We start from the raw sequence: 72,089 nt of genomic DNA, 5'->3' as shown, positions 1-72,089 counted from the left end.
GCAAAATTATGGTGGCGGTGGGTAAAAGAGCCAAAGGCTCAGTGGGCTCATGTCTGGAAAGAAAAATATGCCAGCACTTGGCAAGAGAATGATCATATAAGGATGACGAGAACCATAAAAGGATCTCACATTTGGAATAAGGCCTGGGAGAATAGAGACTTAGTGCAGAAAAACAGTTTCTGGGAAATCAGAGAAGGGGACCTTGCTCTGTTTTGGGAGGATAGATGGCAACAAGAATAGACTCTACTAAGAGAGGACTTTTTAGACCTAAAGAAAGAAACAGACACCAAAGGGCTTTTCAGGGTTAAAGATTTTTGGGATCAACCTAGTCTAGAAGATAAATGGAGAACCTGGAAGAACATAGAACCTAGGGATGACAACCCCTTGAAAGAAAAAACAGAGGCACTACTGCGAATTTTGGATCAAAGGAAGATTCTGGTTTCTGAAGGACATGATCAACTCAGATGGGGCAACAATAAAGAAGGCACCTTCAATATTAAGGAAGCCAAGAAGGTGTCTCTAGAGCTGGACTCCCAAGTTCTGGAAAAGGTGTGGCAGAACCTCTGGAAGCATCAAGGATGGATGAAAATTAAAATTTTCATGTGGTTGGTTCACCACAAGAAAATTCTGACTTGGGAAAACATTAGAAAAAGGGGTGTTCTAGGACCTTCTAGATGCCAGCTCTGTGAAGCCCAAGAGGAGACAATGGAGCACCTTCTCAATGACTACACCTTTACCTCTGAGTTGTGGGATTCTTTTGCTACAATCTTCCAACAGACGGACAGGGACAAAGATAGCATTATCAATACCCTAAATAACTGGAGACAAAACTTTTCTGAGTATGAGTTTGTCCACTTGGCTTGGGTCTTGAGTCTAGGTTTCTTAATTTGGAATGTTTGGAAAGAAAGCAACAATAGACTCTTCAAAGATGTTCACAGCACCACACAACACATTTTTGAGCAGATCCTTAGACAGCTCAAGGAGACAGTTGGCACCATTGTTTGCAACTCCCCCACAAAGCCACCTTCAGAAAAGGAGAGACAGATTCTATGTCAGTTGAGGATGCAGGGATAGGGTTTCCTAAAATTCCACATTGATGGGGCCTCTAAAGGCAACCCAGATCTTGCTGGTTTTAGATGAGTGTTACGAGATAATAGTGGTTGTATTCTTCTCATTTTCCATTGCCATTTGGGAAAAGCTACTAATTATATGGCTGAATTAATGGCACTTGAACAATGTCTAGATTTACTGAAGAAAGATAATCTACAAAACATTATTAATGAAGCCGATTTTGAGATTATTATTAATTCGGTTAAAAGAATTTGATGTGGCGCTGAATTGGAAAAAGTCTCAAGTCACTGGAGGCTGTTACAGGTCTTTCAAAGGATTCAATTTCACCTTCTAGATTTATGCACTATGAGTTTTACTCATGTGAGGCGGATGGCCAATAAACTGGCGGACGTGCTGGCCAATCAAGGAGTGGCTTGTACTAAAAACAGAGTCAAGATAATCTGGAAAGAAATGCCTCAGAATAGATTAAGGGAACAATGCCTCAGTCAGGCGGAAGAGGATTACAAGGTTTATCATAACAGGGCCATAGAAATGGGATCGGGTTGACCTTTATGCAGAGTTCTTACACAAGCAAGGTCATTCTGGGTATGCAGGTCTATGTTTGGTATCAATGTACAAAAGTTTCAGTGGATTGGCGGGATTCAGGGATCCTCTTTTTCTCATGGTCAAGGAAATGGAACTTAGTCTTTCTCGATAGCCACTTTACCTGGCTTTCTTGGTCGGTGGAAACTTTCCTACCCTCGAAATGGTTTTTGACGTATCGCACCACTTTTAGGTGGGCAACGGTTTTCCTTCTACGGGAGCGATTCCACTCACCTTCCAACACATGGCCCAGGGTGGGAAGGCATTACTGCCCTCATCGCGCAGTAATCTTCGGTAAGGTTGGGCCTTGCGATATCTATAGGGACTGTTGGATATACTATGGGAAATCAACGGCTAGGATTGCATGGGCATGTTGGTGGGTCCCTTTGTTAGATTAACCTCTGTGCTGCTAGCTCATTCTTTCGGGTCTCACGCGCATCTGGCGGATTTCAGGAGGTGTATGTGAACGAAAGTTAAGGTTTATTTTGGACCCAATATTTTTTGCAATTTATCTTTTCTCAACTTATCAGGTCCGTTTAGCATGATAATCGATGTGCTTATAGGCCACCCAAATTGTATTTCCTCCATTGGATCCTTGGCTTAGGATCTAACGGATAATTTTTGTGTTTTAGCCTTTTGTACAATATCTTTATTTCCGATTTAATTGAAGGTTCTGCTCTTGCAATAGCAAATTTTTTTTTTATCCATGAGTAAGTCATTGGCACACCCTAAGATAATGGCTAGCAAATAAACCATATTATGGAACTGTGATTTTAATAATCTACAAGCAATTGGTAGCTCAATTTTTCACATTTGATTAAAGGTTTAAAATAAACTCTATAGAAAATTCAACTTTTCATCATCAACCCAAATTAAAAATTATTCATTTAGCTCTTTACCACTAATATTCTTACTGCTCATGAGTAATTTCAACATTTTTTCTATCACTTGGAAAATTCTAAGAAGATATGTACATCTATAGGATGAACAATATTTCGATTTGAAGAGTCACAATGGTTATCTAAAAGAAGAATTACATCAATGTTGGAGTGGATAGGTGGTAATCTAGCTCTGAGTAAGCTCATATTTAAAAAATAACTTTCTAAGTTATTTGATTGGCCATTCAACTATGATTGAGCTCTAGGGGCATGTATGTTAATATTATGCACAGGTTTGTCCCAAATTTGAACTAAGGTATTGATAAAACCTCATTCTTCTATTCAATGGCCATCTTAGACCCTATAACTTCTACGATTTACTATTAATGTATTGAGGTGAGGCTTGACAACTTTCCTGCTTCTTAGAAGTTTAAATGGTAAATTCCTCCACTTGTTTCAAGTTTATGCAAAAACCAAAATGCGTTTCTTTCAACTATAGAAATACGATATAAAACTCAAAATGAGAAAAAAAACAATTAATATCAACCAAATAAAACTCAATACACCATGATTAAACTTGATAGTATACTGCATTAACTTGCTATCATTAGGTTTAGTGTAAAATAAATACAAAAGACAGTGTTTTGAATGTTGACCGTTTGATGAAAATAATGTTGGTCGTCCAATGCATCACATGGCTTTTGATGGCTTAACCCTTGTTTAGTTTCACACACAATGTAATCTACTACTGCTAATCTTTGTAAGTCCATAATGTTATACCATATTGGGTAGGAATATGACAACTAGCATGTGGGCTAGTTTCCACTCAATGTGATTTATATCAAACATATCAGGTGTATGGTCAACATCTGATCCCATCGGGTTGAGGTTCTAGGTTTAAACTATGGGCATGTTATGGCTTGATACAAATGGTATTTGTTAGAGCGGAGTAATATGGGTTTTTAAATCCCATAGGTCTATAGTGCTATATTTAATGTGCGCACACTTTCGAATTGATATGTATAATTGTTATAACCATATTTGCTACTATAATATAATAAGAGAGACCCAAGTTCAACTTCCCTCAATCACTGGCTAGAATGCATTCCCTTTCACTTTTTCTTTTACTCATGTGAGATTTATTTCATGCTAAAGGGTTGGAATTACATGATTGAGTTATTTATCATAATTAATTTCTCACAATTTTATAACTATGAGATAATAATTATTTCATAATTAAGATAATTGAGAAAAAGCTCATAATTGTGAAAATGGTTTTTATAGTTTGTCATTCCCAAGGAGATCAACTTGAAAACTTGTGTATGAGTTGGATAGGGGTCTATTATTTTAAAAGTTTCATAAATTCTCAAGCCCCTAGGTGTCTAGATACATTCTCCAAGAGGATAGAATGAACCTATATAATCTCACCAAGAGGAATGGGGCTATAGAGAAAAGATCCATATTATAGTTCGGGAGCTCAGCTACATTGGGAGAAGGAGGCCAAGTTGCAAGTTGGAGGACATATGTCTCTTGTTTGGAGGTACACACCTTATGTAATATTATTTTGGGTTAATAGACATACGTTCCTTTTCTATATCCATGCTTTGAATATGTTTTATTATTTCATATGTTGGTTTTAAGATGGCGAGCTGTTGGGATGGGGTCCCCTGGGTTAGTTTTCAAGTTAAAATAACCCAAGTTTTGATATATTTTTGTAAGAAACGTAAAGTCTCCGCGATTGGTGGATGTGAAGTGCACAGGTGATTAGGAGCCAAAGGGGTCTTAACCCTTGTTTATGTAAAGTTTGAGTCAGTTTTGAGACCCACAATATATGTGTCTCAGAGAGTCTAAGGCATGTCATGTTAGAAATCAGAGGTAATGGGTCAATAGAAGAGAAGGGATAGCGCAGAGAAGTGGGTCAGATAGGAGAAGAAAGGCTCTACAGCTGAGTGCGCAGAGGCCTAGGTAGAGTCCGCAGCTGAGTGTGTGGACCCTTGCAGCTGAGTGCGCAGGGTAGTTTTGAGTCTGTAAAGTTGAATTGAAGATAAATAAAGAAAGTTACCAAAGAAATCCTGTGTATATCTGTTTATCTCTGTTTACTTCTGTTTACGATATATGATGTGAATGAATAATGTGTTTATGAAATATTGATCTAATGATGTGCGATTCTCTTGAATAAGTCTTAATAGATGTACATAATGCATGTTAAGTACTTTCTCAAAGACTGTGATAAATTATGTTATGTTTACTAAACCACTTAGGTAGATTTGCGCGAACACTAATTTAGGATGGTTATCTAATCCACGTAAGTGGATAAATCAACTGTTAAGGGTCTTCAAAGGCTGATCGCAGACATTTGCGAAGGTCTGAAGGCTGTTTTAGTAGAGTTGCAATATCGAGCCCTAAGGGCTTATCAATCTGCACGAAGGAAAATATGAAGGCGCTAAAAGACATCACACTCGTCTCTAGATGCAGAAACTTGGTTCTTACATCCCCCCATACTGCTTCGGGTGAGACTGCAACCTGCGCTACGCGGGTTGTTGCCGAAAGGGCAAGTAGTGTAGGGATTTTTTGGTTGGCGCAACTAACTCTAAACTTGGGTCAGGGCCCCCTAAGCCAACAAATGGTTCTATTTCTGAGACTAGGATTTGTTTGAAAGAGATTTGTGATGTCGCATCACTGGAATCCAACAAAGAAAGAAATTGAAAAATGACTAGATTGGAAGATTCACGAATTCATGGCACAAGAAAACAAGAATCTGTGCATGTCAAAAGAAGAGTGGTTGAACAGGTATCTGTATAGAGAGATACACAAGATATTCTTCTACACTTCCCCATTGAACTATACGAGTGGCTAGTTAAATTGATAGCCAACCAAGAAAGGTGGAAGATTGATAATCCTATAGTGTGGACTATTGAATTAGTGCGACGATTAGAAGCCTCAGAAAACCAGATCACGTAGGCTATTGATCATTGGATCGATCAGATTCTGGGAGGATTTGTTACAGAATTCGTAGTTGATACCTCAGTTAGCTACAAAAAAGTGGAGCGATGGTTTTTCAAAGGACTGCAAGGTAAGTATTTAAGATCTTTGAATACCTGGATTAACATGTTGTTATGTGAAAAATAGGTTATACCATTACCTTGATGTTCGTAGCTAGGCGAAGTGGAAGATTTTTTAGAAATCGCGAAGGATCAGGACTGGAGTATAGTCCCTTGATTGGACCTCCTGTAAGTGACAATGAAGGAGCAGAAAGGACTCCGCTGTGAAGAACTGTTTAGCTAATCACTCATGGGATTCCTCGAGTAAATCATCCATCCACTCCACCTACACCTCCACCTCCATCGCATACACCTTTGCCCACACCTCCACCACAACCACCACCATTCAACATGTCGAACACAATGAAGCTGTCGATTTTCAAGGGCATAGGGATTGAAGATACAGAGCAGTTCTGGCTTGTTGTGAATGATGTGTGGACAGTGCAGCAGATTAATGATGACTATATAAAGAAGGCACAATTGGTTACTGCTTTAGAGGATCACGTGCTGACTTGGTATATTAAGTATTGTTCTGATAATCCTCTGGCATCACTAGCAGAGACTAAGGCTGCTTTAAACGAAGAGTTTAGTAAGCCTAAGTATGACTTGCAGTCAGTAGTTGGATTTAAGGAAATGATGATAAGGGTTGATGAGATGCCTTGGGAATTAAATCAAAGTTTGAAGTGTGTGATTTGAGAAGCTAACATGCATCTCATAGATGGTCAGCATCGCAAATGGTTTATAGCTTCGCTTCTCTCCCACCCAAGGATTACTTTGTCACAACAGAAGATAGGAACTTAGGCAGAAGCCTTAGAAATCATGATAAGGTTGCATGCAACACCCATTAAGGACGCGACCTTGGGGGTACAAAAAATTCACTCTCAATTAAAGAGCCTCTTCTTAGAATTGCTGAGCTTGAAGAAAGATAAGGAGGCTAAACCAAAGGTGCACGCAGAAGTCTGATGTTTGAAGTGCAAGAGCTAGGGGCACGATAAATACCACTATCCCATATTCATGAACTATATTACAGGTGGGGGACCAATTCCCCTAAGGCCAAAAGCTGCAGCAAGACTGAGTGTGGGGGCTACATTATGGTGTGCTATTTGTCAGGTTACTGGACAACATGTGATGGATAATTGCCATTTGCTTCAAAAGTTCATCTAGACACCACAACAGTTGTTTTATAACTTCTGCAAATCAATGGGCCATGATGAGCGCCACTATCGAAGCTATGAGCCGATGATGGAAAGAACACCTACATACTAGATGCAAGCATAAACTCGACCTCTAGAGCAAGGCGCCAGAGGAGCGCGCGGAGGATATCAAGGTAGAGGATGAGGTCGAGGAGGAGGAGGGCCTGGTAGAGGTCGGGGTCAGGTTATATATTACAACTGCGGAATATCAGGGCACTACACGCAGGAGTGTCCGAATCAGACACACCTGTCATGTCAATACTGTAGCTAGTTTGACCACACTATAGAAGAATGTTTGGTGCTGATAGCTAAGATGTAGGAGAAGAAGGTGCAACCTCAGCAACCTATGCAGAACTTACAGATGATGAGAGCTGAGCCCCGCGAGGAAGATCAAAGTGTGAATATAGTGTTGATAAGTGGAATAACAACTGGGGAGGATAAGGGTAAACAACTTGAAGAGGATGAATGGGTCAGCAAGGTCCCAGAGAAGGAACTGGGTTTTGATCTGGCATGCGCTAAGGAAAAATTTATGGAGGCAAAGAAAAGCTTCACTGAGGCATCCACCTCAGGAAGTCAGGATAAGGTGTAAGAAATTAGCGCCCCAGCAGAGGTTGACCCCTCTGTGCTTACTACGTTTTTGGAGACCTGCATAAAACTATTGTGCGATAGGAAAACTGTCGAAGGCCTGTAGGAGTTAATAAACAAATGTGCCACCAAAGATAAGGTCCCTGATGGACACCAAGTGGTTAGAAAAATCAGCAAATGTAAGGGAAGGACAAGGCACGAGATGAGGCTCATTGTGTAGATAGGAGATTATGAGATGGACTAGGTCATTTTCGATCTGGGGTCTGATGCGAATGTTTTGCCAAAACAAACATGGGAAAGAATGGGGAGACCTGTGCTGCAATGGTCTCCGATTCAGCTCAGAATGGCGAACCAGCAGAAGATCATCCCTATGGGATGATTATATGGAGTCATAGTTGATATAGAAGGTGCGAGCGCGATGGCTGACTTTGAGGTGATATAGATCGTTGATGGCAGTAATCCATACCCTACACTCCTAGGAATTGACTGGGCCATTGACATGAATGGGGTAATCAATTTGAAAAAGAAGACAATGTCGTCTGAAAATAAATTGCTTCGAGTTGTAGTACCATTGGGCCATGCAGAAGGGGCGTGCTACACTGAACCAGTCTGTGATTATGAGGAAAGTGAGGATGGACTTGATCAAATCTATAAAATAACAGTGCGAGACCAATACTGGATCAATCTGATGACAGATGTACGAATTGCATGGGACTGAGAGAGTTCCTGCAACTCTAATTCAGATAAAGAGTTGGAGCATTGACAGAATCGTTTGCATGAAGTATCTACACTGTGATGCAATATGATGATGAAATCATTGCGCTGTGTTTCGTCAGAGGTAAGGAATTTACCTTATTATGATGGTTTAATTAATGTGGATAAGTTTTTGAATGCAATTGAGTGTGAAGTCCCTGAGAATAATTGATTCCAAGCATTATATTTGGCATTGTGCGCTATGCCCACACAATAGTGGGGTACACACAAAGATAGCTTTGATGGATGGCGGGATTACAGAAGAATGATGAGGTTACGGTTTGGGCAACCTAACACTATATTTACTTAGAAATATAGCGGGAAGGATGACCTATGTGACCACTTACAAAAATGGACTAAAGCATGGGGGATAGAATGACAACCAAAGTGGGTACACCTATTCTGCCATACTTTGGATACAATTCCCATGAACTGGTATCTGGAAATGGTGCTATGCCATGGCACCGCGGAGTGGGATATATTGAGGGAAGGGTTCTTATTGACCTTCGATTTTTAAGACGGCTTCACAAGCATTGATGAAGCCTTACAAGAGATTAAGGTAGTTATCTTTAGAACGTCGCAAGAACCTATGTAGTGGGTCTAGCCAGATTGGAGTACCTAGCTATGTCATGCGATGGAATGATATAATGTGACCGTTGAAGAGGAGGATGAAGATCCAAGAAATATCAACATTCCAGGGGTAGAAGGGCATCGCATTGTTGAGGGCCCACAAATAGACAACCAAAAAATCACCAGAAGACAAAGAAAGTAAACATTGGTACTGAAGCAGAATCGAAGTTTGCAAAGATTGGAGATTATTTGGATGACGCTACTGTGGATAAGGTTATTGAGTTACTCTGCGAATATTAGGATCTTTTTCCTATCAAGTTTTTAGATTTGAAGGGTGTAATTGGCGATTTGGGTGTTATGAAGATTACTCTGAAGTCAGACACGAAGCCTATTAAGTAAAGACCGTATCGCCTTAATTCTAAATACAAGGAAAAGGATTGATAGGATTTAGATAAGATGCTGGAAGCAAGCATCATATAACTCGTTGAAGAATATGATTGGGTGAGCCTGATGGTGGTTCAAGAGAATAAGTAGAAGGGGGAGATAAGGATTTTCATAGATCTGCAGAAGCTTAATGACACGTGTGTCCATGACCCATTCCTGACATCTTTTATAGATGAAGTGATGGACAATGTTGGAGGGCAGGAGGCCTATTCATTTACTAATGGGTTTTATGGGTACCATTAGATCAAGATTGTGCCAAAGGATAGGAGAAAAATGACCTTCGCGATGGAATGGGGGTGTTTTCAATACACTGTGATGTCGTTTGGGCTCAAGAATGTGCCTGTGATATTTTCTTGCATAGTCATCGCAATGTTTAAGGAGTTCATTCATAAGTTCCTGGAAGTGTACTTCGATGATTAGACGGTGTTTGGATTAGTAAAGTGCCATGTAGAAAGTCTGCGCCTGATGTTGGATATGTGTCACAGATATTAGATCGTGTTGAATTTGAAGAAATGCCTATTATGTGTTCCCTTTGGAATTTTGCTGGGTCACGTGGTATGCAAGCAAGGGCTGATGGTGGACCTTGCCAAGATTGTGGTGATAGTGAATCTGGAGGCCTCGAGAAGTGTTAAGAAGTTGTGCGTGATGCTAGGACATAAGGGATATTACATAAAATTTATCAAAGCATATGCTCAAATTACTACGCCTATGGAGAAACTATTGAAGAAGAACGAAACATTTTGTTCGGATGAGGAATGTCAGCGCAACTTATATGTCTTGAAAGAAAAGATGGTCACCGCGCTAATCTTGTTATTCCCGGATTGGAAGAAGGAATTTCACATACATGTGGATGCCTCTTGTATTGCGTTGGGTGTAGTGTTAACGCAAGCCAGTGAAGGAGAAATGGACCATCCTATAGCTTTCGCAAGTGGGAGATTATCGAAGGCCAAGAAGAATTATTCAATGACTTAGTGCAAAGGATTTGCCATGGTGTATGTGCTGCAAAAATTTAGGCACTACTTGTTAGGAGGGAATTTCAAGATGTACACATATCATTCTGCCTTGAAATACCTAGTCAATAAGCCTATGTTGGGGGGGAAGATCTGCAGGTGGTTGTTATTATTCCAGGAGTATGACTTTGAAGTAATTGTGAAGCCAGGGAGGTTAAATGGAGGACCTGACCATCTGTCGTGGATTGAAACAGAAGAGGAGCCCAATAATGTGGAGGAAGGGTTTCTAGATGCGTATCTCTTCATGGTGTGCATAGCGGTAATCATTTTACTGATATTATTCACTTTTTGACTTGGGGATGACACTAGAAGGGTATAAAAATCAGTAAAAGAAGGAACTCGTAGTGCGCATGGAAGATTTCTCAGTTATTGCGGGGCATCTGTATAAGATGGGTGCAAATGAGATATTATGAAGATATGTGCCATATTTTGAGAGAGATAGCATTCTAGCTGAATCTCATGGAGGGGTTGCGGGAGGTCATTATGGAGGAAAGACGACTACGTAGAATATTTTGCGTGCAGGTCTATGATGGTCAATGTTGCACAAGGATTCCAAGATGTATTGTAAGGCATGTGATGCATGTCAGGGAATTGACAGACCATTGCGAAGAGATGAATTTCCATTACAGCCTCAAGTATCTTTGCAGCCATTTGAAAAATGGGTGATTGACTTTGTTGGTCCAATTTAGCCCCTAGGGAAGAAAACTGGTGCACACTATGTCATCATCGCAATGGAATATCTAACCAAATGGGCAGAAGCACAGTCGGTTAAGGATTGTATAGGGTCTACAACAATAAATATTTTGTTTGAGTATGTCTTAACCAAATTTGGCTGCCCAAAAGTGTTGATGAGTGATAGAGGTGTGCACTTTATGAATGAAACGATCAACACGTTGACTAAAGAATTCCAGGTCTACCATCATAAGAGTACAATGTATCACCCATAGGCCAATGGAACTATTGAATCCTTCAACAAGATTTTGGAGAACGCACTGACAAAGATCTGTAACGCGCAGTGAAATGATTAGGATGTGCACGTACCTACAGTGATATGGGCCTATAGGACTACTTGTAAGATGCTGACAGGACAAACGCTATTCATATTGGTCTATAGTATAGAAGTTGTAATTCTAATGGAGTATATTGTGCCTAGTATGTGCATAGAAGCTCTCATAGGGATGGTGGATTGCGAAGCCTTGGAAGAATAGCTTGCGCAGCTGATGGAGCTTGAAGAGGACTGATTCTTGGCAGGATTCCATCAGCAAGTACAGAATGAATGTGAAAAAGAATGACACGATCACCACATCAAGCTTCGCACATTCAAGGTAAATGATCTTGTCCTATTATATGATAGTATGTTCACTAAATTTATGGGTAAATCTCAGATGCATTGGCTGGGGCCATATATTATCAAAGAAATTACAGATGGAGGAACAATTCAGCTCGCAAAGCTGAATGGTGAACCTTTCTCGGGAAGAGTGAATGGGAGTCAATTGAAGCTGTATATAGGGGATCCTGCACAATGACTATATGGCGGCAAGACAGTCTTAGTGCTCCAGGTAGTTACAAGGGAGCGTGAGACTATAAACTACACTGCCAGGTTTGGAGGACTACGCCGCAAGCGGGCCACGCGGAAGATAATGAAGGTGAAATCTAGGGAGCTGTGCTCAGGAAGTTGCACCATGGAGATAGGTGTCATACAGAACAACAAAAATTTGATCGTTGGAGTTAATGTTCATGACTTGACAGCCAAAAAACAGTTAAGAGGAGGGGGCTGGCAGTATTTAAGGCAAAAATCTTTGAATACTTTCTGCCAAAACAATATTTATTGTCAAAATTTGGGGGGAACGGTTAGATTTTACTTCAAAACCCCCTATAAATTACGCGTGCCAGTCCAACAAAGAAACTTTTCACCCTTAGAGTTGTTGTTGAGATTTACTATCTATTGCCTATGAACCGATCATATTGGGAGAATTTAGTCGCGAGCCCTGCGTTTGCTAAGTTGTTTGAGTTGAATCAGAAGTTCATTCTAGAAAAAATGCTTGGACCAAGCCCTGCAAAAACCGTGAGTACTGGTGGCGATGTTGCCTCTGAAGGAGCTGCCCCAGAAGTTGTAAGTATGGAAGCTTCGACTCCTATGCCTATGGTGCTGAGGTCACCTAGGCTAAAGCCTACCCTTGCAAGAGAAACCCAAACATTTAAACCGAAGAAGGATAAACAGAAAAATCCAGTACCGGTGCGCGAATCACCAAGAAAGCATTTCGCAGCACAAGCCAAATAGAAGAAAGATAAGCAGCCCAAGAAGGTAGTTGACTTGGAGGCGGAAGAAGGCCAGGGTACAAAAGACATAGATGCTGAGGGAGTGGAGCCCATCACAAAGCTACCCAACTATATCCCTCCATGGAAGGGAAAGGAGAAGGTCACAAAGGACCCATATTCGAAGAAGTTTTCCATTTCTATGCCCCTGCTACTTGAGCAGGTTCCCTTTTAAGGTCTGTGGCTTGCACGGATCCCACTGCTAAAAATGGAGGATTGGGACCTCGCAGATCATGCTAGGTTTCCACACTTAGCAACAAATAAGTACATGAAGTGTGTCTACTATGCAGAGTCAGGTGTTACCGCATTAGAGATGGTGGAATGGATCTGCAGTGTGGAGAACTCGGGGTTACTTAATCTGTTGTGGGTGCCCCATTATCACCGCACCCATATCAACACAATTTGTGTCCGCCAGCCACTCACCTTGGTGCATGATGGGTGTTTATGGCTAGGAGGGCCTATCCCCATCACAGACATGCTAATCCATAGAATCACGCACCTACCAAGTGAAGGACTGAATCCGACCAAGGAGTTTGACAGAAAGATGGGGGAAAAGGACCTGGCAGAAAGAATGAAGAGAGATTATGGCCAGGTGAAGAAGGCGTGAGGGTATTCCATCATGTCAATAATAGACCCAATAGTTCAAATTGCCACCCAAATTTTAGCAAGGAAGGTGATGCAAAAATGTTGTGCGGATGAAGTTCTGGCGCCTGTAGTTTCCCTAGCTGCCTAGTGTGCGAAGGGTATATAATTTAATTGGTATAGGTACCTATGCCAGGAATTCCTCGTGAACTGCTGCGAGGCCCAAGATGAAACCAAGCCATTTCATTACACTTGGCTATTGTTGTCTATTGTGTTGGATGCATGGGAACTGCTGAAGGATAGCCAGTTTCCTCCACTTGAAGAAGGATTACCGGAAGTAATGCAATTTTCTTCCTTATGGGTTACGAAGGACCCCCCGCGGATTACATAGACAAAAATATTTTGGGTCCTTATGGAAGCAAGTCTTCGCATGGCCATTAACCAGTGTCCGAGGTTGTCCCCAACCTTGTACACGCAGTTGTCATCCTACGCAACATTTAAGGATGACTTCCACAGAGTGTACATTCAAGCGTGGAAGGATCCACAACAGAAATGGCATGACCTTCCATATTTGGTGACGGAGACAGATGTGTAGGAGGTGATAGCGTGATGGCCATCAAAGTGGCGTGCCCCCTCATATTTAGATGCTGGTACAAGCAAGGGCACGGGAAGTTTTTTAGCGCATAAGAGAAAGGAGGCAACTAAGAAAGTTGTGCACATGCTCACAGAGAAGAAAAAGAAGGAAGAGAGAAGGCTTGCATGGAGCAAGAGCGTACACTAAGGAGCAAGCAAAATAGGAGTAGCATGAGTCCCAAAGAAGTGGCAAGTCACCTTTGCCAGAGATTGAGGAGGAAGAACTTTCAGGGCAAGGCGGCAGAGGAGATGAGGAGCATAGCACCCCATTTATCCTGAAGAGACATGGCAAGGACCAATCGGGAGGGTACAAGGAAGAAACAAAATTTGAACAAGTCGCAGGGTGATCCCATGGTCTTGATGGAGGGCGATCTCGATGAGAACGGGGACAAAATTAGGGAAACCACGACCGAAGTGTTGCAGCAGTTCGAGGAGCAATATATGCATGAGTTGTAGATTCAAGCCAATAGAATACAGGTAGGCACCGGACAAGCGAGTGTAGAACAACCGAGCCTAGCACCTAGGACAAGTCAAGCAACCAAGTTGGTAAGGACCCTAGACCTTAGGACTATTGCATTACCAGATGGGTCCCTTCGTGCGGAGTTAGCCAATGATCACATCATCCTAAGCACACTCAAGAACATTGGGTTTAACATAGCAGTGCTCCCCAATGAGATCATCCATGCACTACATACGAGGCCGACAGAGGAATTGAGAGCTCCGGAGCAACGCGCTCTCAACCTCATCAGTGAGTACAGAGTGAACAACGAGCAAATGTTTGTTGAGAAGACACAGGATTTAAAGGAAAAAGAGACGCTCCAGGCGCAAAGTTCACGAATTGAGTCAGCAGTTGCAGAGGCATGTAGGAGAGTGCCTGAGCTTCATATTCCTAAGGACACACAGCTAGAAGTGAAGATCATAAAATTAGTCGTTGGTGTGTGCGAAGCCAAAGAAGATGTTGACCGAGTTTAGTTTGAAATCAATGTGAAGATTACAGAGCTGCAATTAAAGTTGCAGCCCATGACTCTGCTTGAGGTCTGAGAGCAAATCAGAGCCACCATAAAAGAAGGAATGGCCACCCTGGATGCCACAGTCGCTGACTGTTTGGAATTATTTGAGCAAGCAATGGAGTTGGTGACCAATATGTAGGAAGATCCAAACCTGTAGACACTGAATACAGAGGTTAGGGAGCTGCAACGGTAGTATGACGAAGTGAGGCCAATGACACACTCCATTGCATCAACGCAATGCCTAGTGTTATGCTCTTGAATTGCGAGAAATTCCAGAATACCAAATATGCGAAGAAATATAACCTAGAACACAGTTCAAAATGAGAAAAACAACAAGTATTTTATTATTCAGATATGAAAGCAATGTCCACTTGCCTCTTCGAGGGGGCAACCCCCAGCAGAGCAGAGCTTAATTACAAAATAAGACTCGATATTTCTCAATGGGGAGTCTCTATCCTTGATATAGGATTCATACATACAATACGATGGGTCATTACCATGGTTCTCTCAATACCATCTATCTAATACCATGGCCCATTTGCAACTAATTGTGGTCCCTTTCTTAAATGTGGGTCAACCACTTATAATTATTAATACGGGCTTTATTGACTCTTTAACTAACTATAACTATGACTCGACCCATTACATAGATAAAGGGGTTAGGGTTGGACCCTAACATGCCCTCCCCCATCAAAAGTAGCCTTGTCCTCAAGGCTAAAGCTGCGGAAACTACTAAAGAATAGTGGCTGGTTCCCAGGTCGCATCTTCTGGAGAGGTGTCTTTCCACTTGACGAGGACTTCCTTGATCGAGTGGACATGCAAATATCGTTCTCGCGTATCGAGGACCTATTCAGGTTGGAGCCAGAGTGAACCTTCTTCATCCAATTCATGTAGAGTGGTTTGAATTCTGCAATTGTTCCCCACTACATTCTTGAGGCATGATACATGGAAGACTGGATGGATTTTTGAAGTTGGTGGCAAGGCTAGCTTGTACGCTACTGCTCCAATGCACTGAAGTATTTGATAAGGTCCGTAGAATTTTGGAGATAATTTTTGGCAACTCCTTTCTTTGAGTGATGTTTTCTTATATGGTTGCAGCTGTAGGAATACATGATCCCCTTCTTGAAATATACGCTTTAAATGATGTTGGTATGCCTATTGCTTCATTTGATTTTGAGCTTGATGGAGATTATCTTTGAGATGGGCTATCATGGCTGTGCCATTTTGTAGGAGTTAATCCAATGCTTGCACCTTAGAGCATTCGGGGATATAAGAAATAGGTGAATGCGGGATTTGGCCATACACTGCTTCATATGGAGTCATCTTGGTGGCTGCATGATAGTTAGTATTATACCACCATTCAGCTAAGGTAGCCACTATACCCATTGATATTACTTTTCTGAAGTGAAGCACCTTAGGTATGTCTCCAAACATTTGTTGATTGCTTTAGTTTGACCATCAGTTTGGGGATGATAGGAAGTACATAGTTGGAGTTGGGTGCTTTGTATCTTGAAAAGTTATTACCAAAAGTTACTGGTGAAAATCAGATCATAGTCAAACAGAATGGAAGTGTGCATGCCTTGCAGTTTGAAGATTTGGTCCATGAAATCTTGATTCACAAAAGTGGGGGTAAATGGGTGGGGTAGAGTGCAAAAATGAGCATATTTAGAAAGTTTGTCCACAACCACCATGATGACTGATTTGTTGCCTGACTTTAGGAGACCAGTAATGAAATCCATAGAAACATCCATCCAGATGGAGGCAAGGATTGGCAATGGTTGTAAGGTGCCTGGTAACTTGACTATTTCTCCTTTGTGGCATTGACACACCTCACATTCAGCTACAAAAGTAAGAATGTTAGTTTTCATGCCTGTCCAAAAGAAAGAACAACGAGTGCGAGCATAAGTCTTCTAAAAGCCTGCATGGCCTACAGTGGGAGATGAGTGTATCTTTGCCAAAATGCGTGTTTTTAGGGTGGATGTCGGCGATATAACTACTCTATCCTTGTAGCGAAGAATCTCATCCTTCCAAGAGTAGCCAACTGAGGAATTAGCATCTACTCTCAAGTTATTAATGAGTTGGGAGAGAGGGGGGTGTGAAAACCATTCCTTGTGAGCTTCTTCAATCCAATCTGGTATGGAAAGAGAGATCGATAGCAGGGTGCTTTCATCCTCAAATTGGCATGATAAAGCATCCACTACTACATTGTCACACTCTTTCTTGTAAATTGTCTCATAATCATATCCCAACATTTTGGCGAGCCATTTATTTTGCTAGGGCGAGGATAAACGTTGCTCCAAAAAATATTTGAGGCTTTGATGGTCTGTATGGATTTGGAAATGTCGCCCCAATAAGTATGGTCTCCAGGTATTTACTGCATATAAGATGACCATCATCTCCTTCTCATAGGTAGATTGTCCCAAATGTTTCCCACTCAGTTTTTGGCCAGTGAAAGCCAAGGGTAGACCTTCTTGCATTAAGAAAATACCAATACCAATATCTAAAGCATCACATTCAATCACAAAAGATTTGGTGCTATCGGGTAGTGCCAATACTGGAGTGGAACATATGGCTTGTTTGAGAGACATAAAGGCATGTTGTGCTGCATCGGTCCAAAGGAATGAATTTTTCTTGAGAAGGTTAGTGAGGGGTCTAGCAATGTGACCATAATTGCGGTCAAATTTGTGATAGTAGTCGGTGAGACCCAAGAATCCCCTCAAACTCTTCAAGGTTTTTGGTTGGGGCCATTCTTGCATTGCCTGTATCTTTTTGGGATCCACCCGGACACCTTCACGACCCACAATGTAGCCCAAATACTCGACTTCTTCCATGCCAAAAGAGAACATAGATAATTTGACAAATAATTTGTGATTTTAGAGCCGTTGCAAGAGCAGGTCTACATGCTGAAGATGTTTTTCCCAAGTTAGGTTGTAGATGAGAATGTCATCAAAGAAAACGAGGACAAATTTTCAGAGATATGGTTTCAACAGGTGATTCATGAGGCTTTGAAAAGTGGATGGGGTGTTATAAAGACCAAATGGCATGACAAAGAATTCATAATGGCCTTCATGAGCTTGGAAAGCAGCCTTGGGAATGTCTACTTCTTTCATGCGTATTTGGCGATAACCAGAGTGAAGATCTAGCTTAATAAAGAATTGAGCACCATGTAGTTCATCAAGAAGATCATCAACAACCAGGACATGGAATTTGTCGTTGACAATGAGCATGTTGAGGGCCCTGAGGTCTAGACACATACGTCATTCCCCATCTTTATTGAGCACCATGACCAATGGTGATGAATAAGGATTGATGCTATGACGAATAGCACTGGCTTCAAGGAGTTGATGATTTTTTAAATTTCATTATTTTGGGCGAAAGGATATCGATATTGGCACACATTTAGTGGTTGTGCCCTTGGGACCAAAGTGATGCTATGATCATGTTCCCCTCTAGAGGGTGGAAGCTCTTTAGGTTTTTCAAATACCTGCTGGTGGCGATTTAAGACTTGTTGCATCTTAGGATGAATATGAAGAGTAGTGGGTTCTATGGCCTGGATGGCATTAAACTGGGCGATAACTCCATGATGGCCTTTTTTCAACAACTTTTCCATGTGATGCCAGTTGATGATAGAAGGAGCACCTGCCTAGAGTCCACAGAGGGTATGCACGTTGTCATTGCTCATATATAACTCTTAGAAATCCATGCTGATTAGGCCTACTGTGCGAAGCCATTCAGTACCCAAGACAACGTCACAACCACCCATGTTAATCACAAACATGTGGGTCTTTAGGTGGTAGTCTCCCATATGAAGTTTGATATTTTCGCAGCGGCCTTCACATTTCATTGTCCCCCCATCAACAATCTGGACCTGGAAATTAGAGACTGCCTTGACAAAACAATGAACAACTTCGGCGACTTGCTAATGGATAAAGTTATGAGTGTTGCCACTATCAATCAATACTACTACAGGGCGATGTTTACTAAAGCCTATGATTTTGATAGTTTGGGGTGCTAAAATGCCCACCGAAGCATGTAACGAGATAGCTGGTTCCTCTGGCATAGCTGGGAGTTCATTGTCCTACTGGGTTTCCTCAACTTCATCCTGTGGTCCCTCAAGGGGTGAGGCTTCCTCAAATGAGTTGTGATCAGTAACATCAATTTGAAAGAATTTGGATTCCTTGCGTTTATGCCCCGGGGAGTATTTGTCATCACAGTAGTAGCACAATCCTTGTTTTATTCTTTCAGCCATTTCTACTAGAGACACCTTTTGAACCTTAAGTATTTGGGTAGGGCCCTAAGCCTGGGTGGGGCATCCCTTGGATATGAAATTTGGATGAGGCGACTGGGTAGCTAAAGCACGTTCCACTTCGATAGTCTTTGTGCAAGCATCCATACATGTAAGTGGGTGGTGCATCTAGATATGGGCTTGGATGGCTTCTTTGAGACCACTTGTAAAAAATTCCAAGTAGAATTCATCTCCTAGACCTTTTGTGTGGATGGCCAATGTCTCAAAGTCTGCAATGTAGTCTTTTACTGTGCCTGTCTATTGGAGCTTAGTAAGACGACCTAAAAAATTAGATTCTCTGTTAAAGCGACCACAAAGAGATTTTGAGAACACCTGCCAAGTTATCTTCTCGGGATAGAATTTCCGATGCCACTGCCACCATTGCCATCTCTCTTGGTCCAAGTAAAGGGCTCCCACAAATAGTTTAGTTTGATCATCTCAAATGTCATTCAGAATGAAATATTGTTCCATTTTTGCTACCCATATTGCCAGATTAGAGCCATCAAATTTATACATGTCAAGCTTGGGTGGGCGAGGGTGGGAATTTTGGTGATTTCCATGGAAGTGAATATGATGGCTAGATTCCCCTTCAAGGTCTTTATTAATACCATGTGCCTCCGGATGCAACCCCGACGTGCTCATATTGAATTGTGCCATGAATTTCTACATCTGTTCGCTAGGTCCTAGAAAGAATCCAACTTTTGTTCAAGGCGCTCGATCTTCTCGTTGGCCATGACTTGAGCTCTGGTTTCTAACATACACAGATCTTGGTCACTTGTCATCACTTTGAAAAAAATTGGGACCACCTGAAAATTGAAGCTAACAAGTGAATGGTACCACTGCAATCAGCTCGTCATCCAGAACCTTATGGGCTAAGTCTCTTGTAAGTGTCCCGGGAAGGCTTAATACGCTACTACTCAAAGGGGTACCCACAGGGGTTACAAGGGAGTCCAACAAGTGTGACCACCTCTTGTATTTCCTATGTGCATGCCTCCCCAAATCTGCAGGTTTATGCACTGAATGATAGATCCCGTGGTTTAAATACCTCAGAACACGTCTCTATCCTAAAAAAAGAAATATGCAAAAAATGGAGGTACCACCAGCCCTGGAAAGTGCTCTGATACCACTTGTTATTCTCTTGACCTGTGAGAAATTATAGAATACCAAATATGTGAAGAAATACAACCCATAACACATAACAAAATGAGAAAAACAAGTATTTTATTATTCAGAGATGAAAGCAATGTTCAATTGCCTCTTCGAGGGGGCAACCTCCAGCAGAGTAGAGCTCAATTACAAAATAAGACTCGATATTTCTCAATGGGGAGTCTCTATGGTTTATATAGGATTCATACATACAATACCATGGGTCATTACCGTGGTTCTCTCAATACCATCTATCTAATACCATGACCCGTTTGCAACTAACTGTGGCCCCTTTCTTAAATGCGGGTCAACCACTTACAATTATTAATATGGGCTTTATTGACTCTTTAACTAAGTATAACTATGACTAGACCCTATTACATAAATAAATGGGTTAGGGTTGGACCCTAACACCTAGCTAAATTACAGGAGGGCAAGTAGCTCCTCATGCAGGTAGAGGAAGCACAAAAGAAGGAGACCTTGCTAAAGGTCAGGTTGCAGCCATGGTTGGAAGAGGCTTATCAAGTCACTACCACCATGTAAGACAAGCTTAAAGGCTTGTAGCAGACAATGAGGATGGCCGCAGAAGGACTAGCTATAGAGAAGTTAGCCGAGGAAGTCAAGTAGGCAACCACTGAGAGCGCTGCCAAAGTCGTCGTGATCTAGGTAGAGCTAGGAGATCTCTGTAGCAAGATTGCAGTGCCAGCCGAGTGACTGGAGGTCGAGTCACAATATTTGTGTTGGGGTCCTATTGGGATGGGGTCTGCTAGGTCAGTTTTGGGGTTAAAATAACCCAAGTTTTGATATATTTTTGTAAGCAATGTAAATTATCTGCGATTGGTGGATGTGGAGCACGCAGGTGATTAGGAGTCAAAGGGGTCTTAGCCCCTTATTTATGTAAATTTTGAGTCAGTTTTGAGACCCACCCATGGTTCACGGACCATGGGATTATATGAAAAAGGGTATAAATAGATGTGTCTCAGAGAGTCTAAGGCATTTCATGTTAGAAATTAGAGGTAATGGGTCAATAGAAGAGAAGGGATAACATAGAGAAGTTGTTCAGATAGGAGAAGAAAGGCTCTGCATCTGAGTGCGCAGAGGCCTAGGTAGAGTCCGCACTTGAGTGCGGGGACCCCTGTAGCTTAGTGCACAGGGTAGTTTTGAGTCTGTAAAGTTGAATTGAAGATAAATAAAGAAAGTTACTGAAGAGATCGTGTGTGTATCTGTTTAGCTCTGCTTACTTCTGTTTACGATATATGATGTGCATGAATAATGTGTTTATGAAATATTTATCTAATGATGCACGATTCTATTGAATAAGTCTTAATAGATGTATGCAATGCATGTTAAGTACTTTCATGAAGATTGTGATAAATTCTGTTATTTTTACTAAACCACTTAGGTAGATCTATGCGAACACTAATTTAGGATTGTTCTCTAACATGCGTAAGTGGATAAATCAATTTTTAAGGGTCAACAATGGATGATCATAGGCCTTCACGAAGGTTTGAAGGCTATTTTAGTAGAGTTGCAGTACTGAGCCCTAAGGGCTTATCGATCTCTGTGAAGGTAGATATGAAGGTACTAAAATACATCACACACGTCTCTGGATGCAGAAACTTGGTTCTTGCATCCCCCCATACTGCTTCGGGTGAGACTGCAGCATGCGCTATGTGGGTTTTTGCCAAAGGGGCCAGTAGTGTAGGGATTTGTTGGTTGGCGCAACTAACTCTAAACCTTGGTCAGGACCCCTAAGCCAACACAAGCCCTCTATGAAAATGCCATTGTTTGCTCATTTGGTGGTGTTGTGTGTAGGATATTGTTTCCTTTTAGGTGGAATGAGATATTCAAGTGTAACCAGGTTTCCTTTGCATCAGAACCAAGAGACTCCACTGACCTGTGAGGATATCAAGCTTCAACTTCTTATATTCATCTTATCATGTACAAGTGTTGAGTATATTTGTTTGTGTAGGAAACGATTGGGGTTTGACTCTTTGATCTTTTTCATGACCACACACTCACATCTTGGTAGAATATATTTTTATCTATTAGGTTAAAATAGCCTACTTACTTAGGTTAAATTTTCCCATAACATATCGCACTCTGGTGGACGAAGGCTCTTTTAACTGTGTTATGCCAACATCATGCTAGAAAGCTCTCGGTTCTCCAACACTCACTAATCTACTACCACTCATTAGGTGTTTGATGGAAACCATTTTGTACCTCAGGGGGTTCTTCCTAAGCTTTCCATCAAGCAAGGGGGCATATTACATATGTTGATGTTGAATTCATTGACACTCACTTGCACTATAGCATACTCCTTGCCTGTAGTTGGTTTTATGCTATGTGCATTATCATTTCTTCGGTATTTTGTGTTCTTTTCTTTCCCCATGAAGGAAAAATACTCATGATTGATGAGTTGGACTATTGTGTGCATTTTACCGAGCTTACCACTATGGAAAATTTTGTCCCACTTGTTGGAGATAACCCTGGGGTTATGAGAGTTTTGGTGTAGGTTTATTCAAAATCTCATCCCTTATTGGTTTCTTTACTTTAGCCCTGCCCAACATTCCTTCTTCCTCTACCACTGTTCCTATGCACATGATCTATTTTATAACTTTTGGACCCCATATGTCTCCTAACCTTTGGGAGGTGCCTTTCATAGATCTAGATTAAAATGGTGAGCATACACTACCTTTAGTGGAAGACATTTCCTCTTTATCAGTACCATCAATACCTCCTGATACTGGTAAAAAACTCCATCCTAATATGGAATATGAACAAGATAATTTTTGCACACAGGCTGTCACTCCACCTCTTCCATGTGACTCCCTTGATGACGAGTCTTCTTCTTGACAAGTCACCTTGGAGGTCGTGGATTCACCTATATCCCATCTTAGGGCTATTATGCCTCTTTATACCTTTAGTCTTCCCAAATTGGAAAAGGTAGAGATTGGCATACAAAATCTTGAATCAACTCAAGGGCATCTACTTGGCCCTCCTTGGAAGTTCCACCCTTGGACTGAGTCAAGTATTGGGTTTCTAATATTGAACTTGCCAACAAATTGTCCAACTCATCTCCCCCTGCTGACGAGTGCCTTGTACAACCTATATGTCTTGATCATCTTGGTCAAGGAGCTACCTTAGCTCATCATACCAGTCACCTATTAAATCCTCGGTTTATTCCTAATAGCATTGTGTTCTAGGTGTTCCCTAACATCACCAACCTTTAGGAATTGGGTAGGTCAATTATTTATGGCATGACCCCATTATGGTGCGCCATATGGTACATCCATTGCTCCATGAGTTCATGTATGGGAATCATTGGCATGTGTTTGGTAGTGAGCATACCTTGACGTGACCGTGCTTAGTAGTGTCCATGCTTTTTTTCTCTCTTTTTTGGTTTGGTGTGTGATGCAAGAACTTTTCTAGTACATCATTATACCAAAAATAAAAAAAAAACTATAAAGCTCAAAAAATAAAAAATATATGGTCCTCTTTTTCCTAACCCATGTTTTTTTTTTTTTTTTTTTCATTATGTGATTTAACCATGGGTCTAGTATTTTTGGATGGTTTTTATAGAATAGGGCGGTGTTTTTATTACGACATCCATTGAACCTTAGGTGCATTTCTCTTGAACTTGGTATACAAGGGAAGGTCATATATCACCGTCACTGAAGCATTATTAATTTTCAATTCCATCATCATGACTTAGGTCTAAACCCATCAAGTTGTGGCATTAGCCATTTTTCTCTATGCATGTCATAGCTTCGTAATAAAGCCTACCTAATCATGGATGCCTTAGTTTAGAATTTTTTTTCCATCTTGGTGTCCATGCAATATCTCATTTATTTCCTTCACGAAATCCCTCCTTCTGACTCACCATGACCTAACATCTAAGTCTCCTATCCTCTTCTTTATCATGTTTATGGCCTTACCCTAGGAGGATTCCACACTCTATCCCTTGTGATTGCCACATTCTATTAGCCTATTTCTATGCAATTAGCCTTGGTTTCCTCATTCCATCATCATCCTCTAGTTGGCCTATCATTCGCCTTCACATAGTGCTTTACCCTTTCTTAGAGGAACCACTGTGATGAGTGGCCTTATTTACCAATTTATTTTCCATCTTATGCTTTAGAAAGTCCATCATACCACAACTAGCTTCTACCTTTTATATCACTCATTCCTCTAGGACGAGCTTCCTTAGTGTCATTCTTATGCTCGTTAAACCATGAACAACACCGAGCTCCATTTTTCCTTGTTTTCATCCACGTTAATCAATGAAAATGCTAAGTTCATTTTGGACCTATTTTCATGACTTGTTAAACTTATGAAAATCCCAAGCTTCTTTTGCTATTTTTTCACGCTCATAAAATCTAAACGAAAATGTTGAGTTATTAATGTCCCTTCCTAGTGATTAAGTAAACTGAAAGTTAGAGAGTGACCTCTTTTCCATTCTCAAATCTCGTTAAACTGTGAAAAGGGTACGTGTGTACTTTTATCTCTTTTTTGGCCTCGTTAAAATCTACAAAAAAGGAACCTATTGAGCATACTTGCCTTCTATTTCGTGCTCATTAAACCATGAACAAGACTGAAAAGAAAAAAAGGGAAGGGAACCTTTATCTTTTCTCATCATCTAAATGGAAGCATCAATCACATCACCCTTGAAGATGGCACCTGTCTACTTCATTATCTTACAATTGGGTTTTAGCTTACTTAAGAGCCATACCATACATATGAGTATGTCTACTCCTTCGTCTGGTTATTCTTCTAGTCACTATGGATCATGCTTCAATGCCTCCTATGTTGTTGCACGATATAACATGGTTCTCATTAGTCATGTTGCTAAGTCACTTTTTTTTTATGACGTTATGTGTTCAAAGGAAGTCTCAGCTTATGTCAGCCATTTGCAATTTCCTATTGACATTTTTGAGTCAGACATCCCTTTGTTAGTTTTACTTCATCTCTTTATGACTTCATCCATTCACTACATCATCTCGGTCTATTCTGTGTTAATTGATGGGGGATACATCGAGGCCCTCCTTCGACAAATATTATTCTATTGAATTTAGCTCACTATCCAGGAGCTTGATCTAAGAACCAATAGTACCTTGGAGCTTGCAAACCTCAGTAACATGTTTCCTACTGATTTACAATGGGTTTACATCATTAACTCTTGATCAACCGAGTTTTTTGGTGTTTGACATCAGCTCATCTATTCACACTTAGTGTATTGTACTAGGTACCTGTAAGGTCCTACCTTACCAACCATCAATAATATAGAGAAGTAAAGGTCACATTGAACACTAATACTCTTTATTTTTATTTTATTATATATATATTTGACTAACTTAGTTTCCATATGTAATTGTGTTCCTTCATCTATTTCAAAATAAGGAGTCAAGGATAATTTTCCCTTAAAACCAATTTCAAAACACATTTCTCCCTAAGTTTAAAAGAAGATAGTTGTGCTCCTTTCATACTTGTACATGAGATCTATCTAAAACTAGCAAGAAATTCCACCATAATTCCATTTGCGAGCATTAAGCTAGATAAACCTATTTGATTTCCTAGATTATGCTAAATAAGTTCCACTTGTTAACTCTTGATATCATAACCACAAAAGTATGCCACAAGAACCTAAAATATTATGCTTCTATCACAAAAGTCACATATAAAGGTATGACTATTAGCCAACATGTAACAAGGTAACTGGAGAAGGAATATGCCTCTCTTCATCAGAAAATATAAGAAAGATGATATGTTTCTGAAATGGAAAATGGATTCATAAAAAATATTGAACCAACAAAATTTACAAATTCGTCAATTAAAAATTCCCAATCCCAGTTATTAAGGCAGAAAAATTACTTGAAAAATGGAATTACTTTAATCATGATACTCGTATAATGAATGTTGCAACAAGAGCAACCATTGTTACAAATTCAGAAGAATATTATTCTTCAAAAAGTGCTAAGTAAAATAATGGACCTGCCAAAATTGGGCACAAGATAGTTGTTTGCCGCAGTCATTGAAGCATAAGACGACACCCATGAATACATGCAACTCAGACAACTTATTATGATCACTTGCACAAGTAATTAAATCCTACATAATTTGTCACGTAAAGTTGTTTCCAACAACAACCCTATTTTTTTATGAAAGATTTAGATAATAAAAGTAACAATTGTCTTATTCTCTATTCACACTTCAACAAATTATTATATTCATTTTCAAATTCATACAAAATATTACAAACATAGGAAGCTACATCCATTAAATAATATACTCATAAATTCCTAGTACATAAAAGCTACACCCAGGAAGACATTTACTCTAACAATTTATACGCACAAAAGATACAACCCTTGAAGCCTTTTGACAAAAAAATTGCTATAATGCAATCTACAGCCATTGAGGCCTTTTGAAAAATACTTTGAAAGCATGCAATCCACATCCATTAAGGCATTTTTTCAAACACTTTGCAAGCATGAAATCTACAACCATTGAGGCATTTTGTCAAACACTTGGAGGCCATATTCTCTTAAGGAAATTTTGACATGAATCTAAGATTCTTCCTCAACCTATTTAGGTCATAAAATTTCTAAATTAATTCTTCAAATGTTGGAATATTAAAACAAAGACAAAATCAATGTAATATTTCACCAAAACTTGACAACATGTACACATGATTGGCATAAATTATCTACAAAATCGCCCAGATTTATGATTTACGTTCTTAAAAGCGTTTTTTTGGACTCAAATTTGGGGTTACAAGGTCACATTGCACATATACTGCCTGATGTTTTCCTAAATCATGACGAAACAAATAGTGGATGCAAATATTTAAAATAGTAAGGGCACTGGCCTTGGAATCATATTTTCATATTTTTTCAAATATATGGCATGTAAACTTATATCTAAAACCATGCATAATAAAGAATTAAGATACAACTTATTCTCTTGAATTAAGAGAACCAGAAGGTGTTACACAACATTTTGTCACTGTCCCTATACTCCCCGTTCCAAAATCCCGGAGGACCTCTACAGTGACCCTCATGTGTTTTCCCATCATGAAGAAACTCCCATTATGTCCCTCTTCATGAGTAGAACATTTCCATTTTGCATCATTTCCCAATAATCTTCCTTTTTCCCCAGTTGACAAGACCGACGCTAATGACTAGTTCATCCCCCGCGCCAATCTACAAAATTTAACACTGGGACTAGATCTGATCAGTGCTACTGAGCCTTGTCTTAGTGGCGCTGATCCTCTTTTGGAAAGTTTTTTAAATATGGAGTCAAAGCTTCTAGGTCTAGAAGCTTCGTAACGAAAGTCCGTAAATAGTTGGGCTGGATGGAATCGAGGAAGTTAGTTTGGACTCCTTTCCCCTATTAGGATGGAACAAACCCAAGAGATAAGATATTCTCCCATGATGAGAGGAACCATCTCCCCTCCATCCAAGCTATATAAACCTCTCTTTTCCCAAGCCACACTAGTTTTTGGAGTGAGTTTGAATGATCAACAATACATCTATACCTTCTAGCTTTCTAGTGTATGTTTGAGGGAAAATAGTGTGTTTTGGTTTGGTTTGATACTAAAGGGAAGAGACCTTGAAACTTCCATTGTTGGGGCCATCCATGAGATGTTGGTAGAAGTGTGGGAACCCAGAAACATCGGAGAATACCAACAATGTCAAGGCATTGGTTGTAATCTCTTTCTAATTTATATGAATACAACTATTGATTAATTTCCTACATGAAGTGTTATCCTACATCTTTATGGCTTAATGTTCCTTGACCTGTTAAGTAGGCTGAATACAATACTGTATGCTATCACATTTGTTGTTGTTGTTTGTTTTCTTGTTTCAGGTATTCGAAGGAAGGAAATGAAAGATGGCTGGAGTAGGGAAGCATGATCATCACCAAGTGGAATAACATTCTAAGAGGTAGGACCTCTTAATTGATTCTAGCTTAAGGAGATTTTCCATAGATTGTTTGTTTGTGGCTAGACCTGCTCTCTCGGGCTAGAGGAATTGTTTGTGTCCGCACTGAGAATTTACCTGCACCACAAATTCTTTGCTGAAATGAGAAGTTAAGGCTAGGAGATCAGAGAAGGTGAGGTTGAGTAGGGATTTTCAAAAATGATTACTGGAGCTGAGGATGAGTCCCTGATGTCAGCTACCCACGTACTAGAATCTGTCTCGAACGAGAATGGCCCCAATTTGGTATAGATCTGTTAGTTTTCCATGTAAATGGAGGCTTTGGGACCACTGATTTCTTCTTATATTGGGCTCTTCATCTTTTATAGAAGAAAAACAAGAAGAATTCCATGGCAGTAATTGTTATTGCAACGACTGATACAATTGCTACCATTTTTTCCTCAAAGAATGGAATATTGTATAATGCGGAAGAGGGGGAGGCGAGAGAGGCTTGAAATGGGCATTGTTCGAATAGGGGGTTTTGGATGGATTGTTATAGAGTCTAGAATTAATAAATGCCGCGGGACCAAATTTCCTAACATCCTCTTCATTGGATCTTCCCGAGAAGTTATTGAAGGAAATGTCGAGGAATTCAAATTTTTTAGCATCAATTGGGAATGACACGGTTAGATTATTATGAGAGAGATCAAGATAGAGTAGATAACTAATGCAAGCCAGAGAAGAAATGGCTCTGCTGAGATTGTTGTTGGAAAGATCTAGACATTTAACCCTCCTTGAATTCTTTGAAAACAATTGTATTGAAATCAAACTATATCCAAACACAAAAATATTAGTGAGGCTTACCAAATTGAATAACTCAGCAAGTATATCGTTACCGATAATATGGTTATTGCATAAGTCCACCATCGTAAGATTTTTGAAGTCAGAGAGATCTAGCATGTTTTTGAATGTATGCAATCGATTTAAAGAAAGATTCAGAGTCTGTAAAGCTGAGCACGTTGGATGATTTTCTATAGACCAATTAAAGTTCAGGCTTCCATTGAATAAATTCTTTTCCAAATTCAAGTCTGTTAGATTGCTCATCGTCCATAGGTCCTGATTTGTATTACTAGAGAGGGATTTTTTTGAGAAATTGAGGATTTTTAGATGGGTTAATTGTGTGACCACTCACCAGTTCACAGCTCCTCACAGGTTCCAAGAATTTAATTTAATTGCCCAGATGGTGTATAAATGGCCTCCCAAAGTCATCAAATGAACATGGCATCCCTGCAAATAGTAACAAAGTGCAACACATACATTAATGCATAAACGTAAAAGCAAGGATGCAAAAAAATAGTGGATTTTGAACTAGAGATCTGAGGTGTGCACTCTATACTCCTCTTTGTGTGGAAGGAGATTGAAAGTGAGGTGGAAATGCAACAAAGTTAGAAATGAAACATACCTGGGTGTCGTTAATGGACTAAAGATCCAATGGTGGTTCCATATCGAATTTGCTACAGGTAAAACCCTAATTCACAACTCTTTAATCTCGTTTTCCTTCCAGTCCGGTGAAAAGTGAAAATGTACTTCCTGTTTTAAATGTAAATGAAGATTGGAGTTGGGAGGGATTTTGTACATCAAAATTAAACTTTTTCAAAAATGTTAAAATTTTCCTCCCTGAAAAATAATAAATACAATATTTTATTTAATAAGTCTGTAGTTGTATTTGACAAATTAACCCCCCCTTTTTTAATGGTTTTGTTTCAAAACATTTCTTCCATAATTGGTGTATTTATCATAATAATAATAATATAATTTTAAGATTACATTTTTTATGCATTGATTTTGTTGTTAGTTTATAGAGGTAGACATGCTATACTTTGGAATTTGAAAAGGAAACACGTGCTCTTAACTTTTTTGTATTGAAAACATTCAAGTGTAAGAAGGAAACATGCTCTCTTAACTTGGTTGTATTGAAAACATTTAAGTGTTCTTATATATTGTGTGGGTGCAAACAAGAGATAGTATATGGTTAAGTGGATTTAATAGCTAAAAACAAGTGTTATTTTTTTTTTTTAAGTATGGGGGATTTACGCAGTGCATTATATATCATTTTTTTGGGATTCAACTGCGTTAAGTAAGTCATTCAAACGTATGACCATTTCCATGAGAGGTAGTCGTAACTGACTAATTTCTCATGATTTTTGAATAGTTCACTTAGCACTCATTGCATCGGGTGATGCTCACAGGGGTGAAGAAGTGGGATTGAAACTAGTGAAATGTGGAGAACGAATCACATAGCATCAATCATCACTTCCGGGGCTTGCACCCGGTAACGAGGACTTCCCAGGAGGTCACCCATCCCAGAACTCCTCTGGCTCAAGCGCGCTTAACTGTGGAGTTTTTCCCCACAATCAAGCCCACTTAGCTTGCTACCCCATTTGCAAAACCTTAGCAAGTATTGTGCCTCATGAACCATTCAAGTAGAGATCCCTTGACTCTTTTTGAATTTAAGTATGGGGGATTTACGCAGTGCATTATATATCATTTTTTTGGGATTCAACTGCGTTAAGTAAGTCATTCAAACGTATGACCATTTCCATGAGAGGTAGTCGTAACTGACTAATTTCTCATGATTTTTGAATAGTTCACTTAGCACTCATTGCATCGGGTGATGCTCACAGGGGTGAAGAAGTGGGATTGAAACTAGTGAAATGTGGAGAACGAATCACATAGCATCAATCATCACTTCCGGGGCTTGCACCCGGTAACCAGGACTTCCCAGGAGGTCACCCATCCCAGAACTCCTCTGGCTCAAGCGCGCTTAACTGTGGAGTTTTTCCCCACAATCAAGCCCACTTAGCTTGCTACCCCATTTGCAAAACCTTAGCAAGTATTGTGCCTCATGAACCATTCAAGTAGAGATCCCTTGACTCTTTTTGAATTTAAGTATGGGGGATTTACGCAGTGCATTATATATCATTTTTTTGGGATTCAACTGCGTTAAGTAAGTCATTCAAACGTATGACCATTTCCATGAGAGGTAGTCGTAACTGACTAATTTCTCATGATTTTTGAATAGTTCACTTAGCACTCATTGCATCGGGTGATGCTCACAGGGGTGAAGAAGTGGGATTGAAACTAGTTCACTTAAGCGCGCTTGAGCCAGAGGAGTTCTGGGATGGGTGACCTCCTGGGAAGTCCTGGTTACCGGGTGCAAGCCCCGGAAGTGATGATTGATGCTATGTGATTCGTTCTCCACATTTCACTAGTTTCAATCCCACTTCTTCACCCCTGTGAGCATCACCCGATGCAATGAGTGCTAAGTGAACTATTCAAAAATCATGAGAAATTAGTCAGTTACGACTACCTCTCATGGAAATGGTCATACGTTTGAATGACTTACTTAACGCAGTTGAATCCCAAAAAAATGATATATAATGCACTGCGTAAATCCCCCATACTTAAATTCAAAAAGAGTCAAGGGATCTCTACTTGAATGGTTCATGAGGCACAATACTTGCTAAGGTTTTGCAAATGGGGTAGCAAGCTAAGTGGGCTTGATTGTGGGGAAAAACTCCACAGTTAAGCGCGCTTGAGCAAGAGGAGTTCTGGGATGGGTGACCTCCTGGGAAGTCCTGGTTACCGGGTGCAAGCCCCGGAAGTGATGATTGATGCTATGTGATTCGTTCTCCACATTTCACTAGTTTCAATCCCACTTCTTCACCCCTGTGAGCATCACCCGATGCAATGAGTGCTAAGTGAACTATTCAAAAATCATGAGAAATTAGTCAGTTACGACTACCTCTCATGGAAATGGTCATACGTTTGAATGACTTACTTAACGCAGTTGAATCCCAAAAAAAATGATATATAATGCACTGCGTAAATCCCCCATACTTAAATTCAAAAAGAGTCAAGGGATCTCTACTTGAATGGTTCATGAGGCACAATACTTGCTAAGGTTTTGCAAATGGGGTAGCAAGCTAAGTGGGCTTGATTGTGGGAAAAACTCCACAGTTAAGCGCGCTTGAGCCAGAGGAGTTCTGGGATGGGTGACCTCCTGGGAAGTCCTGGTTACCGGTGCAAGCCCCGGAAGTGATGATTGATGCTATGTGATTCGTTCTCCACATTTCACTAGTTTCAATCCCACTTCTTCACCCTTGTGAGCATCACCCGATGCAATGAGTGCTAAGTGAACTATTCAAAAATCATGAGAAATTAGTCAGTTACGACTACCTCTCATGGAAATGGTCATACGTTTGAATGACTTACTTAACGCAGTTGAATCCCAAAAAAAAGTGTTATTTTCTTAAAAGTCATATGAAAAATTTGCAAGGAGTAGGGTATGTACCCTTCTTTAGGTTAAATATATTCAAGTTGTTGTGTGAATAGGGTTGTAATACCCTATGTTTCCATATTGAGAAAATGGAGTCCTCTCCAAGCCACTCACATAGTTTAAGTTTTCATAAGAAATGTAGGCATTTTTCCTTAAGATGTGAACATTTCATTTTAAGTAGTGCGATAATATCATTTCAACGAGGCATTCAAAGATGGAACAAGCATGCACATTTGGGATGCTAGTGTTATATTATGCTTGAGGAATGAATGCATGTCTAAGAAGACTCTAACAAGAATTGAAGAGGTGTAATAGTTAGAGAGGTTGGGGGTTTGTAGTCTCACTTAGAGGTGTAGACAAGCAAGTTAAGCACCATGAGAAGTTGTGAAGCAAACTTAAGACATTTTATGAGTTGCATGAAGGAAAATTGGCAATGGTACTAAGTGAACATTCCTTGATCGAAGTTGATACCCTCTCCTTGGCACTACCACTTTGCAAGACAAATAAGAAATGTGAAATATATGTGAAACCCACTAAAGAAGTTGGCAAGGTTGTTGCAACATATATAGGTGGTTTTGTCGTGTTGCAAAAGGAGGTGTTGGAACTTGGAAGGTAACCATTGGAGTAGATTTTTCATGGAGTGTCAAGGAGGTGCAAGGATTCGATAAGGAGTAAATTACACAAATCTAACAAATAGGCTATATTGGGTTAGGATATTACTATTTTGGGACATCCAAAGTTGAAGGTACATTTTGTGGAGGTGTAGTCTAAGAGCTTGGGTGTAGGGCACACCTTATGGGTATCTTGGACTTTTGGTGTCTGTTAGTGGTGTTAGTGCATTATGTTTGATGGGCATTAACTATAATGTGTTCCATGAAGACAGAAAGCCCACAAGTTTGAGATGGCTTAACCATTTGGCATTGTAAGGTGTGTTATGCCCTAGTTTTGAGGAGACAATTAATACCATATTAGATTGTGATGAGTTGTACCATGGAATTAGGTACACTTACATGGGTTGAGGTGTAAAGGTACCACATAAGTTGAGGAAAATGATTGCAATGTTTACCTATATAAATCATTTACAATATAAGATTAATGAGTTTGTTTTGGAGAATGGAAGAGGAAGATAATAAAGGAGAGGCACTAAGGTTTGTTGTAAATCAATCAAAAGGAAGGAAAAATGTCTCCTATTAGCAGTATTTTTCAATTTTCCTCTTCAATAGGACTAAATTTTAGTTGGAGCTAGGGAGTTGGCCTCAAAAGTATTGATTCAATAATTTAGAAACCCAGGACTTGACATATCCAATCTAGTCCATTAAATAGATTCATATTAGGAAAATGTTGCAAAGGCTAAGGTGAAAATATCCCCCTTTTAATGTGGGTTTTAAACCTTCCATTTGAAAATGCTAAAAAACTCAATTCCAATGCTTAATCCATGGTTTGATTATTTTTATTTCAGTTTGGCCTTGAATGTTGAGATCTTTCTTTGGGTCTAGTTATCAATTTGTCATTTAATTTATCTTTTGAGAAGGTCTTAAGGTCTATACGGGATTAGATGGTTATTTTCCAACACTCCTCCTTTAAAACCATATAAAGATATTGTGTGCCACATTTTTTTGTTGTAATATTTCAACCACAAGCCCTTCCTGTGAGGATTCCCTTGAAGGGAGGGTATGTAAAGGAAGTGGGAAAAAAAAGATTTTATGTTGAGTCGAAGGAGGGGCATGGATTGCAGGTGTCTCTAGAGGTCTTGACAAAGGTGAGGGGGAATGGAGTTTACCTCCTATTACAACATATACTATTCCACCATTCAAGGTGCTAGAGGGCACTGACTTTAAGGGTCAGAGGTGAAAGTTCACAAGGATCTTAAAGACGAGAGGGTATGTGTGATTTAGGATATGATTGATTCTTAAACGATTGACTTTTTGGGTGATATTTCCTATTAAATGGAAAAAATTGAAGCCCTACCACCTCCATATTTTGTCTATCTCTCCATATTTGGTCCATGAGATACATGGAAGTTATGTTCAAGTGTTGATAACTTGTGTTAAGATATCATATTTGATACAAGGCACAAATACTTCTTCAACTAGTGGTGGGGAGTCCAACCATTGAGTAGGAAAAGTTGTTCATTTACAAGGTTGGAATCATTCAAGTATTCTGCTTATATACCCAACTCTAAGATGAGGAGTGTGCATAATGGACTTATTATTGTAACAAATTTCAAATATTGGATTATCTTGAAGTTAAATGGCTTGAAGTGGTTGCCTCAACCTACAAATATTTAAAGGAACTATGTGTTTTTCAATTAAACCCTTATGGTCAAGGAGATGCAAAAGAGGAAGACCTTATGGCTATTTGCAAGGGTTTGTAATGACCCTGGTCTTGTGGTAAATATGTAACTATGATGCTAACAGTCTTGATCTTATTACATTCATGTATATAATGTAAATATTTTCCTATCACCTTGCATTGTATAAATATAATAAATATTTTGTGGTTACCCTGATGTACATGTTGAAGTTGCACTTGCATGATTATGGGAAACACTTCTCAATTATTCTTGTGTACATGGGGACAATCATAATTAAACTATGACCAAAAATATAATAATGAATAGTGTCTAACTGAATCAAAACCCTAACCGTTGACCCAACCTCCATTGATGAAGTTTCAACCAATGGTCCTTCCTTAAGGTAACCACTTATAATTATTGATGGCACATTTTTCTAACTCACGGAACCTTATATTAACTAGGGGGAGTTATATGGAACCTCAATGACTTCAAGGTGAGGGTAATAACCAAAGTTCAACATATACCACAATAACCTAGACATGTGTATTTATACTAAGGGCATGATTTAAGTACAAGGAACTAGATCAATGGGGGTTGGGGGGGGGGGGGGGGGGTGGGGGGGGGGGGGGGGGGGGGGGGGGGGGGGGGGGGGGGGTGGGTGGGGGGGGTAAAGAGCATATAGCTCGACTCATATAGTTAAAAGAGAGAAAATAATTCCACCCAAGACTTGAGAAGGGACTCGCAGACACTCACATGCATAAGATTTACAGGCCTTGATGAAACCAACAAGGGTGGGAGATATTTTGCAACCTATTTGCACACGTGAATATATTTTTCTCATCCCTCACACCTTGTCGATTCCATAACATGCCTAGGAAGAGGAAAAAGGGCAGATAGGGAGAAAATGGGAGGCCAAATGGCAGGAAATGGAAAAGCTAGTTAGCCAAGCCCTAACTAATCAGAAGCATGGAGAGAGAAATAGAAAAAGGATAAAAATTGGGATAAGGAGAAAAGGAAGCAAAATAACACAGTGAGAGGAGAGTAACGGTGAAGGAATTGAGACTGAACAAGACGAGGAGAGGGAAATCAAAGGCAAGGAATTCATTAGGTAACTACTCGAATGGTGTTGTTGCAAGGACAGTGTCACACTTGGACATCATGGGGTCTACACCACAAAGATAGCAAATTGAATTATGATGTCAGAGCTAAGCCTCCATAATTTTTTGAAGTGTACATTTGACATTTATTGCATCAAACTACCACTTATCTACATCTAATAAAAATCGAGTTCTCGGGTCTAGCGGAATGGAAAAATGACTACCATGACTCTCTTTTGAGCACTACAATTTCCCAAAGATCTTATAGTCTTATAATTGCTGGTTAGTTTTACAATACAAGATTTAGGAACCCTACCATCATGCCTGTTTCTTAGCCACCTTCCAACTGGTGCGGTAAAGACACCTAGTAATATTTTCACACTGAACACTATACAATAAAATTAACCCTAGTCTCTCAGTGAAGAACACATAACTATCTAGCCTGTAGAAGGGTTTTTGCATTGTCTATTGGTGAAACTCATTGTAGTTAGGTGTGCCATTTTGTACTGAGTGTTAGCGAATGCTAGGGAAACACAAGGGAGCACTAGGTCAAAATTCATGGAAATGAATAAATAAGAGTGTGTGGCAGGGGGTGTCACCGAGTTCCAGGTGTGGTAAGGGGGGAATGACATGGTATGCTAAGCAACATTAAGTCATGCTAGCATGCCATAGGGGCATGCAACCAAGATGTTCCAGGTGCCAAGGTGTGCCAAAACATGTCAGGAAGTGTTAGGGAGTGCTAGGGAAACATAAGGGAGCACTAGGTGAAAATAATGCATGAAAATGAACGATTAATAGTTTTTGACAGGAAGTGTTAGTGAGTTCAAGGTGTGCTAAGGAGGGAATGACAAGGTATGCTAGGAAATTCTAAGGCATGCTAGAGGGTAGGGAAACATGCCAAGATGTGTTAGGTGCTAGGGTGTACCAATGCATGCTAGGGAGAGTTATGGAGTGTTAGCGAAAAACAAGGGAGCCCTAGTTTCAAATGCATGGAAATGAATGAATAAGAGTGTGTGACAGGTATTGTTAGTGAATTCTAGGTGTGCTAAGGAGGGAGTGACAAGGTATGATAGGTATTGCCAAGGAATGCTAGAGTTCCAAGGAGAAATGCCAAGATGTGCCAAGTACTAGGGTGTGCCAATGTGTGTCAGGGAGTGCTAGGTAGTGCCACGTGAAAACAAGGGAGAACTAGTTCAAAATGCATGGAAATGAACAAATACAAGTGTGTGGTAGGGAGTTTCAATGAGTTCCAATTGTGCTAAGGAGGGAGTGACAAGGTTTTATGCTAGGCAGTGCCAAGGCATGCTGGAGTGACAAGGTTTTTTGCTAGGCAGTGCCAAGGCATGTTAGGGAGTGGTAGGGTGTGCTAGGGAGTGCCAAATAATGCCACGTAATGTAGGGTATTCTAATACTTTCCATGCAGTTCCAAGGGATTGTTAGACGTGCCAGTTTCTATGGCATGTGAAGATGTAAACTATGTTGCTTAGTTGTTTTATGGGCATGGCTAGATGTGTGCCTTGACTTGGTAAATTGTTAAGTGGGATGAGTTAAGATTGGACATGAGAAGCCTAAGAAGAGTTATAGAACATTCTTAGGTCAACAAGGCATAATAGACTTGTAGTAAATGTAACTTGGTCAAGTTTTGGTAGTCGAGGCAGGACTTGGTTGCGTTCCCAAGTCTAAAAACAAATAAGGGTAGTTATTAGGGCATGAAAACTAAGGAGTTCCGGGGTGTGAAAAGGAATGAAAAGATGTGCTAACATATGTCATATAGTGTCAATGCATGCCGAGGAGTGTTTCAAAGTGTCAGGGAATCACAAGGGAGAACTAGGTCAAAGTGCATGGAAATGAATGAATAAGAGATTATGCCAGGGAGGCTAGTGAATTCTAGGTGTCCCATAGATGAAGTGTGTTAGGATAATTTCATTATAGGACTTGTAGGAGGAAAGCCTATGTTTGTGATAAGGGGATGGAAAAAGTAGTTTCAGAAAAACGGAGAATTTGGGCTAGACATAACATTATTTTTTCAATGACTGGCTTGGGTTCCCAAGTAGGAAAAAATAAAAGGCTATCTATGAGGTCATGACAACTAGGGAGTGCCAAGGTGTACAAGGAATTCCATGAAATGATAAAACACGCTAGAAATTTCCAAGGAATATTAGGCATGCCACTACATGCCAAGTGATAAGGCATGCTAAGATGTGCTAGGTTATAGGATGTGGCCCCAACGCATGTTAGGTATTTCCAAGGAAACACAAGGGAGGACTAGCTTATATTGCATGGAAATGAATGAATAAGAGTGTGTGATAGGGAGTGTTAGAAAGTTATAGGTGTGCTAAGGAGCGAGTGACAAGTTATGTTAGGCAGTGACAAGGCATGATAGAGTGCTATTAAAATATGCTAAGATGTGCTAAGTTCCAGGGTGTGCCAATGTGTGTTAAGGTCTGTTAAGGAGTGCTAGGGAAACACAAGGGAGCACTAGGTCATAATGCATGGAAATTAATGAATAAGAGTGCGTTAAAGGGAGTTTCAGTGAGTTCCAAGTGAACTAAGGAGGAGTGACAAGGAATTATTGGCAATGCTAAGGAATGCTAGAGTGCTAGGGTCGCATGCGACCAAGATGTGCCAACATGTGCAAGGAAGTGTTAGTTGGGAGTGCCAAGCAAACACAAGGGAGCACTATGTCAAAATGCATGTAAATGAAAAAATAAGAGTTTGTGATTAGAAGTTTTAGTGAGTTCTAGGTGTGCTAAGGAGGGAGTAACAAGTTATGATAGGAAGTGTTAAGGCATGCTAGAGACCAGGGTGACATGCCAAGATGTCATAAGTGCTAGGGTGTACCAACACGTGTCAAGGAGTGATAAGGAGTGGTAAGGAAACACAATGGAGCACTAGGTAAAATTCATGTACATTAATGAATAAGAGTTTGTGACCGAGTGTGTCATTGATCTCTAGGTGTGCTAAGGAGAGAGTGACAAGGTATGCTAGGTAGTGCTAAGGAATTCTAGAGTGCTAGGGCAGTAGGCCAAGATTTTTCAAGTGCTAGGGTGTGCCAATGCATGCTAGGGAGTGTTAGGGAGTGTCAGGGAAACATAAGGAAGCACTAGGTCAAAATGCATGTAAATGAACGAATGAGAGTGTGTGAGAGGGAGTTTAAATGAGTTCTAGGTGTGTTAAGGAGGGAGTGACAAGGTTATATGTTAGGAAGTGCAAAGGTATGCTAAATTACCAAGGTGTGTTAGGAAGTGCTACGGTGTGCTAGGGAGTGTCAAAGCATGCCAAGGAATGCAGGGGATGTTAACACATGCCACATAGTGCCAAGGAATTCTAAGACATGTTAGGTGCTATGGCATGTCAAGATGTAAACTGCGTTGCTTAGTTGTTTTACGACCATGGTTAGATCTGATGAGCCTTGTCTTAGTAAATTGTTAAGTGGGACGAGCTGAGATTGGACATGAGTATCCTAAGATGAGTGACAGGAAGTTCTTAGGTGAACAGAGAATATGTTGAACTTCCATGACACATGAGAATCTTTGTTTGGTCTTAGAATATTTTATGTGAACACACTCAAGTTCCACAACACATCTACTTTGTAGAAAGAAACCTAGACACACAAGGAATCAACTAGTGCACATGACAATTTTTAACTTTTTCAAACACTTCTTCATTATATTACAAAATATAATAGAATAGGCTAGAGCTCCCATACCAAGTATCAGGGCCCTTTATAATCACAATGATAAAAAGAATACAAATAGGACTTGGTGTTAGTCCTTTAACAACCAATCTACCTTGAACAAGACAACACTTGACCTACTTGTTGATGGTGGCCACACATAACCCTTTCAATCCACATGTCCTAAACACATTTGGCATGTCCTCTTTGCTCCCATTCTGCAACTCCTCAATCTACCTCTATCAATGAACTCAATTACTTTAGGTTAAAGAACTCGGCTCAAAACTTTTTTCCCTCTAGCTACCTCCTTTTTCCTTCAAGGTCTGCAACACTTAGGGTCTTTGATCAACTATTCACAACTTCATTCGTGAACAACTCTTTGGTCTTCCAATTTTTCCATATTGTTGTTCCAAGATGACAAGTCTAGGGCTATGGAGGTTTCCCTTCTTCTCACTAACTGAATCCTCTACAATACAGTGAATTAGGGCTATTTTGCTAGCCCACTTGACAGTTACTTTAGTCCTTCAAAGTCTGCACATCCTGTTGGCTTAGTGGGGCCTGACCCAGGTTCAGAAGTGATTTAGCCAAGCAAATACCGTACTACTAGCCCTTTCGGCAATAGTCCGTGGAGCGCGGACTGAGGTCTCACCCGAAGTAGTATGGGAGGGTGCTAGAACCAGGTTTCCACACCCTAGGGATGTCTAATAGGTGGTGATTGTTTCGCGGTCCAACCTTCGCACGTACTGTGCTACGCGCACCTGTGGGCACCCTGCGCCCTGTGATATTGTCTTCACGCGGTTCTAGCTACAACGCGACCTGTGTTATTTACCCACGTCTTCCTTAATTAGTTTCCATTAGCTAATAACTTAGATTAAGTTCACATATAAGAATTCATACGAGTATTCATCAAGTGTGCGCAGTAAATAAACAGAGTAAAAGCAATGAATAACATCAACATAAAGATTCCAAAATAGATGCACAGAATAAACTTATGTTTATTATCTTTCAATTCCAAGTACAAACCTGACTTCGCCCTGCACACTCAGCTGCAGAATCTACTAGGCCTCTGTGCACTTAGCTGCAGAGCCTCTTCCTACTACTATGACACAATACACTTCAGATTCCACTCTATGCTCTAACCATGCCTTCGCTATTCTATCTATTCTCTACTCAGCTTCGCTCTATTTATACAATCCCATGGTCCACAGACCATGGGTAAGCTGACACAAATTTACATTAAATTGCAATACAATGCATAGGGTGGACAACCCTATGACTCTATTGTACACTTCACGCTTCGCACCTACACTTCGTGAAGTTCTACACCATGTTTGACAAAAAATTGGGCTTTGATGCCAAAAACCTACTGTGGGGGATCGCATGCCCAACAAGGCCCCAACACAATCATTGTGACTCATCCCGAGTCACTCTATTGGTGTGACGCTTTTTGCGCAGAGTCCATCCAGCAGGTCTTACACAGCTTGGATGTCCGCGACACACTGTTTTGCCATCTGTTGTACTTGCTACACGCATATCTCTGAACCTTTGTGAGCAGGGTAACCTCCCCATATAACTGCATAAAGTCCCTGCATTTGTGCTAGCTTTCCTTCGCTGGTAGCTGTAATTGTGTCTACAGTCAAAGGCGGTAAGAGTATGCGGCACTCACTACTCTGTAATTGCTTAATTCTCAAACAACCATGTGTTGCCTCGTGGCTAGCCTTGGGGATTTTATAGCATATTTTGAATTTGAATTCGACCATTCCCCCCACTTCTAAGTCATTAATGCCTTCTTGGCGGCAGATCGTCCCAAATCTAGCTCTTAATTCATGTCTTAATTGCCCGCCGCCCACTCCTCTTTGCCTTAAATTGGACATCTTGTCGTGAACAGTGACACCAACGGTCACCTCCCAGCCTACCCATGTGGCAACGCAGCCCCCTATGTGCGGGCACGACCCCTGTGACGTACTGATCTTGCATGCAACCTCCTTATCACGTAGCTCCCAAACAGACTCTTTTATAGTCCCGTGCTCTCTTTCAACTGCTCGGAGCGCTAAGACTATGCTTCCGATGATTAGTCAGGTGGTCACACCACCTGTGAGAGACTGCAATTCACCTTCTAGCCTAGCCCATGGGCACTTTTCAATTATCCTTGTGATAGTCAGTGCCATGTATTCTTCCTTCTGTGGGGTGCTCCTCTGGTTACTTTGTTTGGTAAGGTGCGGTTGCAGGCATGGTAGTAGAGTCACAAATCCTCGGTGAAAATATTCTAATGCAAGAGTCTAGCCGTCCATATCTTGTCTGGTCATGCTGAGTCCATCGATGCGACATGCTTGCACAATTCGTTTTCCAGGTTTTTGATCTCTGCATCCATTAACATGCTTTTCTTCCTCAATCGTACCCGATCTTCTTTGAGTTCACGAAGCTTAAGGTTCCCTCACCGAATGGCTTCCTGTAACTGCATAATTCCTTCATCCAGGTCCTCATGTACTGTCCCAACTGTGAGAGCTATTGCGTGAGGATTCCTTTCCTCCAAAATTATGGTCTCAACTCTACTCTTCAGCTTTGGAATCATCTCCGCGCTCAGGTTTTTGCACATGGCCCTATAGGCCCATCGAACCACTGGTACGCGCAGGTCCCAATCAGTTCGTCTCACCTGGTGAACCCTATTCAGGACTTCACATACCTTCTTGAATGCTTCTACGTGGAACGTTTATGGTGTGCGTCACCTCTCTTGCTGCTGTGTCCTGTTCCGATTTTCGATCCTGAATTTGAGGTGTGCTTGTGTGGGCTATACAACACATGTCTGTACCCATCGAGATAAGTGGGCGCACAAGTTGCTCTGTCCTTGCTGATCGACTTTTTTTTGAAGTTGGGGGCTTCCAAATTGTAAGCGCATCATCCTTCTACATCCGTGCCAGTCCTCAAAATTTCCTTGATGTGTATCCGCCATTGTGCGGGTGTTGCGCGCAATGCTCATTTCAATGCATTAAACTGTTGTTGTTCCGGTATTGTGCTTTCAAATTTTCTCAGGAATTCATCCACCGTTGTTAATTCATCATATGTCGACAATTCTCTTGCCTCTTTTGTCACACAACGTAGTGATCTAACCATCATGTTGCAATTCAGTGTCGTCACTTCGTGCAACCAATTCTCCCATTGCTCTACTTCTTTGTCTGAATCTGAAGTGCAAGAAATTTCACGCTCCGATGAGATCCTCCCATCTGTAGTCGGATTCACCCAATCCTGATCTCACGCAATTATCTTGTAAATAAAATCGAGATCATCGTCGCTATCATCATCACGCACTGGTTCCTTGTAGCGCTCTCCTTCGGCTGGGTCTAGTGGGACTACTACGCATAGTGAATTTTTCTCAAAGATCATTTTTTGCTTCTTCAAATTGATGACTCTGTTCATATCGGTGGCCCAATCTATTCCTAACAGCGCAGGATAGGGATTGTTGTCATCGAAAATCTCTATAACCTCAAAATCTGCTTGTGTGCTCGCGCCTTCAATATCAATTGTTACCCCTTGCAACCTCCCCATGGGAAAAATCTTCTATTGGTTTGCCACTCATAATTGAATAGGGGACCATTGTAATGCAAGCCTGCCCATGCGTTCCCATGTTTTCTTCAGTAATACATTTTCATCTAAACCCAGATCTAGGATTACCTAATCCATTTCATACTCACCAATCTGTGCAGTCAACCTCATTTCCCTTCCAGTGCACAATGCATGCTTCCTCAACTTCCGGACTACGCACGGTTCTCCTGTCCCTGTGCACCTAGTGATTAGTTCCTATAGTCCTTTAACTGCCTTGTTATCACACAGTAGTTTCATGCATGTCTCCAGAAAGGTAGTGAGCATTGAAGGATCCATTCCTGGCTCTGGTTGATCCTTACTACTTGAAGTGGAGGCCTCTGTGAAGCTCTTCTTAGCTTCCATGAATGTCTCCTTTGCTCATTCTAAGTCAAACTCGGGTTCCTTTGCAAGAGCCTTGCGGACCAACGTACTTTCCTCTGGCTGCTTCCCCTTATCCTCTCCCATGGTCCACCAATTCTGAGCATCATTTTTACGTTCGAGCCTTCTTCGCATGACTCAAACCTCATCATTTGTATATTCTGAGTCAAGGGAGGCTGGAATACCCCTTTTCACGCATCTTTGTGATCAACGTAGGACAGTCTATTGTTTCATGATCAAACTAAGCACAACATGTACAGGATATCCTCGTCAGGTTGGTACAGTCACGGGCATAGTGCCCTAGTCCTCCGCAATTGTAACAAATTAACTGTCCGCGGGCCCTTCCTGGTCCCATTCCACCTCGTCCTCGACCTCGCCCCTAAAATCCAGCGTGCACCATCCTCACTTCTGGGTCGAGGGCTCGCGTTTCGGTATGCATCCTATAGGCTGGGGTCTGATCCATCATTAGCTCGTAACTATGGCAAGTGTGCTCATCATGGCCTATCGACCTTACAAAATAATTGCTGGGGTGTCTTTGTATGTTTCTGTAGCAAATGAAAATTTTCTATCGTGTGTTTCCCTCCTATCTAACAGATCGTGCACCATAAAGCAGATGCCGCGCTCGGCCCTGCCTACACCTCCAGTCTTAGCGGCATTGGCCCTCTTCCTGTCAAGTAGTTCGCGAACACTGGACAATGATCCTTATCATGGCCCTGGACTTTGCATTTTATGCACCATACTTCCTTGTGCACCTTTGGCTGCGGTGCCCTATCCTGCTTCAAGCTTTGCATTTCCAAACACAGATTCTGTGGTAGCACGTGGATTTGTTGAACTCCCAACATAGGGTCTTGTATCAAGGTCTCATGTAATATCATTGCCATTTCCAACGCTTCAGCCTGGGTAGAAAGTTTTTGTTGTGACAACACTGTCCTCAAGTGTAGTGCCAGAGATGCTACAAACCATGCATGATGATGTGCATCTATCAACATCATATTGGCTTCGTGGATCGTACTCTTCAGCTGTTGATCCAGATCCTAGGGAGTCTCACCCGGGAGCATCGTGATCTCTTTAAACCCGATGATTGATTATGTTTCTGACTTTGCTCTGCTAAATTACCTGTTCAGCGAGTTCTGGATCTCTACTATCCCTACGTTTGGGTGGTCATTAGAATGTTTGATATACCATGTTAATGCATGATCCTGCAGCGTGCTCACCAATGTAGCCTTCTTAATATTGTTGTTTGTGACAACTTGTGCTTCCCATACTACTCTTACCACGAACCAGAATTGGCCCAGATCCTCATTCCCTACTCCTCTGAATACTGTTAGTTTGATCGTGCTTGCCATACTGAACTGTGGAGGTGGTGGGGGTGGAGAAACCTTCGTGAGCTCATCCTTGCTCTCCTACGAAGGTGAAATTAAGGGACCATTTTCTAATTCTTCATTACTTCTGCTTCTGTAGCTCTTTCCACTCTGCGTAGTCTCAAACATTAATTTATTCACATAACCCGCTTTTCACACAACAACATCTTAATCCAGGTGTTCAAAGATTTAATATACTCACCTCGCGGTCCCTTGAGAAAACATCGCTCTGCCTCACTGTAACTGAAGGTCGTGTCCACCATGAACTCAATGATAAATCCTCCTATGATTCGGTCAAGGCAATGGTCCACAACCTGCACTATCTTATCTTCTGAGGCTTCTAGTCTGCGCACGAGTTCTGGAGTCCACACTATTGGTTTGTCGAGCGTACACCTTCCTTGGCTATCTGCTAACTTCAAGATCCACTCATACAACTCCGACGGAAAGGATGCAAAGAAAATCTCGTGGATTTCTGTATACACGTAGCGATCCAACCACTTTTCCTTAGATACTTGCGGAGTTTTGTTTTCCTATGTCGCGAACTCATGAATCTTCTTGTCCAACCACTCTTCAATTTCCTTCTTTGTTGGGTTCCAGTGGCACGACATCAGACATCCCTTATGTAGATCTCAGTCCCGACAACGGAACCATTTTTTGGCTTAGTGGGGCCTGACCCAGGTTCGGAAGTGATTTAGCCAAGCAAATCCCGGTACTACTGGCCCTTTCGGCAACAATTCACGGAACGCGGACTGAGGTCTCACCCGAAGTAGTATGGGAGGGTGCTAGAACTAGGTTTCTGCACCCTTGGGATGTCTAATAGGAGGTGATTGGTCCACAGTCCAACCTTCGCATGTACTATGCTACGTGCACCTGTGGGCACCTTGCACCCTGTGATATTGTCTTCGTGCAGTTCTAGCCACAGTGCGACCCATGTTATTTACCCACGTATCCCTTAATTAGTCTCCGTTAGCTTATTACTTAGATTACATTTGCATATAAGCATTCATACGAGTATTCATCAAGTGAATGCAATAAACAAACAGAGTAAAATCAATGAATAACATCAACATAAAGATTCCAAAACAGATTCACAGAATAAAATTCTCTTTATTATCTTTCAATTCCAAGTACAAACCCGACTCCACCCTGCGCACTCAGCTACAGGGGTCCATGCACTCAGCTGCGGACTCTACTAGGCCTCTGTGCACTTAGCTACAGAGCCTCTTCCTACTACTATGACCCAATACACTTCAGATTCCACTCTATGCTCTAACCATGCCTTCGCTATTCTATCTATTCTCTACTCAGCTTCGCTCTATTTATACAATCCCATGGTCCGTGGACCATGGGTAGGTCGAAAAAATTTTACATTAAATTGAAATACAATGCTTAGGGCAGACAACCCTATGACTCGATTATACACTTCGTGCTCCGCGCCCACACTTCACGGAGTTCTACACCATCTTTGACCAAAACTTGGGCTTTGAGCCCAAAAACCTGCTGTGAGGGATCCCATGCCCAACACATCCTTAGGGACAATACACCTACCCTTCTACCAGTCTTGTTTTCCTTCACAAGTACAGGACTTAGGGCTCCTCTTTGACAGTCACCTAATAACCCTCCAACTGTACTTAGATTGCCATCAATTTTCCCAACCACAGTCAACTCTTTTACTGATATAGGGATCACAACACTTCCCTCATCTAGGGCTCTTCAATTCTGCCGCCTAATAGTGATTTGTGTCCTCTCAAAATCACTATTGTTGTGTGTAAATTTCTTTGTTGTCCAATCTATGAAAAAATATGAAATATTACTATTATCATCCTTCTAATAATCTATAGATGACTGAACTAGGGTCACAAATCAGCCACTAATAGTCCATTGACCAACTGTTTATAGGATGCTTTAGATTTCTATCCAAAACTTTATGGACAGTCCTCCAAAATCAACTCCTCTTCATGTTAATCCATTCCTCATATGGAACATTTCTTCCGCTCAATCTTCTACTCAAGTTCCATCATCCTTTGGATATGGTATCTCCACACATACTTCTGCAAACCATCTCCCAGATATTTGGTCTATATTGTTGAGATAAACCTTACTCTAAGGGTCACGACCCCTCTTATTCTACGCAAATTTGTCACAATCATAAGGTCATACCTTATGGAATAAACATGCTAGGAAACCACCCTAACTAGGGCATTATACTTTTGTTCTAATGGATTTATAACAAACCCTATTCACCCATAGAAAAAACAAAAACTCTTGCCTCCATAAGAGACTCGACCTACCTCATATGGATCCATAGATTCTGGGCATTTCATTGACTGAATCTTGACCTAAACTTTAGATCTCTATACCCTCAAACTATGATTACCTTAGTCAATATTACACCTGTGACTACTTCTGTTATGGCCCTAAATTCCAGTGCAGGCCCTCCATTTTTGTTGGTCTTTACCAGAGAACTTGTGGCCTACTAACCACCACAAGATAGGATCTTAACCCTCATTGTTATTTCATGATTTGATGTGTCCTTCACATAGAAACACCATTGAAATCACATGCCCAAGTTCTCATGATCGACCTCTCTTGAGCTCGATCTGCCAAAAGAGAACCAACTGTATGTCATCCTACTTCCTAGCTCGAACCCATTAAGGTATGCAACATTATTTTGAACCCTCACATGATGATATTTCTCTTGGTGGATGATCATGGCCTCCCTTTAGCAACCCTTACTCATCCCTCTAACTCGATCTACTTTAGGACTACATATCTCCTCAACTCCTTGATCAAATGAGGTCCTTCTCACTTGATGTTTTTTCTTTCATACTAAGGCCTCCTTAAATATATTTTCCTAGCTAGGCCTCCTAGGAACCCTCTAGGACTTATCGTTTTTATCCACTTAGACCTTAGGAAATATTGATTTTCCTTTTCAATTTTCTTTTATATTTTAAACCCCATCTTGGGTCCAAAACCCCTTCGCTTGGGTTCTTTTCCCACAAATCCTTTTGTGACCAAAATCACAAACCCATCTCACTAGGCTTATGGAATACCTCCCAAGCTACATAATTCAACAACATAGTCTAGTTGTAGTAACCGTAACTTGGTCAAGCTCTTGTAGTCAAGCAAGGACTTGGTTGGGTTCCCAAGTTGCAAATTAAGTAAGGGTAGTTATGAGGGCATGATATCCAGGGAGGGTCAGGGCATGCCACAAAATCAAAAGGTGTTCTGACACATGCAAGACGATGTCAATGCATGATGAGGAGTGTTAGGGAGTGTTGAGGCATCACAAGGGAGAACTAGGTCAAAATGCATGGAAATGAACAAATAAGAGTGTGTGCCACGGAGTGTCAGTGAATTCAAGTGTGCCAAGGACGAAGTGTGTTAGAAGAAGTTCATAATAGGATTGCTAGAGGTAAGCCTACAATTGTGATAAGGGATTCGACACAACATTTTTAGACAAAGGGAGACTTTGTGCTAGGCACAACACTGTTTTCCCTTTATCTATTATTTTTATATGACATGTGGCACACTTTGGCTGAATGCTCATGTTTTAAACTATTTTAGACAATTTCATATTGTACATTGTTGTGTATAATTTTTGGGGCACTCGACTTGTGTCATCTTATATCTTGTGTGCCTTGTGCATCTTGTGGTTCTTGCAAACTCTTAGTTAATGCTCTACTATTTATATGAACTGAACATACATGTGAAATATTGCCTATGTAAGTTATGTTTCTTAGTTGTTTTATGGACATGGCTAGATGTGATCCTTGTCTTGGTAATTTATTAAGTGGGACAAGTTGAGATTGGACATGAGTGGCCTAAGATGAGTTATAGGTAGTTCTTAGGTGAACAAGGCACAATCTACTTGTAGTAGGTGCAATTGGTCAAGTTGTTGTGGTTGAAGCAGGCCAATGTCACATGAACTGTAGTAGCTAAGGACTTGATTGGGTTCCCAAGTCATGAAAAAATGTAAGGCTAGTTGTGAGGGCATGAGTGCCAATGTGTACTAGGGAATGATAACATGTGCCAGATATTTCGAAGGCATGTCAAATATGCTAAGATTTGTCAAGTGTTAAGGCATGCCAATATGTGAAACAATGTTACAATATGTGTGAGGGACTGTCAAGGACACAAAAAGGAGAAACAAGTTAAACTACAAGGAATTGAACATATAAGAGGGTTAATAAGTCATTAATTTACCTTTTCCAAGTGGGGCATGCTAGGCACACTAACACTAGGTGTAAATTGGTGCCAAGTGCCAAGTGTTAGTGCATTCTAAGTGCTAAATATTCCTCTGTTACTTCTCATCTACTTTCAAATAATTTATCTCAAATAAATTTAATATTAAACCATGCCAAAGCATATGTAGACATCTCAATGATTGCTAGACATGCGAAGACTTGTCACGTGCCAGCACGTGCCAAGTTCCAATGTGTGTTAGGGAGTGATACATATGTTATGAAGTGGCAGGGCATGTCGAAGAGTGCTAAGGTGTGCCAGAGAGTGCTAATTCATGTTGAGGAGTGTTAGGGAGTACTAGGGAAACACAAGGGAGAACTAGGTCAAAATGCATGGAAGTGAATGAATATGAAGGTGTGTTAGGGAGTGTCAATGAGTGCTAGTTGGCATGCCAAGGAGGGAGTGACAAGGTATGCTAAGCACTGGTAATGCATGACAAAGAATATTAGGGCATGTCAAGAAGTGCCATAGTGTGTGTTAACATGTGCCAAATAGTGCCAAGGCATGCCAAGACATGACAAATGCTAAGGCATGCTAGGATGTGCAGGGTGCCAGGGTATGCCAATATGTGTCAAGGAGTGTTAAGGAAACATAAGGAAGAACCAAGCTAAAATGCAAGGAAATGAACACATAAGAGGGTTAATAAGTCAGGACATTATCTTTTTCCAAAGGGGTATGCTACACACACTAATAATAGGTTCTAATACGTGCAAAGTGGCAATGTGTGCCAAGTGCTAATATATGTTAATGCATGCCAAAGTGTTTCAGGGAATTCTAGGGACTATAGGGCATGCCAACGCATGCTAGGAGAGTGCTATGCTATGCTAGGGCCTGCAAGCATGTGCTTGGGTGTCCTAGTCATGGCAAGATTTTCTAGGTACAAACATGTCCCAAGACATGTGAGTTGCCAAGGAATTTTAGTGTGGGCCAAACCATGTTAAGATGTGCCAAGAGTGTTGATGAGTGCTAGGTGTCTCTCATTAATATAATTGACAGAGATTGATTCTGTATTAAATAATATAGTTCCTACACACACTAGTGGAACTTTATCTAAAGGGAATTTGTTAGATAATAAACCTAATAGAGATTAATCATGCATTGACTCATAGGAAAATTATATTCTCATTACTTAAGGTAGATGATACACACTAATTACTTCTTAACAAATTGACTGACTCTACCCACTATGGCCTTGGACACATAATGAAAAATACTCCACAACAATGGTCTTAAATCATTATCTTTTGACAAAAAATATGGTAGCATGCACATTGCGTCATCAAAAACTCATTGGAATTATCAATGATGATAAACATTTTTTTACCGTCACCAAAAGTAACCAAAAAGAGCATTGGTGAGGGTCAATAAAAGATCATCACTAGAAGTGTCACCAAAGAGAGAATTAGTGATGGGCCTTTAACAACTCTCACCAAAAGTGTCACTAAAAATGGTTTTGGTGACAAACCTTAAAGGACCATCACTATATGCATGTACAACAATTCCTTTTTAAGGACCGTCACCATATGTGACATTGGTGACAAACCTTAAAGCTCTGTCACAGGCATGAACCTCACCAATGTCCTTCTTTCTTGTACTGTATCATGCAATTTCAATCCAAAACACCATCAATTCATTCTCAGAATCATAATACAAGTAATTTCTGTCACTAGAATGCATGCACCAAGGATAGGTCATGTAGGTTTCATATTCATACTGAATCACAACTATAAATACTTCAACCATTATGCTAGGAACAAGGAGGCCAATACAAAAACCATTTTTCCAAATACTCACATAAGTCATTGAAGGTTACTATTCGCACATAGCATTGATATCACGTAAAATCAACAATTGTCAAATCAAATCATTAGTCATTAGGTCAAGTTCAAATTTGTTATTATAGAGAGATCTATAATCCAAAACATATCTCAATCATCAATTCAGAGTTCTAAGTCATTATCAAGCATCATGTCAAAGCTCCAAACACAACTCATATATATCAATCAAACAAATCATCCAAACTCTTGTAGCACAAACCTCAAACATAATGACATATCTATATGTATGTCTCGGTCACCTGCAAACACAAGTTCAATATTCATGTTCATATTATGGCAAACATTCAATATCTTCTTGCTTTTAGCTCTTATTGTTATCTGCAACATATATGTAATATAGACATCTTCCAGGTGAACATGATTTCATGCACAATACTTCATTGTAATCAGCAATTTAACCCAACAACTTCAGAAATCAGTTTATAGTGGTAGAATATGTCACAAACACCTAGATTCAAATTTTAGATAGCTTCAGAAAACTTCAAATGATGGTCATTGTAGTCAAATACCTAGACGCTTCCTTTAGGTTAGCATGGGAGCATCTTTAGCATCTTGGATGCTCTTTAAGCCATTGTGATAGGGCATCTGTGTCTGACCCAAACACTCCCAGGAAGGTTGTATGTTGGTGTATGGGGTCAAAATTACCCAAAACCACTCCAAATCCCCAGATGCTCTCTTCCAGTTACTCTGCCTATGTCTAGGACTATACGGATGCTCCCTTGACCACTCTATGTGAACAGTCTGGGGACCAATACTCCCTGATCTACCTCAAAAACCCTAATATTTGTATGGCCTTCAAACATATGACTTATTGCACTTTAGATGCACATAAATCATACTTCAATAGTACATAATGTAAATAGTGATATGAATAATAATCTTGAGAAGAGATTCTCCTGCTGACTGGGAATCTACTTCATTCATATTCATTCATGTCACCAACTTGTATCTAATAGAGTTATAGAACAATAGATCTGGTAGATCATAACCATATATCTATCATGGTCGTCAAAATCATGTCATCAAGGTTTAGACTAGAAAGATTAGGGAATTAGGAAGATGTGACATCATATGAGCATAATAGCACTTTCTATCAAGACAATCCATCAAGTTAGGGCATTTAGTTTAACCATATGTGATCAAGACATGACCACAGGTAGTTTTGTATCTATTTCTTGAAGGTAGTTCTTAGCTACAAAACTACGTCAAGAAACCAAGACGACCAATATTTAGGTTCAAGCTAGCCCTTCAACCAGAGGGGGTTCCCTAAAAGGTTACGAGGCCTTTTTAACGTTGTTCACTGTCATTGGACAGTAGCCTTAGGAGCACAATGGCTAGATCTATGATTTATTGTGGGTGGTTGCTGATGATTGTACAATCTTTATCCATAAATAAATCCCTCTCTTACAGAGTCCTTGGTCAAAGTTCCAACATCCAGTTTAACAGAATAACATGATTTTAGAGAATTTAACAGAAGAATATAAGAGAATACATGATAATTAAGCAATCATATTGAATATTTAATCAACCAGATATAGTGGATGCATGTAGAATATTTCTACAGACAAACAAAAAACATTCAAGAGATGATAGAAAGCACCAATTAAAAGACGTAGAGGAATTAAACAACTATTGATGGTGTTGGACTCGCCAACATTTAGGGGATATCCCCAGTATGAAGTCCCAATTAGACCTCACACCGTTTGGTGTAGGATTCCCATTTTGTAATGGTCTGGTTGCCATTTACATAGAGATTTTCCTTAATTCTTGTTGTTTAGCAAATGAGATTGTTATGCTGGTGTCTTCAAAAATCGAGGTGAGTATGCCTGGTGAGTGCATAATGTAACTTGTGTCATGGTTCTCTTACTACAAAGGGAGAGAATAAAGTGAGCCTCTAAGAGAGAGGTAATAGTACCACCCATGAAGAGACACGCGCAAACCCGAAAGGTTTTTCCAGTATCCAATGAAGTAGTCCACAACATATGCGGAAGTCATTAAAACCAAAGTGAAGGGGACAACATGTACATCACTGAGTGGATTATACCACATGGATGTTATGGTCATTGGAAGCTGAACACAAAGAGGGTCTGTCTAGTATCCCATGAAGTAGTCCACAAGGATGTGACAGCGGTGATAACCAGTACACAAAGGTGGTCTGTCTAATATCTTGTGGAGTAGTCCATAGGGATGAGACAACGGTGATAACTAGTACAACACATTTCCAACAATGTAAGTACTAAAACAACTAAAATAGTTCAACTATATTAGTATAGGTGAAACAAACATGCATTACAAATGTCGAAAGAATAGTCTTACAAACATCTACAAAACATGCATGAAAATGTGCTAGCCTTAACAAGATTATATATTAAAAAAAAGTCCCAAGACACATATGTACACCATACATCACTAGTCCCAATAGTGGAAGGTTGGAGCCACTCCTCGCTCCTCAAAGAATTGACTGTCTACTCTCAAGGCTATGTGGGAGGAGCCAAAGTGAAAATTCCTTGCTCATACGATGGGAGGGTATATATAGCCAAGGGCGATGCTTGACCCTTGTGACTCTTGGACTACCCTCATGACTATTGAACTTCCTATGACTTTGCAACTGACATGACTCTTCAACTTCTTGTGTGTGTCCATTGGAATTCCACTTTACATTACATTCAGTTACAATAGATATGTTCCATGATGTTGATATGGCTTTAATAACTCATGACACCACTTGACATGACATTGTTGACATGTACTGGTTGGATGTAGTGTCCATGTCAAGTAGCTGCACTACTAAGTGATGGATGTACTCTTGGGTGTACATTGTCTTCTCCTCCACATGGCATAATGATGCGGGGTCTTTGATGTTCTTGGTCTTGTAATATGGTTCCATGCATGTGTTCCTTTCACTTACTCCTTGGTGTGCTTTGTTTGTTCTTCTAGCTGCAAGTAAGTCTTCTAGCATGTTCTCTCTTTCTTCATCTCATTCATCGTCTCACCATGATCTATCAGTTAACATGTTCCTACAATTCACTCATGATGAGATGACATCAAATCCAAAACCTCCCAGTCTAGCATGATGCATTGTTTTCTTTGTTCCAAGCTTAGGACAAATGACAACGAGGGAGACGACCTAACAACTGCATAGTGCATAGTTCCATGTGACAGGGATGGAGGAATGGTCACTAAGACTACACAGAGCGCAACTCAGGGTTGAACAAGGAACTCCAAGGCACAATCTTCATTTTCCACGAAAAGTGCGTAGAGGCCACTGGGAGGTAGAAGAGCACAGTGAAGGACACTAGTGGCAGTTGTAAGGTGGGACCCTAATGGACACCTTTGTGCATTTTCAAAAGGGAAGACAAGGAAGTACAATAGAGGGAACCGAGGATAGTTTTGCATAGTTTTGGAGAGCAGTGAGTCCCAACTGAGGGAAGTCACTGGGAGGACATATCTGTGAAATTTTTAGGAGAAGTGCACACTCAAGTCTCTGCATAATGTAGGGTTCTAGCAAGTAGGAGGGAGTCTTGACGACTCTTCTTGTGAAGTGCACAGTTCAGATAGACTATGAGATAGTTTATGCACAGTTTTGGGAAGGGAGATAGGTTAATCACTCCTGGGATTGCGCAGTGAAACTAACCCAGAGGATAGCCTCAAGCACTGCAAAGTTACAGGAGACAACACAACACCACTGAGGGTTGAGGCTACGTAGTGCAGATTAGTCGAGTTCCATGAAGTGGAGTTCATCCATTGAGAGATTTCTATGAAAATGGCTAAGTGTGAGAGCCAAGTGAACTTGTGATGAATTGACATTGTGATCACACACTTATCATACTTCGAAAAAATGACGACACTAACCACTGGGACACCATAGCAAATCATGACCCTCTGTGGGATTGTCTAGCGCTGAAAGCGACAAGTGCGACACTTGGGATAGACCTTTGGAAGACCGCGATGAAACTTGCGCGATAGTTCTTAAAAATTTGTGTGTGAGTGCGACGAGTGTTCACATAGCTAATTCAACCCAAACATGAAAAGACAAACCTTCAAAATCACTAGAAAAAGATTGCAAGCATGACAAAGCAATCAACATGCCAAAAGACGATAGTTGGTTAAGCAAGCAAAAGGGTGAAAAGACTCTGAAGGATCTCAAGGAATGAGCTCAAGTGTTTGCAACCATCAAGGGAAAAACCAAGGAAGGCTCCAAAATTTTAGTGCAGTCCAAAATTTTGGAGGGTGTTGTAGCTACTACAACACTTGGAAACACACTGGTTGAATACCAGTTTCTCTGTTTTAGTTCATTTGTAGTGCAGGGCCTTGGTCCTTCAGGGAGTATTGATTCATTGTGGAAATTACTTCAATTTCCCTACTTACCCCATGGATAGACATGGTTCAACTTGTACCAAATTAGTTGAATACATCATAAGATTCAGCTAGATCACAATATTTCGAATTGGGAAGGTTAGTTTATCTCACGAGCTTAAGATTTTTAGAGTATAAGTTTTCATCTCTGGTGTTGCTTCACTGCCAGCAGACCTGAACAGTACCCAGGTGGAGTCATGTAGGAACACAAGCATTTATCTACTTCCAACGAGCTTGGAAAGTACCGAGGTGGAGTTTCCTGCTTCACCTCTCTGCACAAGAAGCCTTTCTCTACTTTCGCCTTTATTATTTTTGAAAGAGAATTGTGCATTGGCACTTATTTATTTTTGGAGCGAAAGAAGGATCCTGACTTATTGAGAGCATGATAGGTTATCCCTTCAGAGAATAATGTAAAGACCTCTAATTCAGTTTTTCTCATTTAGATTTTCCCCTTCTCCATTTTTACTAGTTAGATAAGCTTGAACACACCAAAGCAGAAGACTTAGTACAGGCGTGAGGTTTCCCAAGCTAGACAGAGGTTCATGGTTTGACCAAAACTCTCCTTACAAATGGATCATATTTTCTGTCAAGACTTCATCGGCCAAAATTTACAACCAAACACAAAGAAGATGGACACAGGACTAGCCAAGTGTTGCAGTGTCACAAGACTCTTTGAACTTCAGCCACATACACATTCAGAAGCCATAACGTAGTGCGACACAACACTTATTTACAAAATAAAAATAGTAGAACAGTAAGGAAAACAAAACAACAAATAAAACAACACAACAAGCAATGAAAAGACTATGTACATGGCATGGGAATGACCCTAGATCATTGAAAATAACATTTTAAGTCTTGGCCATTGACAAGGAGAGTGCCAATCCTCCTGTCAAGTGATTAAATATGGTATGTGTGTTGGCCAATCTTCTGGTGGATGGTAAATGGACCAATCCACAAGGACTGAAACTTTTTGTGTTTTCCTTTGTCCTTGTGGGTTTGTCCCACTTCAAGACTAAGTCAACCAAACTGAAGCTAGTACTCCCTACAGAATTTCTGTTGAACCATCTCTTGATATGGTTCTAGTTGAGTGTAAAATTCTCTTTTGCTTTCATCCTTTCTTCCCATAGCTTGTGCAGTGTGTCCATCCTACGTTGAACTAACATACATGTCTTGCCTGGGGATGCTTCAGACAACTGGAGAGCAATAAAGTATATGTTTGGCGGGAGGATGGCTTATTTTCCATATACTAGGAAGTAGGGGGAGGTATTCAGAGAAGCCTTACGTTTGACACATTCAGCCCATAGAGAATTCACCAAAGTGGAGTTCTAGTTTCGTTGTTCATAGTAAATGGTCTTTTTGATAATGTGGATGAGGTTCTTATTTGTAGACTCACTAAGACCATTTCCCTGTGGGTAGTAATTAGCATAATGTTTCAACACAATACCATTTTGCAATGAAAATTCATAAAGCTTTAATGAAGGGAAGTACATTGCATTGTCAAAAACAAGTAATACAGGAACACCAAACTTGGAGATGATGTTATGATGTAGGAAGTTGATGACTTCTTGTTCATTGACTTGTTCCAACAAGACTGCTTATGTCCACCACGTCAAGTAATTTGTAGCGGTCAAAATATAGTGATGCTGCTTTTATGAATGTGGGAAAATATCCCAAACAATATCCAAGGTCCACTATTGGAATGGTTCTTCCACTGCAACGGGATGCAGCGGAGCTAATAACCTTCAGTTTTGGTCGACGCATCTCTGACAGACCAAACACTTGCGAGCACAAGCATGTGCATCCTTTAACAATGTAGTCTAGTAGAAACTGGCCCACATGACCTTGTGCACTATTGTGTTACCCTCAAAATTTTCCCTAGCTGTCCTATCATGGATATCATGTAACACCCTTTTTGAATCCTGTGCCTCCAGGCACCTGAGCAAGACACCATTGTGATGCTTTCTGTAAAGCACCCTATGTGCCAACTCGTAAGATAGAGATTTGAGTTGCAGTTCCCTCTTCCGCTGCATAGAAAAATGAGAGGACACAGTTCCAAGCTTAAGGTACTGGAACACTTCTATGTACTAAGAGTCTTCGTGCAAAGTGGGTGAGGCTCACTCAACATTGTACATTTCTATTTCTTGCTCCCAACCTATGAGCTCTTCTTCTTCCTCCCGCGCATGTACTACTTCCGATGCTAATCTGCATAGACCATGAACCTTAATAGTGTGAACTGGATTTATGATGATATCGTACTCTTGAAGTCCTATCATCAAGTTCTCCCTCCTCTCACATAGCTCTTGTTGAACAAGAAGTGCTCTGACTACTGGGTACAACACAAAGACAATGCAATGATTCTTCAAGAGGTAGGGTCTAAAATTATTCACTGCCTTGTACACTGCATCTGCTTATTTGTCCACAGAGAGATAGTTGAGTCTGGGTCCTTGCAGGCTCGTGCTCATGAAGGAGATGGGTCACTCATTGTTTAACTCGTCCTTCTGAGTGAGCACATCAGCAAGTGAAGTGCCGGAAGCAAAAGTGTAGAGCAAGAAATCTTTGTTGAAGTTTGGGTTGTACAATGTAGGCATTTCTATTATAGCTTGCTTGATATAAATGAACACGTCTTTTTCCTTCTTTCCCAAACTATAGATTGGGTCCTTATTGATTATCTCTTGGGTGGGCTTGACAATCTGCGTATAATCAGAGATGAACTTTTTGAGGAAGTTGATCTTCCCCAAGAAATACTACATGGATTTCTTGTTCACGAGGTGAGGAATCTGCATGATGTTCTGAACTCTATTTGGATCTACCTTGATCCCGGCCTTAGAAATGATGTGCCCAAGCAATTTTCCCTCAGACACTGCAAAGATTGTTTTCTTGATATTCAAGGATATCCTGTATTTTTGACATCGCTCAAATATTTTCTTAAGATGGCGCAAGTGGTTTGATCGTTGTCTTGAGAAGACTGTCACGTCATCGAGGTAGACCACCATACTCTATCTGATGAGACCATGGAAAATGATGTCCATTGCACGCTAAAAATGTGTGCCTACATTCACTAGCCCAAACAACATCCTTCGAAAAGAAAATGTACCCCACTTGGTACAGAAGGTAATTTTAAGTTTGTCAGGCTTTGCTACCAGAACTTGACTGTATCCTAAAAATACATCAATCAAAGAAAACATCTCTACTCTAGATACTGTCTACAGTATATGCTCCATGGACGACACTTGGCAGTTGTCTTTTTCTGAGGCGTGGTTGAGGTTACAGAAATCTACGCACAGGGGGATCTCCCCATACTTCTTTCTAACATGGACTAGATTGGAAACCCACATGGATTGCCAAACTTTGTAAATGATCCAAGCATCTAGCAACTTTGTCAATTCTTTCTGTATGAGGGGATCAAGTGAAGGATGGACTTTCCTTAGCTTCTGCTGAAAAGGCTTGGACCCTTCCTTGATTTTTATGACGATTCACATGTCATATTTCTTGAGGTTGTTGTACATAAACACAAATACATATTAGTACTACTTGAAGAGACGGATGAAATATTGCTGCTCTTGAGGTGTGCAGCACATACTGAGATTCACAAACTTTGGATCCTTATCCGTTCCCAGATTAATTTGTTTATGCAACAATGTAGAGTTATGGGTTTTAGCATTAGCAGGTCCCTAAAAGCATTTATGTAAGTCATACATCTTCTCAAGTGATACCACACCCTTAGGGATCAGGTTTCCTTTGCTTACATTAGTTGTGTCCTTCAAAGACTTCTCATGCTCATCCTCGTTTATTTATATGTCTTTAAAGATGTCAGAGTTAGTCATAAAATGCAGTATTTGTTGATCATCATCAAAAACACATAAATTAGTGATGTTATCCAGGATAGATGGTTTACAAAAAATTTCAACAGAAACTCTATCCCTTAACAGTTTCATCCTAGCAACTGTGTTTCCCAAGGCATATACAACTGCATTACACACTCTTGGTACAAAAATAATATTAAAATCTTGGAATTGAGAAATAAGTCGCCATACCTCTTGTTGATAAATTTTAAGATGGAGTGACACACATTGTATGGTGTTATGTCTCTCTGAGTCACCTACCACTTTTAGCACAACAACGTTGAGGCTGATGGATTTTTGTAAGCCCAAGACAAGTGCTTCATACTCAACTGTGTTGTTCATGCACTCGAACTCCAAGCGGCTAGAGATTAAGTGTTTCCACTGCATTAAGTGTTTCCTCTGCAGTGGGTCTGTTAAGACACAACCAACTCTAAAGCCCTCCTGCGTCTTGGAACCGTCAAAGTACATGGTCCACATAGCATCTATACAAGGACCGCTTATTGCACTAGTACTACTATCACTACTACTATTGTTACAATGTATTGTACAAGTTTAATTTTTTCTAGTTCAGCATGGAAGGAGACCCAACTGTGTGTCTAGTGGGGTCAGGGATGGCTATGCAAGATAGCACCCCAATTGTGTCTCCAAAAAGAAATTGACGAACATAAGTTCTACGAAAGCCAACGGTTCATTTTCTCCATTCAAGGGGGTCACATTATGCTTCATGTATCTCCATAACAACACCCGAATCTAGTTATTTATACCCTGGTACGGAAGCCATAAGTGTGACCATTCAGTGGCAAAGTATCCTTGTAGCTTTCTTGACCAAAATCTACTGAGAAATATGCGATATGCTTCCAGGATGTCCACAATTAAAATGTTAATGCATTGATGAAATCATCCATTAGACGATAACCGAATGATCACATCCTGAAGTTCACCAATTTTTGGCACACATCTTCTGTCAAGTTTCATGATCCGTATAGTTGTATTTCTCCATTGTGAATTGATCTTCTTCATGATGGAGAGTGGCATGGAATTGACTGATGCGCTAGAATCAACCAAGAAGTTGTGGACATTGAAATTGAATATTTCAAATGATGACAGGAAAGGTGGACAGAGTGAGTTCACCTAATCCATACGGAGCACGTTAAGCACAGAAGTGAGTGTCTCAGGAGACTTACTTGTTACCGTGCTAGAAGAGTTAGAATCACCTATATAGGTATGACCAAGTGCAAATAGAAGAAAGTCTCATTGACTCGTGATATTGGTTAACCCATACAGAGATATGTTTGCACAATTCTTCTTCATATCTTATATGCTCTCGTAATCCAAAGCATGGAGACTCACCGAGGTGTTCGGGGTAGAATTGTGTTCATGGTGTCGAGTGGGATTCTCTTGTTTTTTCTTCTCATGGAAGTACTCTTTTCTCTAGTTACCTTCCCAGACTTACTCTGAGTTTTCTGTGTTGAGTTGACTGGAAGATCTACTGTCTACGTATGTCTTTTCTTATTTTTTCTCTTGGTATCTCAATCACAGTGGGGACCCTTGACTTCTCAGGTTTTACAGATTGTTCTACTTCGAGGTCAGACCGTCACTTAGAGGTTCCTTCTCAGTGGTGGTATTCTAGGTTATGTGCGAAAAATGATACATGTTTACAACATGCCTAGTACTTGGTGCTTCATCAGATGCAACATCTTTTTCATCTTCAACATTGGGATCAACTTGTTCATTGACCACGCTACCTTCATACTATTGTGTGGCCAATATGCTCATCATACGGTTCCAATCCGATCATGTTCTTTCATAATGGTGTTCATTGTGAAATGCGTTGTACGAGTCTATCACGAGCTCTGCGCAGATTTGGATGGCTAGCTGCTGCTATTGCCTGAAGTTTCATTCTTCTTTGGTGGGTACCTGGGAGGCCTACTACTCATGGTTGTCTCGCTCGTCCATTTTTTGAGTTCAGCAACTTCGGTAGTTAGGGGCTTAAGGAGACAAGTAAGGCTCTCTATGTCACTTGCTTCCTTTTCCTTAGCCTTACTTGCAGATGCCTGAGACCTCTTGCCCATGTCCTTGGAGTCCATATTGGATTCATCATTTGGAATGGATCTAATAACACGTAGGTATTTCTCCATAGCTCTAGAATCTTCATAATTTTTTGTTAGATTTGGTCTTGCAGCTCGCTTGACGAACTGCATAATGCTGGTCGGCAATGCATATGTGTAGTAGTCGATGGTGATGGATTCATGAGGTTTGGTGTCTATTGAGAACTTGTTCAAAATGTGGCTAAAACTATGATTGGAATCTTTAAATTTCTCTTCTCCATCTTGAGACTGCCCAACTCCTTCAGCAACATGGCGGGGGTCTTGTCTTCAGCAAAATTCTCAAGGAACATTCTCTTAAACACCCCACAATTCTGGATGGCATTTGGTGGAAGGTTTTGGTACCATACAGTTGCTCTGCCATGCAAGGTACATGGAAACAATCTACATGCAACGTCATCATATCATACCTCGAGTGTCTGTAGATGTAGGTAGAACTTGTCTATCTGATATTCTACCTTCATTATTCTGTCAGGGTCATATTTCATTAAAAGCTTCTTTCCATGTCTCTACATATTGTACAAGACACTCGGAAGTGCCAATGGGCCCTGATTTATCCATTCCAGATTTAGCTCTTCCGTTTTGTCCTCTTCTTCGTCCTCCTCCTCTTCTTCAGAATATGATGGTTCTTCCTATGAATCTGTTGGTTTGTCTTCGCTTCCACCTTCTCCGTTGCCTTCCCCTCCACCTCGTGCACTGTAACTTGAGCCCAAGACTAAGAGGTTGTGTTCTTCTTCCTTTCAAAATATTGGAGGTTCCTCTTCTTTTTCCACAACTTCTTCCAGCTCTTTAAGAGTGGCAAAGATTTGTTCTCTAACATATGAGACTACCACTCCTATGGGAGTAGCCTTTTTCTTCCTCTACGAATATGGAAGATTGTACACTCTTAGAATCATTCCAATGGCTTTAGAGAACTTACGGGTGATGGGACGGAGAGCGTGGATATGCTGATACGGAATTTCATGCTCGGTTCTGGGAGGTGAGAAATGACTAATTTCAAACTTGCGCGTAGGGGATAGGGAATGAGTGTTACTGCCTTGACTAGATGATGGATGAGTTGGGTCAGTGGGACTCTCAGCCATAAACTGCTAGTGTCCATCCTTATAGTGCCAGAAATGTTGATGGCACTAGACCCGCCAACATTTGAGGGATCTCTCTGGTATGAAGTCCCAATTAGACCTCACACCGTTTGGTGTAGGAGTCCCATGCAGTACGATGGCCTGATTTCCATTTACTTAAAGATTTTCCTTAGCTCTTATTGTTCAGTACATGAGAGTGTTATGCTCATGTCTTCAAAAATTGATGTGATTATTCCTGGTGAGTGCATAATGTAACTCGTGTCTCAGTTCTCTTACTACAAAAGGAGGGAGTAAAGTGAGCCTCTCAGTGAGAGGTAATAGTACCACCTAGGAAGAGACACATGCGAACCAGAAAGGTTTGTCCAAAATCCAACAAAATATTCCATAGTGGATGCAGAAGTCGTTAAAACCGAAGTGAAGAGGACAACATGTACACCACCCAGCGGAGTAGTCCACATAGATATGGTGGTCGTTGGAAGTCAAGCACAAAGATGATCTGTCGAGTATCCCGCAGAGTAGTCCACAAGGATGTGACAATGGTGATAACCAGTACAAAAAGGTTTTCTGACTAATATCTCGCAGAGTAGTCCACATGGATGAGACAACGGTGATAACCAATACAACACATTCCAAACAATGTAAGTACTAAAACAATTGAAATAGTTCAACTATCTTAATACAAGAGACACAAAAATTCATTACAAATGCAAAAACAATAGTCTTACAAACATCTACAAAACATGCATAAAGATGTGTTGGCCTTAACAACCTTCTATATTAAGAAAAAGTCCCAAGACACATATGTACACCATACATCACTAATCCCAGTAATGGGATGTTGGAGCCACTCCTCTCTCCTCAAAGAACTAATTGTCTACTCTCAAGGATATGTGGGAGGATCCAAGGTGAAAATTCCTTGCTCATACAATGGGAGGGGTATATATTTCCAAGGGTGATGCTTGACCCTTGTGACTCTTGGACTACCCTCATGACTGTTGAACTTCCTATGACTTTTCAACTGACATGACTCTTCAACTTCTTGTGTGCGTCCATTGGACTTCCACTTTATATTACATTCAGTTACAAAAAATATGGACGATGATGGTGATGTGGCTTTGAAAACTCATGACACCACTTGACACGATAGTGTTGACATGTACTGGCTGGTTGTAGTGTCCATGTCAAGTTGTTGTGCTACTAAGTGATGGATGTACTCTTGGGTGTACTTTGTCTTCTCCTTCACATGTCTTAGTGTTGCGGGGTCTTCGATGGTCTTGGTATTTTAAGATGGTTCCACGCATGTGTTCCTTTTGCTTACTACTTGGTGTGCTTTGTTCATTCATCCAACTGCAAGTAAATCTTCTAGCATGTGCACTGTTTCTTCATCCCATTTGTTGTTTCACCATGATCTATCAGTGAACCTGTTCCTGCAATTCACTCATGACGAGATGACATCAAATCCAAAACCTCCTAGTCTAGCATGATCCATTGTTTTCTATGTTATAGGCCTAAGATAGATAAAAGGCCAGGACAGGGCCCAACAATTATGCAGTGCACAGTTCTAGGTGAAAGGGACAGAGGACTGGTCACTGAGACTGCACAGAGTGCAACTCAGGCTTGGAAAAGGAACTCTGGGGCATAGTATTCACTATCTGGGAAAACTGCGTAGAGGCCACTAGGAGGCATAATTGCACAGTCAAGGACACTAGCGACAGATGCAAGGTGGGACCCTAAGGGACACCTCTCCGAATTTTCTAGATGGAATACAAGGCAGAAGAGTAGAGGGACATGAGGACAGTTCTACGCAATTTTGGAGAGCAGTGAGTCCCGACTGAGGGAAGTCACTGGGTGGACATCTCTGTGCAATTTTTGGGAGTAGTGTAGGCTCATGTCTTTGTTTAATGCAAGGTTCCATCAAGTAGGAAGGAGGCTTGATGACTATTATTGCGAAGTGTGTAGTTGAAATGGGCTATGAGGCAGTTTCTGCGCAGTTTTGGGAAGGGAGATAGGCTACTTACTTCCGAGATTTCACATTGCAACTAACCTGGAGGATAGCCTCAAGCACTACACAATTCCAGGAGACAAAGCAGCACCACTAAGGACTGAGACTATGCAATGCAGCTCAGTCGGGGTCCAATTAAGTGGAGTTGGTCCGTCGAGAGATTTTAAGGAAAATGGATAATCGTGAGAGGCAAGTGAACTTGTGATGAATCGACATTGTGATCACACACTTAGCATACTTCGACAACATGACAACACTAACCACTAGGATAACATAGCAAAGCATGACCCTTTGTGGGAATGCCTTGAGTTAAAAGCGACAAGTGCAACACTTGGAATAGATCTTTGGACGACCGTGATTACACTTGCACGACAGTGCTTACAAATTTGTGTGTGAGTGCGACGGGTGTTCACATAGCTATGAAAACCAAAACACACAAAGACAAACCTTCAAAATCACCAGAGCAAGACTGCAAGCATGAAAAAGCAATAAACAAGCCAAAATATTGAAGTTGGTTAAGAAATAAAAAGGGGGAAAAGACTATGAAGGAGCTTAAGGAATGAGCTCGAGGGTTTGCAACCATCAAAGGAAAAACCAAGGAAGGCTTTGAAATTTGAGTGCAACCCAAAATTTTGGAGGGTGTTGCAACCACTACAACACCAAGACAAACAGTTCAGTTATTTAATCTCTTTAAATGATTATAAATTTTCAAGGGGATTTTAGAGAGATTAACACTCAATCTATTCTTACAAAGATATTCTATGTTACCTTGAACATGTGTGGAAATCAAGTATGGAAGCACCGGAAAAACATACAACAAAAATAAATTATGTCATGAACTAGAGCTAGAATACTTCAATTAGGAATTTTGTAATAAAAGTTTTACAAAGTGACAGGATTTGGCCATCAAAAGTCAACTGTTGTTCATTACAAATAAAATAATATATAGAAAATTACATCAAGCTAACTGTGTCTATCTTTCTGGAATAAAAATCTGAACAATAAATCAAAAATAAAAACAATCTCTGAAAAATTGCAGGAAATTTGGAGTTGTTTGCAAGTCTTCTGCCTTGAACTCTTGAGTTGCTTAAATTATCAGCTGGAAAACTGCACTTTGATCCCAGTTTGTTGATCTTCTACTGCTAGGTGTCGTTTGAATGTTGATATCTCTACCTCTAAATCTGAATAATAATGACTGATGATCTTCCTCCTTCAAATGTTAAAATCATGTCTATAATTTGGTTGATTGATCCTTTTTGCTAGGTGTCCTTTGAACCTCCAATGCTTGAATTGACTAATGATTTTTTGTCACTCTTTAATTTTCAAAAATATAATTCTTTAATTATCTGGGAATAAAATATTTTGATAAAAATATTTCCCAAATATTTGTTAAACTGCAAAGCCATATTTCTATACTTCCATAGAAAATCATTTATGCCTATGGTATCTTGAAAAACCATGTCTCCTGTAGAAAACCATGTTTTTTTACCTTGATTTTATATACTTATGAATAAATCAAATTCATAAACATATTTCATAAAACCATAAAACCATCGACTAATTTCCTTCCCATGGTTTTGAAAAGCATGTCTTGTTTTGAAATCCATGTTTTGTTTTGCCCTGAATTTATATATTTATAAATAAATAAAATTCATAAACATATTTCATAGAACCATCGACTGATTTCCTACCCATGGTTTTGAAAATTATTTGTTTTTTTTTCCATGATTGGTAAAATATCTTTAGTTTCCCATTTTTTACTCCTATAAAATATTTGGATAAGAATTTAGCAAAATTTTATGTTCATAATTTATTTTCCTCAGAGTCATAACATAAAACATTATTTTTACCTAAAATTATCCCATAAGGAAGAAACTTTCCATCCTCATTTTACCTCATTTTACTCAGCTTCCTTTTACCTCAATCTTTCTCCTGTAAGCTCATTTCATAAAAATATGACTGTAAAAGTCTTCCCTCAATTATCTCCTTTCATAGAGACTTTATAATATATAAGCTTGCTTGTATACTTCTTAGACCTTCCCACATCATATTCATAAAATTCAAATCAAAATAAATAGTAGATTTCGAAGGGGTAGTAGATGGTAAATGATTTAGGAAGGGGGAGTCTGAAATGAACGAGGGGATGATAGTTCATAAAATTCAAATCAAAATAAATAGTAGATTTTGGAGGGGTAGTAGATGGTAAATGGTTTAGGAAGGGGGAGTCCAAAATGAACGAGGGGATGATAGTTGTAAAAAGCAGTAAAGGTGAAACAACTTTTCGAAGGGGGGGCATAAGTTTAATTTGAATTTTCGATTTAACATTGGCTTTAATTGCTTGATTTTTGGTCAAATTAGATCCTTGGTGGCTATATGTGGCATGAATAGGAATAGAGATAAAAAATTAAATTTATTTAAAGAAAAAAAATCAATATTAATTTTAAACCCAGTTATTCATATAATAATTATTTTGCCCCAAAATTTGCATATGCCTCCTGTTATTGTGTTTTCTCCTCGAAGGTGTACGAAAAGGAAACACTTTAGGCTGTGGATGACAAACTGTGGATGACAAACAATCCTAACAATATAAATGGCTGGCTGCTAAGCATTGTAGATCTGCAGCAAATATAGAAATGAAACGTGCCAAAGCCATGATCTATGCCACAATCATAGTTAAACAAGAAGATGGAATAGTAAAATAAGCGCAAGTAACTCCAATAATCCAATGGAAACCAGATACATAAAGAATATATTTTATTAAACAACACTTGTGAAGGGAACAAATAATGTTACCAATCCCCCTATATGGGATGGGTTCTTGGCTATCATCAAATGTCTTCAGCTTTTGTAGAGTCTCTCTCCTCTATAATGTAATGAAAATAATCAGAAGTGAATAATGAATGGAAAACCCTTCTATTTATAACAAAATATTAGGTTATCCTCGAATAATGAGTAATAATAAAATATTATTAACCCCATCCTAGAAATAACCATTTGGAATATTTTATTATATTTGGTTAGAGGGAAAAAGTATTTAAACTTTTATTTTGAAATAATAAATAAATAAATAAATGATTTATTTATCATCTCAAGAAATATGGTTAAGGAATAATAAAAAAATAATGATTTATTTAATTATTCCTGAGGGATTTATTGATTAATTAGTGATTAATTAATTATTCCTAGAGAAAAAATAAGATAATTAATTATTTGTTTATTTATTTCTCATAACTCGGTCAAATGTGACAAGGAATATTAATTAAACAATGATTTAATTAATTATTCCTAGAAGATAATTAAATAAATAGTTATTTTCTTCATGGGTTTAATTATAAATTGCTTAAAAAATGTGGTTTATTAAGTAATTTCTCACAGTGAAAGCAATTTTGCTCTAGTAAAATTGGCCCTACGTGGTGTACTTTGACCCATCTAGTAAATTATGGCTAGATGATCAATTTTTTGTGATAACATATTGCCCTCCAGTGTACAAGTGTTAGGAGAAAAATGTATGACCGAAGTACATTGTAAGGACACAATCACTAGACAACGAAGTGGAGTCAAAGAGAGAGAGAGAGAGACCAATAGAGTTGAAGAGAAAGAGGATAGGGACAGAAAGGGTGAGACCAATGCAAGTCTCCTTTTATGTTGTGGTACCAGATCTCAGTGAGGTGAGGGAGGCATACCTATACCCGCTGAGATAACTTAGTACAAAAATAATAATGCGCCCAGAAACATGAAACAGAGCAATAAAATACATGTTGAATGGTGCATGGCATGCTGGCATAACAGAGCCATAAAATAATACAATGTGTCCCATATACATAATGTTCCTGGAAAAAACATGAGCTAGGACTGAATACAATAACATCTAAGTACATGAGATGTAATGGCCCTTCCATCGAAAAATGGGTGGAAGGGAGGGTAGAGCAACCGAAGAAGCCCTGATGAACAGGGAAGGGCTCTATAAAACTCAACAGATCATTTGAAGGAGACATGCATGCTGTGAACGCTGCTAGCAGTGAGAACCGAACCCATCAAATCTATGGAATTGCATCTGAGCCTGTAGCATAATATCAGTCATCTAGGCATGTGGGGGCTACCTAAAGGGCCACCCCCTCATGAGGTCTGAAACATCTCACACACACCCGGGAACCACTGCTACAATCTGCTGCATCACTGGAACATCAAGTGTATGAATCATGAGCATGAAACAACCAAGTCAAAGGGCAATGATGAGTCCCTTTTCTTGATCTGAGGAACTGAATAAGGGTGGAAGCTAGAACCAAGATACACTGCCCTCTAGGCCGTTCTTCTAGAATAAATGTGTTAATGTTGAAAAAATAGGGCCCGCCATAGGTGAGGCAATGAGGATCCTCAACTAAGGCCTGAGGGAGAATAGTAGTGTGACTGATGGACTGACACCAGGGACAATGGAAAATATGGGACTAAGTGACAAATAGATGACTACCCTTGTCAGAGCATAAAGTGCATGGTTGACCAAGCAGCGATTGACTTGACTTTGGAGGGGATGAGGGACAGTATGATTGGAGGTCAAAATGGGCAACACGGGATGAATGGTATGCAAATATGGATGGAATATTATGACATGATACAATGGGACACGAAACAGACTCCATGGATGCAAAGGTCACTCATCGCAGATGCTCTGAACAAGGGTGACTCGATGACACTACCACACAGAATAGGCCCGATGTGGACCATGAAGACATGAGCACATGATGGTTACTCATCACAAAAATTGACACATGAGACGACAAGTATTAAGATGGGGTGGACCTGAAAGTACAAGTGTTGATTTATGAAGAAATTCAATTTTTAGAGGCGACAAAGTGACCCTTCTTGGAAAAATGGCTTCTGGGTGAAGTGTCAAATCATAAAATGAAATGATGCAACCTACTTAAATACATGACATAAATAAACACGTGAAAATAAATGGGAGAGGCTATGGGTAAAATTTATTAAGGTAGAGTGCATTACGAGGATTAGGAAGGAGTTGACCTTTGAAATCCTCTAGGAGATATGACCCCTTTCCTAAGTCCTTATGAATGATGTAAGGTCCTAGCCATAATGATTCGAACTTCCCATGTCCCAGGGTATCATGGGCCTTATCATACACTAGGACAAGATCACCTTTGTGGAAGGCATGAGGGTTGACTTTTCGATCACAAAGGGCTTTGGTGCACTTTTTGGTCACTTCAATGGTTTCCAAAGCAACATGACAGTATTCAGAGGCGCATTCAAGAATGATAAATCATTTTTCTAATGGTTGGGTGTCAGGGAGAAGTTTGATATCTAGGTGAAGGGAAGGGATATCACACTCGATTGGTAAGACTGCCTCCTTGCCAAAAACAAGGTGGAAAGGAGTGAACCGAGTGGTGGTTTTAACAAAAGTTCTATAGGCCCACAAAGCTGGGAAGAGCATAAGGTGCAAGTTAGTCTTGTGCTTATTCATTGTCTGTTGAAGCATCGTTTTGAGAATATTGTTGAAAACTTCGACCTGTTCATTACCTTGGGGGTAATAAGATGATGAATATTGGTGTTGGAAGCCCAATAGTGAGGATAACTAATGCCATACCTCGTCTTCAAAATGTCGTCCATGGTCAGAGACCAATTGCTTTGAAACCCCAAATCGAGTGATAACATGGTTGAAAAATAAAAGGGTCATGGTAGTCATTATGTTGTTGAATGTTGGCATGGCCTCAGCCCATTTGGTAAAATAGTCAACTACCATGATAATATACTTATGGTTATTAACAGACGGTTGTCGACACTACATAAAATTAATGGCCCATTTGTGGAAAGGACTAGTTGCGATGACAAGATGGAGGGGAGACGGTGGGGATCTTTCCTTTGGGGCAAAATGTTGGTAGTTGGGGCAGTGTTTAATTGCCTCAATGCAATCTTTGAAGAGAGAATGCCAAAAGTAACCAATGCACATGATTTTCTGGGTAGTGACCATACCAGAGAGGTGACCACCATAAGTGCCACTGTGACAGCCGTTTAACACTTGTTTTGCTTCAGGATGGGTGAGACAATGATGAAGGATAGAATCCACACTAGGAGGATAAAGGTTGTCACCGATGAGAAGGTAGCGAGGGGCCTGGTATCGAATTCGTCGTCGATCATCACGGGTGATATGGGGGCCAAACTTCTGGGTTCGCAAATATGTGAGAATATTTTCACACCAAGGATCATCCAAAATGATGAGGAACAATTGTTCATCCAGGAGCTCGTCATTAACCGGAAGATCACGTGCACCAGTGGCTAGTTTAGAAATGAGTTCAGCGAGGGCCAAACCTTTCTTACTCTTAGGTGTAACAAACTCAAGATCGAATTCCTAGAGGATGATAATCCAATGTGCATACTTACCATTGATGATCCATCGACTCAATAGTAATTTCATGGGGTTAGAGTTTGTTACAACCCTGGTGGTACACGTAAGGATATAGTGACGAAGCTTTTGGATGGAGAAAACGACAACCATCACCAATTTCTCTTCATGAGAGTAGTTCACAGGGGGGCCTACGAGATTATTACTGACATAGTAGATATCATGCTCATTTCGATCATCATCTTCCTTAATAAGGTCCCCAATGACCGAATGGGCGGAAGCTGAGATATACAAGATGAAATCCTTGGTGAAGTTAGGGGGACTGATCAAAGGAGCAAAAGTGAGAGCATGTTTCAGGGCATCAAAAGACTGTTGAGCATGATCGTCCCAAACAAATGGAATGGTTGAGTGAAGGAGTCTAAGAAACCCATATGTGGTGGTCACATAGTCAGGCATGAACCTGCGAGGAAGTTGGCCTTGCCTTCAAGGCTTTGTAACTGGCGCAAGGTATAAGGAGGTGGAAGCTCAAGAATGGATTTAACTTTCAGGGGATCAAGAGTGATACCGTCCTTCGACACAATGAAGCCTAACAGGAGGCCGGCAAGAACACAAAAGACACATTTCAACGGATTAAGGAAAAAATTATGCTTGCGACATCGGAGGAAAATGGTGCACAAATCATGAATATGTTGCATTTGAGACCTAGAACAAGCAGTGAGATTGTCAAGGTAAGCAAGGATAAGGTGCACCAAGTCATGAAAATAGTATGAAATGGCCCGCTGAAATGTGGCTCTGACATTCTTTAAGATGAATGTCATGACCCTATAGCAAAGGTTTCCCATGGACTAATGAACGCAGTCTTTAACTTATCTACAGGACGGATACTGATTTTGTTGTACTTGGAGAATCCATCCATAAAGGATAGAATCTCGTGCATCGCACACTCATCAATGATTTGGTCAATAAAGGGTGTGGGAAAGTTGTCTTTGGGACAAGCTTTGTTCAAGTCATGAAAATCCATGCAGACACAAATGGTGCCTTGTTTTTTGAGAACAGGAACCGGGTTGGATACCCCTGTGGTATACTCAATGGGATAGATGAAATCAGCCTACTTGATCTTGTCGATCTTGGCTTTGATGGCCTCATGATGAGAAGGGTGAATGGGACTCAACTTCTGACAGATAGGAGTGGCAACGAGCCATGTGTAGATATGGTGTTCAACAATGGCAGGATCAAGTCTAGGCATCTCTGAGTAAGACCAGACAAAAACATCACAGAACTCCTTGAAGATCTTGGTGAAAGCTTCAATTTCTTCTGGGGTGCACTGTGCCCCCAAGATAATATTTTCTTCGATCCCTGGTTTATCTGAAATGTTGATTTTGAGAGTAACAAAGATGTTGGCCATATTCCCTTCTTCGAAAGCTTTTAGGGAGGGATGGGATTTCGAAACCAATTGACTTCACCATGGATAAATTCTTTTGATTCCACAACATATTGGTCATGAACCTATTGTGGCATGAAGT

Source organism: Pinus tabuliformis, chromosome 9 (genome assembly GCF_031772625.1).
Source record: "Pinus tabuliformis cultivar Carrire ecotype Pingquan chromosome 9, CPIR1, whole genome shotgun sequence".
Classification (NCBI taxonomy): Eukaryota; Viridiplantae; Streptophyta; class Pinopsida; order Pinales; family Pinaceae; genus Pinus; species Pinus tabuliformis.
Note: the sequence above shows the minus strand (reverse complement) of the source record.